Source organism: Miscanthus floridulus, chromosome 18 (genome assembly GCF_019320115.1).
Source record: "Miscanthus floridulus cultivar M001 chromosome 18, ASM1932011v1, whole genome shotgun sequence".
Taxonomy (NCBI): Eukaryota; Viridiplantae; Streptophyta; class Magnoliopsida; order Poales; family Poaceae; genus Miscanthus; species Miscanthus floridulus.
Window position 1 is genome coordinate 105,028,625 of NC_089597.1, and position 72,089 is coordinate 105,100,713.

A 72,089-nucleotide genomic window follows, 5' to 3' on the forward strand; every position below is an offset into this window, starting at 1 on the left:
GAAGCCAAAGAAGGCGGCCACCATAGCCAGCCATGACAAGGAATGGGTGCCATCGAGGATGGGAGAGGCGAAGATCAATAGGATGGTGGAGGCGGGTGTTCTTTCTGACCGAGTCACTGCCGGATGATGGCCAGCCAACGGTGAGCCCTTCCCAATGCCTCATACTGATGAAGTAGTGGTGTTTGAGGATTATTTCTAGTGTGGGTTGGGATTTCCTATTCATCCTTTCCTGAGGGATTTGTTGGAGTTCTAGGTAATTAGTCTGTGCAATCTCCACCCAAACACTATCTTGCACATCTCAATCTTTATCCACTTCTGCGAAGCATATCTAGGGGTTCTTCCGCACTTCAACCTCTTCAGACACCTGTTCTAGCTGAAGAGGAAAGGCGGTGGCGGTTCCAAGGTGGTCGGTGGCATATATCTCCAACTCTAGAATGGGATGGCGAGTGAGTGCATCACTGTACCACTGATTACTTCTCTAAAGGGGTGGAACGCCAGGTGGTTCTACATGAAGCAGAGCCATCCTACAATTTGTTGTGACGTCGACCACATCCCGGAGAGCCAAAAGAGCTGGTCAGAGAAGCTGAGTAGTGCAGACATGGAGCAAGTGAGGGAGCTCCTCGACCTGATAAAAGGCATGGAGATTAACGACGGACTGGTGGCGGCGAGCTTCATAGTGCGCCACGTCTAGCCCTGCAAGGAGAGGGCCCACCTAGGCTTTGACTTCAAGGGCGACAACGACGGCACCTGGGAGAGAATGGGGAGGCTAAGGAGGGATGATGTGCTAGAGCGGGCCACAGAGCTATTTGCTCCAAATGCGTCGTTCAGCATGTCAAGGCAGACTAGGGCCTTCAACTGTACAAATCCACCTCCTCAGGTAACCATCCTGATTGTTTTGTTCGTGATGCTTTTTATCCATGATTATTGTCGAGCAGTGAACTAATTCACTTATGCAAAGATCCATTCGTAGAAGAGAGTGGTGTACTTCTTGGGCGTGCCAAGGGGCGATTGGCCGTGGGCAGTAGATGCCCGGCCACCGGCTCGACCTAAAGAAGAAGCGGCCAGCGCCTCATCGGAATCCGAAGGCATAGACGTTGGTCGGACAAAGAGTACCCCCTAGTGTCGGAGAAAGTCTGGGGGGAAGAGGGCAGCGATAGATGAGTTGTCTCAGAAGAAGAGGAAGACAGCAGGTGCCGCCCCCCATAAACTGGGCGGCATCTCGCTTGGCGGTGACCGGACCACTCGAACTCAAAGTGCGGCGATGTTCGAGTGGTCGGATGATGACGGGGCTCCCATAGCTCCTCCTCCAAGCACTAAAGCGCCTCTACGTAGCTCGTGCATGGAGGTGCAACTGAAGGGAGGGGAGAAAGTCCCTGAGCAGCAGGTGACGAGAATCCTCGAGCAGCAAGCGATGGGAATCCTCGAGCCACAAACGACGGGTGTCCTGGAGCGACAGGAGGAGGTGAGGACGGCGGCGGAGGCCGCGAGACCTCCATCCCAGGGCACGCAAGTCGACCCCAGGGCCACGCTTGGGGGCTCTAGAAGGCAGCACTGGTTTAGAAAAGTATACCAACAGGCCGACACGTAAGTGTCCTTGCCTTGGAGTTATTTTGTTGTTGGATTCCTTGTCGTGGTGGTGACTGATGAGCTAATCTGATGTAGAGCAAAGCATACGAAGGATCTAACCCTACCCGTCCAGACTAACGAGCAACCGGGGGCTAGTCCTGGGGCGGAGGTAATGCTAGCTGACCCCGTCCTGGAGTCCCTGGGTGCTCTGCAGCTTGCCCTTGGTGGCGGTGAACGGTTGGCGGCGACGACAGGTGGGCCGGCGGCGAAGCCCATGGCAACGGCAGAAGCCACCGGGTCTTCAGAGGTGGCAGCTGGAGTTGCCAACACCACGTCGGAGTCTATGGCGGATATGCCAGAGGTGCCAGAAGAGCAGACGGTGCTCCCTGAGGTGTCGGAGGACGTGGTCGGACACACTATCCGGCCACTGAGCCCCCTAGTGGTGCCTCCAGCTACGACGGAGGAGGACGAGGTGGAAGAGATCGAATGTGAGGAATCTCAACCCCAAGTTGTTCGAATCCTCCACAAGCGCGGTGATGAGGTGCTGGTTGTTGAGGAGGAGGACACCACCAGGGAGCTTAGGAGACTAGAATCCACCCTTTCAACAGTGATGAAGTAGATTAAGGTCAGTACTACAGTGCTCGTCTTTGATGTTGGAGATTGTTCTTCTTCATAATCTTGGCGCTTTTGTAGGGGATAACTCGGACTCCCGAACAATGGCGCCAGCTGATCAAGAGGATGGAGCCCCTCATCGAAGAGAATGAAAAACTCAAGGAGGCGATGAAGCTTATGGAGAAGAACATCTAGAGGGCCCAGCGCAAGCGAGACCTTGCTGAGTCCAACGCACGGGACCTAGAATACCAGAAGGGCATCCTATCCGAGCAGCTGGCGACCGTGTCCGAGCAGCTATGGGGCAAGTCCGAGCAGTTGGCCACTGTCTTCGAGCAGCTGACGAGTGCTTCTAAGCAACTGGAGCGGAAGTTCAAGCAGCTCAGAAGCATCTCCGAGCAGAAAGCAGGTATGGTGTATCGGCAAATGTGCTTTGCATTATTGAACAGTCATATTGTGGCTGACAAATGTTGTGCTTGTAGAGCAATATGCGGAGCTCAGCCAGCTGCACCAAGCCATCGAGCAACTCCGAGGGGAGAAGGCAAAGGAGTTAGGGCGAGCGGAGAAGCTGACCGAGGAGCTAAAAGGTGAGTACTTCATGGTTGGAGTTACTACTGGAGTAATTTCTTGGCTTGATGGATCCTTGTGATGCCTGCAGACTATCATCGGAGGGTTAAGGCACAGTTCGATGTGCTGGAGCAGGAGGCCAGGACCTAGAGGGACAAGTTCGACACCATAGTTGCCAAAGTCAAACCGGTGCTTGACTGCGTCAACCTGGAGGTGGCTCCTCAGCCCGACGGTAGGCCGCCACGTCTGGACACCATCATCAAAAGGTGCAAGGTGGCATGGGAGAACTTCAAGAGCTTCAGCTGTGATGCCATCATCACCGCCGTTACACACGCCGTGGTGGTGGTCCGGTCCCATTACCCTACCATTGACCTTCAAGCGATAGGGGCCGGATTCACCGAAAGAATGGGCGCGACGGAGCACCAGCAGCTGGAAGATGAGGTGGAAGACACGGCGAAGAAGCTGGCCAGCGACATCGACCTATTCGGCGAGATGGACGGCGATGGTGAAGCTCGATGATCTGCTTGGAGGAAAGTCTATAATAACTGGAGAGAGTAGTTAAAACATGCAAAGGCACAGACAGACATTTGTATGTAGAAATGCTATAAAGTGACATGTGCATGGCTATGCAATTTGCCAGTTTTCGTTGAAGAATCGTTGTAGTGTTAAACCTAACACGATTATACGTAGTATAAGTAGCGTCCGAGCAATTAGTTTGTTACTGAACTCTTTGGCCTTGGCTAGCCCATAGTCCATAACGTCGAGCGCGGAGCTCGTGCACGTGTAGGAGGAACGGGCGTGACCAAGGAACCGTAGCCGACCACCCATAATGCAGAGCGCGGAGCCCGTAGCACGTGTAGGGAGAGATCAGAGAGTGGGTCTTCTCCATAGAGAATAGATCGGAACGTGTGTTGCTCGGCGGTTGACGAATTAACTTGGAGATATACGTAATATAAGTGGCATCCGAGCAGTTAGTTCTTTACTGAACTCTTGGCCTTGGCTAGCCCATAGTCTATAATGTCGAGCGTGGAGCCCGTGCACGTGTAGGAGGAACAGGCGTGATCAAGGAACCACAGCCGACCACCCATAACGTAGAGCGCGGAGCCCATATCACGTGTAGGGAGAGATCGGAGACTGGGTCTTCTCCATAGAGCACAGAACAAAAAGTATGCTGCTCGGTGATCGGAGAAACCTTTCGGAGATGTGGAAAAACGCGGCGGAGTGTTTATGGCAATCACATATATGGAGAAACATGGCGGAGCATTTATGGTGATCTCATATTTGACGGAGATGCATCGGTCTTCGCAGAAGTCCCAAAAATGATGGTCAATAAATGTAGTTCCGAGATCGGTGATAATGCTGTTCGGGAGACCGAATCTGTGGATTGTATCTTCAAAGAGCTCGACTGCTTTCTTTGAAGTGGCCGAAACAAGCGGTTTGTATTCGATTCACTTAGAGAACTTGTCAATGGCGACGTACACGTACCGGAAACCACCTAGCGCTGGCTTGAAGGGCCCGATCATATCCAGTCCCCAGCATGCGAAGGGCCAAGAAGCTGGGATGGTCTGCAGCTCTTGTGCCGGCACATGTATTTGCTTGGCGAAAAATTGGCATCATTCACAATGTCGGACGAGGTCTTCAGCGTCGGCGATGGCCGTGGGCCAATAAAAACCAGCTTAAAAACCAGATGGCAAGAGTTATGCAAACCTCACTAAACACTAAGCCTAAGCCTATAGCAAGCGAAAAATGCAACGTCTAACTAACCTGAGCATTTCACAAAGCACTAACACAAATCACCTAAATATTCCTTAAGAACTTTAGTGGTTAGAGATGAACCTCAACTCAATAAAAGTTTTCCTCAACTCCTACACCATTTTAATGGCCAGCCAAAGGGCTATATATAGCCTCCCCTTCAAATATAGCCATTGATATTTGAAGGGGGAGGCTATATATAGCATTCCCCTTCAAATATAGCCATTGATATGCGTGAGAAGCTCAAGAGCGGCACACTGACATCTCTAGACTTTTTTCTCATGAGAAGCTAGTCATAACTGAAAACAAATATGGTCATATCATGGCTGACAATGGTGTCGTAGAGTGGTATCATATCAACATATCACCATTGGGTTTTTTTTTTTTGAGTGGAACATATCGCCATTGGTGGGTTCACAATTTCTTGGGAAGACTTGAGGTGCAAAAGGATGTTGGCGCAATGATGGGCCAGCCAGTGGCTACTTGAAGCGCTAGTGGGCGAGCAAAACAACATTGCAATAACAAAATTTTACAGAAATAGGCAACTAAAAATTCACAATAAAATGTACAGTATGATCTCAAATTTTAATTTGGAAGAAAGCTAAGGAATTCAATAATTTGTGAGAGGCTTGGACGAGTTTTATCAAGGAATGGAGTTTATAGCAAAATAAAAATGAAGGCTACCTAGCTATTGTCTTGATTTGACATTACGAGTAATTGCACAACTATGAGATAGGAATGGAGAAAAAGATATGAGAGAGACGACAATAGCTTTTTTCCAAGAAATAGATTAACAATAGCCACATGGATCCATACAATAAAAAAAATATCTGCAAAAGTGAGTTCAAGTAAGATGAATCCAAATGTTATAATAAAAACTAATTTTACGCAGGCTACCTTGCAAGTTACTAATTTTCTTTTTAAGAACCTTGCTAGTGTATGATGAGAAATCTCGTTTACCCATATGGAAATTTGGACCAAGTCCCTTTCTGTTGTTGCAACAATGAAAACGAAAAGAAACTGACCAGGCCAAACTTCAAAAGAAGCGTGGCACATTAACATCAAGGCCAAACTTCAAAAGAAGCGTGGCACATTAACATCAAGCCTTAGCCCTTAGCCAACAAACAAATGAGTAGTCCTCTTCAAAAGAAACAAAAGAAAAAGCAACTATGTTACTGACAAGCTACAAATACCACTTCAATTTACATCATTCCGTTTCCATCAACTACGTAAGTCTTAAATCCTTTTTTATCAGAAACTCTTAATGGAAGATACTAAAACTCCTCTTCCGCGATACACGGTGTGTATTCTACATTAGTGTATGTATTTATGTATCTATATATATAGTTCAGACCATATATACAGCCTCGTCAGGGTCTTCATCCCCAATCAGTATGAGCCCCTCAATGAAGACAAGAAACATGCACCGGATCAGCTGGCAACCGGTGGTGACCACACCGGTTGGTGCATCGACGATGTCACAGGCATGGTGTTTCTTCAGGATGCCTATCACACTTGCTGTGTCCTCTTCTCTGATTAACCTAACAATTTTTTTTGCAATCTTAGTGAACAATGGTGCTTTAACCGTGAATGCAATGCAATTATCATTTTGGAGAAAAAATAAATAGCATGACTTTCTTGTGTTTGCAATTTCAGTCTCACATCAGTATTGTGACATACAGGTCTCGACTTTTCTCATCTATAAATTTCAACTTGAAATAAGTACAAATCATTGTGCAAAGTTCAGTGGGATAGTTGAGGAAACCAATTTTGGCTTTTTACCTATATATTGTGATCAGTGCAATAAACTGACAACCTCAGTTGAGTTTATGTGTTTGGCAGCTGTAAATTGTGATAGGCCAGCTCCAACTATAGTGGTTGATCAATTGGCACCAGTCGACCTCAAAACTGACAGAGAGGTATACTTCTACTAGTTTAAACTTTGGAGATAGAGGAGGCACAGAGGAATGATTAGGCAGACAGAGATTACGGGTATGTTTCCTTTTCAATTCGTTCACCTAAATTTGTGTAAGCCACTTAACCTCAACTGTAAGAGGTAAACTTCTACTAGTGCAAACTTGGGAAAAAATTACTAGTGCAAATGCCAAATGTGGGAAACTACTTGCAGAATATGGGAGGAACATAGAGATATCGAAGGAACAGAGGGATATCAATTAGTAAGAGGGAGATAACACAGTTTGCAGGGTTTATGATCTTTTCAATTCTTCGCCTAAATTTGTGTGAAGGATGTTACCCTTCCTTAACACACAAATCTCCGTTGCAAGACAACTCGTTGGTTGCCATCCAGTTCTTCAAATTTTGTGAGGCGCCCTTCTTGTCGCCATCAAAGCTGATGGTTTTGTATTTGATGATCGGAGTGATCACGTCGCCTTCGCCGGCACGCAGGTAGAATCTCTTACCCGAGTTCCTGTCAGAGATGTAGAAGTTCGTCACCCGTGCCTGCCAAAGGATGCCAACAAACACAACAGCCATCCATCAGGAGCCACATCACTTCACTGCGAACCATATCCATCAGATGCCAGTAATAACGAGAGTTGACCTCGGAGTGTCTGAGTTGCCACCGGCCCCATCGACTGCGCTCGTACAGTTGAACGGACGTGAACACGCACCGGGCGGCGTCGTGGAAATTGGCGCCCAGCGTGTGGCGACCGCAGGTAACTTGCTGCAGGAAGCAGGACACGGCGGTCAGGCAGTCATATTAGAACAGAGCATGCCATACAGATTTAGAGTCTCTAGCCTTTGCTTTGGTGAAGGAACGAGTTGGCTAACGCATGCATTGCTTTGGTGAAGCAAGAGTGGTTTGGTAGCTTGGCTTCCTCAATCAAAGCCATTGACCATACATGAGCCTAATCATCAGTTTTGATTGACATTCTTTGACGCATAAACTAGTCGAAGCAACAATTTTGACGGACAAAAAGAAAAACAATTAGGAACTTATACAGGATCTTAGCCACGTCCAGAACTGCACAGAATGCATTTTTTTACTTCTCCTAGTTGGCATGCATGGACTGGGAGAATACCGATGCAATTGTATCAGTTTTGATTGACATTCTTTGACGCATAAACTAGTCGAAGCAACAATTTTGACTGACAAAAATAAAAACAATTAGGAACTTATACAGGATCTTAGCCACGTTCAGAACTGCACAGAATGCAATTTTTTACTGCTCCTAGTTGGCATGCATGGACTGGGAGAATACCGATGCAATTGTTAGCGACAGCAGAGTCGTACTTCAGATAACGGAATTGTTTGGTAACAGTGAAGCAAGGATGGAAGGCGATAGCTGATTGGTTTTGATTCGGAGATTGATTGAAGCTGAAGCAGAGCTCACCCCGGTGATCTTGACGAGCTCGCCGACGGGCATGTCCCCGCCATGGTCGTCAAGCACCGTGTCGGGGAACTGGCGGAAGAACCTCTCTGCCTTAGCCGCCGTCCGCCACGCGTTCCACGCGAACACTGCCGCCACGGCGGCCACGGCGCCGCCCGCTGCGTCGAGGACCTCACACCAGCGCCATGACACGAGGCTGAACTCAGAAGGCCCCAGCGCCGACGGCAGCCGTGACCGCCACGGCCACCAGCACGTAGAACGCGAACGGGAGCCCTGGCCGAGCCACTACCCACCCAGCCGTCCCAACTCTAGCTCAGGATCAACATTCACCCCGAAGTAGGCCAAAAGCCAGCTTCTGTTAGGCGCCTAGGGCCTGACAAGCGCAAAGGCAACACTCTACTCACGAGGCGCTGTCAGCCACTCCCTCGGCAAGGTCATGCCTAGGGTGTACCGCGTCTGGACAAATAACTCCCCCAAGCCCATGGAGCAGAGGGCACCATGCCCGCTCGTCAGCCCCTCCGGACAAGGGGAGGATCCTTGCGCATCAAGGAATCTAAAAGAAGGCTCACTCAAAGAAGGCTCCGTGGCCGCAAACAGCGCTTGTCGGTCAAGCACCAGGGTGTAGCAAAGACGTGTTAGGGAACGGTTCCAGTTTTGTCAGCCCCCTCCTACGTGATAAAGAAGGACCTGGGGGCGCCAAGCGGAAGAGGAAGACCAGAGCCCAAGGTGAGAGACCCAGAGAAACCACCCGATTTTATACTCCCATGCCCTCCTCTCTCTATAAGAGGGGATCCGACCAGAAGATAGCCGACCACAATCAGCCGCTCGGTCCAGAACCCTAGCAAACCCTAGATCAGCTTAGCGCTACCCCCTACATCTCTCTTTCGAATCATCCATTGTAAGAACTCTCGATTGAGCATTCCTAACACGAAGAACACCATACTGCTAGACATAAGGCTAGGCCCGAACCAAGATAAATCGCCCATGTCCCAGAGTGTTTTGAGTGCTTAAGCCACCGGAGGTATACCACCGAGCAAACACGATGCTCGCCATGGTTATGAACCGATGACAAATGGGTAGCAAGCATGATATCAACATATCACTATTTGTGGGTTCACAATTTCTTGGGAAGACTTGAGGTGCAAAAGGATGTTGGCGCAATGATAGGCCGACCAGTGGTTACTTGAAGCACTAGTGGGTAGAGCAAAACAACATTGCAATAATGAAATTTTACATAAATAGGCAACTACAAATCCACAATAAAATGTACAATATGATCTCAAATTTTTAATCTATATACTCTTATAAAGCTAAACCCCACTAAATGATTTATCTCTTCATACAAGGTGTCCACATCATTTCCCACTAAGTGATCCTACTAGATGTTCTATCTCTTTATGCAAGATGTCCATATCATTCTCCACTAAGTGTTCCACTAACTTGCAATCTCTTTATGCAAGCTATCCATATCATTCCTTATTAATTACAAAAATATCCACATCATCTCTATCGTGTGCAATACTTTTAATCTTTAATCTGTTAAAGTACAAGTTATCTTCATTCGCTATTTGTTTCATGACTTGTTCTTCTATAATGTAATCAAATTCATATATATACATAGTCTATAGAATACCATATGATAATGCTATATATATAACAAATTTATTTTTAAGAAAATCCCGCGACAACGCGCGGGGTATTCTTCTAGCTTAGAAGAAAGCTCAGGAAATTCAATAATTTGTGGGAGACGAGTTTTATTAAGAAATGGAGCTTACCAAAAGAAAAATGAAGGCTACCTATTGTCTTGATTCAACATTATGGAATTGCACTAACTATGAGATAGGAATGGAGAAAAAATATGAGAGACGACAATAGCTTTTTCCAAGAAATAGATTAACAATAGCCACATGGAGAGGGCCAATACAATAAAAAATTTAGAAAAGTTAGTTTCAAGTAAGATAAGTCCAAATGTTATAATTAAAACGGGCTTAAGCGTTTCTACCTTTGTTTTTAAGCGAAATGGTGATTTTACCCTCGTTTTTTAAACTTTTGTCACACCCAATTTTAAGGATAAAATGGGATGCATAATCTTATGTGCGCCTAGAGATCAGTCACACACATAAGCCGACAAATTATAGAAAGTACCATCACTAGTGTTTATTACATCACGAATATTATCACATAGTCTTCACATAGTTATAGCGGAAATATAAAGATAACTCTCTCGCAGAAGCTCCATAGCACAGGGACGTCAATTGGTTGACTACAAGACTAGTAATCCTCTAAAAAGTCGTCATTACCATAGCAATTCGTTACCCATCCGGGATTTTTGTCTAAATAATGAAAATAAACAAGCGTAAGTACATGTTATACTCAACAAGTGTAATATGAGGTTCATGAGGCTCAAAAGGCTTAACACAGGTTAAACAGCATTTAGCTATTAGTTGTCACAATTTTAGCATATGAATAGCATCAAGTTATCATAATCCCATAGTAAACACATGATCAGTGTAAACATGATTAATAAATAGCATAAACAAATAATTAATAGCGATCATCTATTCCATAAGGGTTCTAAGGCCGCTCGTGACCGTGAGCACGGCTGTTATAACAGTTTTACACTCTGCAGAGGTTGTACACTTTCACTGTGAGTCGTATTTTCCACTTGCCTGGGGTTTGCAAGTCCCCAAAACACTACCAAGGTGAGCAGGCATGGTACACTATGAAGTCTTTCAAAGGTTTGTCTAACAAGTCAAGGCCCCTAGGTTTCTGTGCCCTGCAAATGTAGGGCTCCCCTTCCCGATGGCACATTCCGCGCAGGCTACACACACAAGGACATAGGCCGCACTACACCCAACCCAAAACACACCCCATTTACGCCTTTCGGTAACCTCTAACAAGCTAGAAAAGGTCCTTGTACTGAGCTAAAGCTAGAGCCATGTGGCCCTCACAGTTGTACTGTAACTTCCGGATGATCACTTATAGATAAGTCCTTAGGGACAGTAATCTAGAGCACCATAAAAACTATGCTCTAGCCCTCTTGTTCCTTGTTGCTAAAAACATCTTTTAGTGTTTATTGCATATACCATTAGACAAGTTACAAGATCATGGTCTTAATTGAGCGCTAGCATCATACTACCCAATGCATAAACCCATAGGTGACAAGGTACAGGATATAAAAGCTAGGATATCCTTAATGGTAGCCAAGGTATACACATGCAGGATGATTAAAATGTGATTAATGTGAATAGGACAACAAGGATAATCCCATGCTATACTTGCCTTGATCAAAGTATTCCTGCTGATCCTGCTCGTCAAAGTAGTACTCTTGATCACCCATGAATTGCTCACCGTCTATCGATCAACACAGCAACATATAAGCATCCAGAAGCAATCATGCATAGCAAACAAAGGCTATCGATTAGAACTATACACCAACAGCATAGAATCAAGATGAAAAGTTTGTAAAACAAATCTACGTCTCGCTATGAACACACAGACACGAAGATCACAAAAATCAGAGCTATAACAAAGAAGTTATGAATTAAACAAGATTTTTTGTTAATGAAATAATAGATTAAAACTAATCTTGATTTTCAAAAGTTTAAAACATATGTAATAGTGGTATGAACAAGTAGATTACGCAATTACTAATCTAACGCAACCTGAACGGATCAAAACGAAGTTAAAATGAAGTTTTTATAAGCAAAACAAAATCAGTGGAAATACTATAAATAAAGAGAACGTATTTTGAATCTAACAGAGGAATTCTACGCTTTCTAAAAAAGAAAACATATTATGGGAATACGCCATGGACTATGGGTTCTAAAGAGGGTGAGTATCTTTTGTAAAAACGGCAGCGAAGGGGTATGATGAGATTTGAGCCGTTGGATCTAATCTGGACGGCTCCGATTAGATCAGGGAGGAGAAGAACCCGGCTGGCCAAAGAAGAAGGCCAGTGCGGCGGCTGCCATGGCCGACGGCCAGTGGACCTTGCCGATTTTCGTTGACTCAGTGATACAGACCACCGTTTGACTCGGGACCGGTACGTAACGAAAGAGGAGGGAACGGTGAACTCACCAAGGTAAATCACAGCAACGGGATGTGGACGGAAAAGCAGGGAGCTCAAGAAGGCGGGCAGCGGTGACCTACAAAGTCTAGTGATGATAAACGAGCAACTAAGGGCAAGAAAAAAAGAGAGATGGGGTCCGGCAACTTCGTAAACCTGACACGAAGCTCGGAGTAGGGCTTACGGTGGCAGCAAAATGATGAAATGAGCTCGGCGATGATGGCGCTTAGGGTTAGAAAAAGGTGGCGGGCGCAATGCTGCTATTTATGAGGGCCTCGATATGTGGGTCACGCCAAACATCGCATAAATCAGGGCGGCAGCGGTGTCCAATTTGGAGCAGAGTCTGAGTTGGGGACTATCGGAGGTAGGAGAGGGTGCTGACGTGCGGGCTCGGCGCATCAGTGACTCAAGGTGTGGGGCTAGGCTATCAGCGCTAAGAGTGAGGGGGAGAGTGCCCATGTGGGCTTTGCTAGGCCGGCCTAGGAGCGGGGCGAGGGAGTGAAGCTAGACCTGCTACTAGGCTACGGGGAGGGTGAGACCGAGTGGGCTGTGGTTGAAGGAGCAGGCCAGCTGGGCCAAAAGAGAGGGAAAGGGGTGGGCTCATGGCTGGGTGGCTAGGCCGCTCGGGCGAAAAGCTAAAAGAGAAAGGAGGGAGAGGAAAATTCCTTTTTTTTCATAAACACATTCTCAAAACCAAATTCAAATCCAATTTAAATTCTTTTGGCAATTTTGATCAAACCCAAACTTGACATAAATAAATATGCAGTAGCATGTATGCACAATCATGTAGCTAGACCTTATAGATGATTTTTATTTAACAAAATTTATCATTTACTCTATGTTTGTATGCACACATAAATGCATAAATAAATCAAATTAACCTATTTCAAAATGATGCAAATTTTAGGTTGTTACAATTCTACCCCCCTTAAAATGAATCTCGTCCTCGAGATTCAGATGGTGCTTACTCAAATAACTATGGGTATGCTTTTCTCAGCTCCTCTTCTCTTTCCGAAGTCGCCTCATCCTCTATATACCGATTTCACAGCACCTTGCACATCTTTATAATTCGGCTCCTTGTAACCCTTTCTACCGTCTCCAAGATCTTTATAAGGTGCTCCTCATAAGTAAGATCCTCCTTAATAGTAAGCTTTTCTAACAGTATCTACTCTTCTGGTACCCGCAAACACTTCTTCAGCTGAGACACATGGAACACATCATGTACACCTAACAAGCTCTCAGGTAGTTCCAACTGATAGGCCACTTCTCCACATCTCTCTAGAATCTTGAAAGGTCTGATATACCTTGGTGTTAACTTTCCTTTCATATTGAACCTTCTCACACTTCTCATTGGTGACACTTTTAGGTAAACATAACCTCCTACTTCAAAAACCAATTCTCTTCTTCGAGTGTCAGCATAACTCTTCTGTCGAGACTGTACCACTCTCAAGTTATCTCTAATCATCCATACTTGCTTCTTTGTGTCTCTTAGAACATCCGATCTGAATACTTGAGTTTCTCCCATTTGATTCCAAAATAACGGGGTTCTACACTTTCGTCCATATAAAGCCTCGAAAGGTGCCATCTTGAGACTCTTCTGATAACTGTTGTTATATGAAAACTCAGCATATGGCAAGCTCTTGTCCCAACTTGTACCGTGCTGCAATGCACAAGCTCTCAACATATCCTCCAGTATCTGATTAGTTCTCTCAGTTTGTCTATCCGTCTGAGGGTGACATGTTGTACTAAAATTCAACTTTGTTCCCAACGAAGTATGTACTTGCTGCCAAAAGTGAGACGTGAATTGAGTACCTCTATTAGACACGATCTTCTTGGGAACTCCATGTAGGCACACTATCTTCTCCATATATAATTCGGCCAACTTTGGTCCATTATAGGTAGTCTTGACCGGTATGAAGTGAGCAACTTTAGTTAACCGATCTACTATCACCCATATTGAATCATAACCTCTCTGAGTGCGTGGTAACCCAACAATAAAATCCATACCAACTTCTTCCCACTTCCACTCAGGTATCTTCATTGGTTGTAGCAATCCTGCAAGTCTTTGATGTTCCGCTTTACTCTTTGACATGTATCACATATAGCAACATATTCAGCAACATCCCTCTTAAGTCCATTCCACTAATATTTCTCTTTCAGATCCAGGTACATCTTGGTACTCCCGGGGTGTATAGAGTAAGCAGACTCAGGTGCCTCATGAAGAATTGCTTCTCGTATAGCCTTGTTCTCAGGCACACATAGTCTTTTCCCAAACCATAGAGTTCCATTATCATCAATACGGAAGCCTAGTGCCTTACCAATCACTATGTTCTCTGCTATCTCCTTTAACATCTTATACTACAACTGACCCTTGCGTATTTCTTGCTTTAATGTAGGTTCTATCACCAACTCCATTGCATTAGTGACAAAACCCAAGTTTAGTTGCTCAAATTCAGCACACAACTCACTTGACATAGGTGCCACTTGCACCTCATTGGCATAACTCTTCCGGCTAAAAGCATCGGCAACAACATTTGCTTTTCTAGGATGATAGTGCACTTCTAAATCATAATCCTTAATCAACTCCAACCATCGACGTTGTCTCAAGTTTAGATCTAACTAAGTGAAAATGTACTTCAAACTCTTGTGATCAGTATAGATATCACTCTTATGCCCTACAAGATAGTGCCTCCATATCTTTAAAGCATGAACCACTGCTGCTAACTCCAAATCATGAGTAGGATAGTTTAGCTCATGCTTTCTCAACTATTAGGATGCATAGGCCACTACTCTCCCTTCTTACATAAGAACACATCCAAGACCTTAGCGAGATGCATCACAATAGATAGAGAAGTTCCTGCTCAAATCTGGCAAAACCAATACTGGGGCTGTAGTCAATCTCTTTTTCAACTCCTCAAAATTAGCCTGGCACTTCTCAAACCACACAAATTTAGCATTCTTCTCCAACAAAGCTATCATAGGCATGGCAAGCTTAGAAAACCCTTCTATGAACCTTTTGTAATATCCAGCCAATCCTAAGAAGCTATGAATCTCACCCACATCGGTTGGTGGTTTCTAGTTCAATACATCCCTCACCTTGCCTGGGTCAACTGCTATTCCCCCAAAACTCACACTTACTTCGCTTAGCATACAACTTGTGTTCCTTGAACTTCTGTAAGACCAACCTTAGATGTTCAGCATGCTCTTCTTTTGTCTTGGAGAATACCAGTATATCATCAATGAATACCACCACGAACTTATCTAGAAACTCCATGAACACCTTATTCATCAAGTACATAAATTATGTAGGTGCATTGGTCAAACCAAAGGACATAACGGTGTACTCATACAAGCCAAACAGTGTAGTAAAAGTTGTCTTGGGTATATCAGTTGCACGAATCTTTAATTGATGATAGCCAGAACAAAGATCAATCTTAGAGAACACACAAGCACCTCTCAACTGATCAAATAAATCATCAATCCTAGGCAACGGGTACTTGTTCTTGATATTGACTTCATTGAGTGATCGATAATCAACACACATCCTCTGGGTACCATCTTTTTTGTCAACAAATATAACAGGTGCTCCTCAAGGTGAAGAACTAGGATGAATGAAACCTTTCTCTTGCAACTCCTTTATTTGTTTCTTAAGTTCCTCTAGTTCATTAACCCCATTCTATATGGATGCTTAGCTATAGGTGCAGTTCTAGGTAATAATTCAATAATAAACTCAATGTCATGGTCAGGTGGCATACCTGGCAAGTCATCAGGGAACATATCTAGAAACTCATCCACCACACGGTCCTCCTTGTTGGTGCTATCATCAAGCTGGTTCACTATGGCTGTCGGTTGTACTTGCACCACCACAACATTGATTCTATCCCCTTTAGGTGTGGTCACAACAACTACTTTCTTATGACACTGAATCACTGCCCGGTGTTCCTTCATCCAATCCATACCTAGAATCACATCAATGCCAGATGTTCTCAACACAATGGGGCTCACTTTAAATTCTACCCCCCTTAAGGATAAACTAGCTGGGAGACAATGATACGAAGATTGCATACTTCCTCCTGGTGAGTTGACTAGTATAGAATCCTTCATGGCACATTAGGGTATGCTATGCATTCTAACAAATGCTTATAATATGAAAAAATGCGAAGCTCCAGAATCAAGCATTCTAACAAATGCTTATAATATGAAAGAATGTGAAGCTCCAGAATAAAAAAGAATGGTGGTAGGAGTAGAGTTGACGTTGAATGTACCGAGCATGACTTCTGGTGCCTCCAGCGTTGTTTTGGCAAACACATGGTTCACCTTCCCATAATGTGGTGGCTTTTGGTTGCTATTCTACCTCTGGGTGGTTTGCTGGTTCAGCTTTTCAGGACAGTTATAAGACATGTGACCCTCTTTACCATAGTGGAAACCTTTGTTGGGAGTGCTAGGGGCACTGGTCTTCATTGGAGTGTTATTGGGTATTCCCTGGCATATTGTCTGCTGGCTGCCCTGCTGCTGATTCTACTGGCGCTGTTGGAACTGATTACGCGGAGGGTACTGACCACGGTTCCACTGATTTGGTGGTCTCTGGTACCTTTGCTGAAAGCCTTGCTGAGGGTCGGTGCGTGGACGAGTGTTGCTTCTAGAGGTCTATCCCTAAAACCTCCTCTTCTTGGCTTCCATCTCCTTGCACTTATTGTCAATCACAACAGCGCAATTCACGAGCGTTTGGAAGTTGGGGTATGTATTGGACATAAGCTAGAGTTGGAGCCCATCATACAGACCCTTAAGAAAGCGATGCTGCTTATCAGCATCATTAGCCACCTCATTTGGAGCATAACGTGATAACTGAGCAAATTTGTCATGATACTCAGCTACAGACATAGATCCCTGCTTCAAAGCTCTGAATCACTCCTGCTCCAGCTCTATCAATCCTTCAGGTATATGGTAGGATCTAAACTTCTCTCTAAATTCCTGCTAGGTGATAGCAGGAGCATTATTAGAACGCCCATACTCAAAAGCCTCCTACCAGTCCTGAGCTTCTCCCTGAAGTTGTCCCGACACGTACAACACCTTCTGCTAGTCGTCGCATTGCGCTATATTCAGTTGCTTTTCCACCACGCGAAGCCAATCATCTACTTCTAGTGGATTAGTGGCATGAGAAAACACCGAGGGATGGCCCTTCAAGAATTCACCATGCTTGTCATGCGGTGCCCCACCAATTGGATGATTCTGCTGATTCTGCACCAGAGCTTGCATAAGTTGTGTTTGCAGCGCCAAAAGCTGCTCAATAGTAGGTGGCGGTGGTGGTGGTGGATTTGGGGGAACACCTCCATGACCCCTGCCTCTTCCTCTTCTAGCCATCTATCATCCAACACAAACATTCAAACTTTGAGATTTCCAAGCTAAAGGCACTTATAGAGATAAAGAATGCAATCTGAAAACTTTCTAGGCGAGTTACAGCATCAGTAGTTCGGTAAAACAGTCATATCTCGAGTTTTGGATATCCAAAAGAGGCATTCTTTATATGGTTGGAAAGCTTAAGAAATTATATACAACTTTTATTTAGATCATATGTCCAGATTCTGTCGTTATGTTAATAAAAAATAGGACACAACCAAAACTATTCCAGATTCTAGACTGTCTAGAAACTTCAACTTGAAACAACTATATCTCTTGAACTAGATCAGATAAAAAGGTGATTCTAGCGGAATTTGAAAGATACTTAAGTCTAGTTATTCCCATAAAAATTTCATAACTTTTGGTCAAACAGATTTCAATAAGCATTGAGATAAAGGCAGACTATTCCAAAAAATAGAACTGAGAGAACAGAATAAACTAACCCAACTATTAATTCCATAAACTTAATATTCTTAACTATGGAACTTGCGGACATGCCCACAAGGTCCCAAGACTCAATACAAAAATCCAACTCACACATAAACATAATAATAAATCAACTAGACACACCAAAGTTCACACCACACTACTAGACTCAACTTGACTCAACTCGACCCGTACTACTAGCGTTTTATTACATAAAGGGACTCCAACACCTATTGACGAGGTTTATGGGGAAGCTTCTCGTAAATCCTTGGCAAGTTGAGGCACACCCTGTGGTCATCTATCACCCGTTAGCACCACTTGAGAGACTTCCCTTATGCCTTCAACTGACCCTCCAACCGCCGATTCTTCTCCACTAAATCATAGGCAAAATCTACCATCACTTGAGTGGTTGGATCCATGCCTTCAGGGTCCATCATTGTCCATTCCAATTTAGGGTGTTGGCAAGGGAGGAAATGATATTGATCCCCATTCATATCATCAAAGCGGTGGCTACGAAGACCCAAGCATGCTTCAATTGCTGTGTCTTCTATGCTATCCTCCATGGTGGCACGATGACCCCAATGGGAATAGTTCATGTCTAGCTGGTATGCACCCTTCTCTTCATCCTTAATGTAGATGCATGCCCTAGACTTCCAATAAGTGTCCTCTAGGGGGTACGTATACTCGTTGTAGACATACTCCACAGATATGTTTCAATCAGCGTAGTAGGCAAGGAGGATCCCCATCAGTCGGTGGTGTGAAGCGGAGGAGTCACATCCTGGCTTGTCATAGGTCTTCATAGTCCACCCCAAGGCAGGGGGTGGCACATTTTCCCCAGCTAGATCATCTTGTGGTGGCGACGGGGGTTGGCCATCTCCTTGAGCAGCGTCCTCCTCCTCCTCCTCATCTTCCACTACAATGACCTCCATAGGTTTTCCTCAACTTCTAGTTCTTCTTGGAGTAGCTCCGACGCGGGTACAGGTGCAGGCGGGGCGTTCCCCTGCTCCTAGGGTTCCTCTTTATGTGGTTCCATAGGTTCATACAAGGAACAAGGTGGGTAGTAGCCTCCGGTGCTGATACGAGCGGTATTGTTGGCACAAGGCATCTACAGAGTGAGATTTAGTTAGATTAGAGGCAATAATTTTCATAATAGAGTGAGGCATAATTTTCATAATAGAGTGAGGTGAAAGAAGCATAAAATTTAGCAAATAACAAGAGTGAGGTAGTAAGCATGAAACAAGTGAAGCAAGAGATGCTAAAACGACCATTACTAACTAGACTTGCGTCCTACAGTCAACACAGCTCTGATACCAATTTGTCATACCCAATTTTAAGGATAAAATGGGATGCATAATCTTATGTGCACCCAGAGATCAGTCACATACATAAGCCGACAAATTATAGAAAGTACCATCACAAGTGTTTATTACATCACGAATATTATCACATAGTCTTCACATAGTTATAGCGGAAATATATAGATAACTCTCTCACGGAAGCTCCATAACACAGGGACGTCAACTGGTTGACCACAAGACTAGTAATCCTCAGGAAAGTCATCATTGCCATAACAATCTATTACCCATCTGGGATTTTTGTCCAAATAATGAAAATAAACAAGCATAAGTACATGTCGTACTCAACAAGTGTAACATGGGGTTCATGAGACTCAAAAGGCTTGACATAGGTTTAACATCATTTAGCTTTTAGTTGTCACAATTTTAGCATATGAATAGCATCAAGTTGTCATAATCACATAGTAAACACATGATTAATGTATAGCATAAACAAATAATTAATAGTGATAATCTATTCCATAAGGGTTCCAAGGCCGTTCATGGCCGTGAGCATAGCTATTATAGCAGTTTTATACTCTGTAGAGGTTGTACACTTTCACTGTGAGTCGTGTTTCCCACTTGCCCGGGGTTTGCAAGTCCCCAAAATACTACCAAGGTGAGCAGGTAGGGTACACTATGAAGCCTTTCAAAGGTTCGTCTAATAAGTTAGGGCCGCTATGTTTCTGTGCCCTACAAATGTAGGGCTCACCTTCCCGATGGCACATTCCGCGTAGGCTATACACACAAGGATAGAGGCCGTACTACACCCAACCCGAAACACACCCCATTTGCGTCTTTTGGTAACCTCTAACAAGCTAGAAAAGGTCCTTGTACTGAGCTAAAGCCAGAGTGTGGCAGAACCGCCCAAAATAGCACACTTACAGAGGCACTCGTCTTGCACCAGGCACTAAGCACCCCAAAAGCAAGCTACAGCGGGCGGTATCCGTCGGGCACACCCCAAGGGAGAACCCGAAAGATCCACATTTTTCCCAAGGATCCAATAATGAGAATGAGTTACAATACTTATCCATTTCATACAACAGAGTTTCTTAAAAGTACATTATTACAATACCAAATATCAGAGTGCGGAATGATAACAGCGGAATTTAAAAATAACATCTAGCGGTAAGGGGCGAGGATTCTGTTTGAGCCCACCAGAAGGATCCTCCACACAAAGGTACTCTTCAAGCATCACCTGCAATAGGGGTAAATAAACACTGAGTACACAATGTACTCGCAAGACTTATCCGACTAGTGGGAATAATTTTCCGACTCCAAGGAATATGAGAAGCTATATGGCTTGCTGGTTTCTTTTGGCAGAAAGCAATACTAATAGTGAGTCCTTAGTTATGTATTATTATTATCAGCCGTATTAAGTTATCATCTAGCCAGTCTATATAAGCACCTAATCTACTTTCAAGCAAGAGTTGAGCAATCAGTTCCATTTCTTCTCCTTTCAACTTTTAGTTCTTACTACGGTGCTAAACCGTAGACAAGCCGTACTAGATTTCCTGGCGATTCGCGAATCAATGTGCCTAGCTGGGTGCCCCAAAGACACACGCCCCGCTTGTACCCCAGGCACAAGCAGGACTAACCCATCACTCTCCTGTCCCGGGTGTCCAGGTCCTCGTCCAAACTAGGACTCCAAGCCCCCACATCCTGAGTCCCGGACTCAGTGTGGTGCAAGGACCTCCACCACCTCCTCTTCCCATCAGTCGGTCCGAAAAGAGCTGGATCCGCGACAAGAGAGCAACAAATCTTCCCTGCGCCCATACCCAAGTATGTGCTCGGTACAATAGATCTGTGACTTGCCTAGAGCCATATGCAACGACCGATCCTTAATTGACACAGATAGGGAAAAAGTGTAAGAGAGCTATGCCCTATTGACAACAGGACACAACCCTTTACACCCACCAGAACCCAACCATATCCCTGCCCGGTCACCATTTTCCTTTCCACCATTTTATCATGAGTGATCATATTTATCACCTATTTGCGAGTAACGGCAGGTTACCCATGCTACCGATATCCTGAGCACAGCAGCTACTCGACCTGTACTAGTAGGACTCATAGGTAGATATATTTATGCATGTAGTTTCCATAAAATGCCTATAACGTAAATGCACATCATAGATATATATCCAGTTATTATTCAAAGTAAGGGTTATGCACCAGGGCTTGCCTCCAGTGGGCACGGTGTCAGCAAAGTCAGTGACGGGCGGCTCCGGAACGTCCTCCTGCACGAGGATCTCCTTGTACTCTTCGATGACTTCATCGTACTCCTACTCGCCGAAGGTCACGATCTCTAGTGGCTCGTCCTCTATATGCATGCAGTGATGATGATGCAATAATTAATATATAGGCAACCGCAACTCTTAAAATAAGAATACATCTACCAAGCTACTAAGCTAACTCTAATGACTAATACGCAAAGTTACCTATTATCCCCACTAAACAGGTATGAAACATTTCATGTATTATCTTAGCAACTAAAGGCATCCTTATTGTTAATATCAATTTACTATATATATAATAAAACAAGGTGCACTAGCTACCATGCATCACAAAAATTCATTATCTAAATAACCATAATAATAATACGTATTTCGAAGTAATAAAGTAGCCCTAAAAGTATCACTGAACTATACGAACTAATTACACTAACAGATAGATCCTGAATTTAGGAATCTAACAAAATTTATTTCACAATAAATAAATAAATTCAAATGAGCTCTAGAGTTGAAGAGAATGATATTATTGGAGAAGGATAATCATGCTATTGGACTTGTTGACTTGCACATGACTGTGGGTCTAGAAATACTAGATGAGACCGCGGGTCAAGAAAATAATAGAGAAGGAGGATGAAGGAATTCTTGTAGGCTAGCTACCTCGAAATTGAATGAAGTGCCGCCTACGGTGATCGATGTGCGGAGGCAATGCAAGAGGAGAGACACCAGGGAGCTTAGCAATTGCTTGCCCTACGTGGAGCAGAGCAGAACCATATATAGCACTGGTTGTGGGTGGTCATCACAAGCTAGGTAGTCTAGAAGCACGAATTGAGTTGGCAGGGTTGTCCTCTGGCTCCGTGCCATGTGCGGTGGTGTGGTCTTTGGTCATGAGAGAATTAATTCAATGATGGACTTTGAGTGGTCTTGGACTTACGAGCACGTTAGGACTGGAGTGTGCTTTGGGCGAAACGTGCTTAGCGGTGGGGTGCTAGTTCATTCATGCAGGTCAAGGAATTAATGGGGGAGGAGACCATAGGTCAAGGAAACATTAGAGAATGAGAAGATTAATTGTAGACTAGCTACCTCAGCTGATTATAGCTCGGGGAGAAATCGATAGACGCAGCTCTCTCGGGCAAGAACAGAAGAACTTGATTTGAGAGGAAGAAACAAGTGAGCAGCGGAGCAGGATGGCACGGTGGCTCGGCGTGTCCTTTTAAAGACAGGAGACGTAGGAATGGAGAAGCAAAGGCGCGACAGCGACGCGTCGTAAGGTTAGTGGCTAACTAGCTTGCTTAGCGGTAATAAAGCGTCGCGGGTGGATGAACAGTGTTTTCTATGGAGCTACAGTGTTTTCATGCATGAACAGTGTTTCCTGCGTTGCTACAGCTTCGTGTGTGTAAGATCTGCGCTGCTGCAGTGCTGGCGTGAGGAAAATCTGCACTGCAGCAGTCTGACATGAGGAAAAGGGTGCGTGCACTGCGTTTGCAGAGCAGTGAGCGAGCGGCGTGCTCAGCGGGCCAAACTTGTGAGTGAGATTAATGCATAGCGTGTGCGACACACTATGGCAGTGGTAGCGCGTCGTGCACTGATAATTTTGCATGGTGATTAGCAAGCGAAATAAAGGTGGGATAATTAGAACAACGAGAGATGACAGTGGCGCGTCGCGAGATTGATGGATATATAAATCTTGCCAAGTAGTATGCTAATAATTAGTGAATGACAATAATTTATCATTTAACTTTGTGGCTTTGGAGCTCTCACATGGAGAGAGATGACGTGCTGGAAGGACAACTTGGACAAGGAATAAATTAGAGCTCAATTTGAGAATTAGTGCAATAAAATTTAATTTCTCATTTACCACATGCAATAATACATAAACATGATACTCATGACATGGTTTAGTATTTTGATTAAGGCGTAACACCAAGGGTGTTACAAATCTACCTCCCTAAAACAAAATCTCGACCCGAGATTTCATGTGCCTAGTGTGAGAAGAAGGTAGGAAATACATTTCGACGCAGCAACTAACTATCAGAACCATTGAAGAGATGGGGGTTATGCTTCAATAGGTAACTCTCTTGTTCCCACGTGGCTTCAGCCTCAGAATGATTTTGCCACTACACCTTGTAGAATTTTACCATGCTGTTCCTGGTCACTCTCTCCTTCTCATCCAAGATTTTGATAGGGTGCTCCACATAAGTTAAATCAGGCTGGAGGGGAAGTCCTTCCATTTCCACCGCTTCATCAGGAACCCACAAACACTTCTTCAGTTGTGATACATGGAATATATTGTGTACTGCAGATAGAATATCTAGAAGTTGTAGACGGTAAGCCACTGGACCACATCTCTCCAACACCTGATATGGACCCATATATCGAGGGCTAGCTTGCCATGGATGCCAAACCGATGCACCCCTCTCATCGGAGACACCTTGAGATATACATGATCTCCAGCTGCAAACTCCAAGGGCCTTCTCCGCTTATTAGCATAAGTTTTCTGTCGGCTTTGAGCTGCCTTCAAGTGACTTCGAATAATGTTTACTTTCTCTCGAGCCTCTTTTATGAATTCAGGCCCAAAATATCCACGGTCCCCCACTTCAACCTAGTTGAGTGGCGTCCTACACTTTCTTCCGTATAGAGCTTCAAATGATGCCATGCGGATGCTTTCCTGATAGCTGTTATTATATGAAAATTCAGCTAACTTCAAGCACTTATCCCACTTCTCAGGAAAAGAAATGGTACAAGCCCTCAACATATCCTCGAGCACCTGGTTCACCCTTTCAGTTTGACCATCAGTTTGTGGGTGGTATGCTGAGCTTCTAAGAAGATGAGTACCTAGACAGTGCTGCAATTGCTCCCAGAAACGAGAGACAAAGACTGACCCTCTATCAGAGACGATAGTAAGGGGAACTCCGTGTAGGGTCACAATCCGATCGAAATATATCTCAGCATACTTCTTGGTAGTATATCTAGTGTCCACTGGGATAAAATGGGCAGACTTGGTGAGACGGTCCACAATGACCCAAATAGAATCGATGCCCATGGAGGTGCGGGGTAAACCCATAATGAAATCTATGGAAATATCCTCCCATTTCCAAACAGGAATGGGCAAGGGCTACAAATATCCTAGGGTACGCATATGATCTGCTTTAACCCTACCACAAGTGTTGCACTCCATGACATGCCGGGTGATGTCCTGCTTCATGTTAGACCACCAGTACAAGTGGCGCAGATCATGATACATCTTGTTACTGCCAGGATGAATAGACAACTTTGAATGGTGAGCTTCATTCAAAATTTTTCTTTTCAGCTCTTCATTGGATGGAACCACCAGTCTATCCTTGTATCTCATGACTCCATGTTCATCAACACTAAAGTGAGGGCCACGCCCTTCAGCCATCAACTTCCTGATGTGAGGAATCTCTTCAGGGTCTTCTTTCTGCTCCCGAATAATCTGCTCCAGCAACTCTGAGGTTAATGCAATATGAGCTAGCACCTCTGTGTGGTTGAGAGACAAAGGTATTTCCTCAACCTGATGTGACTTACAGCTCAAAGCATCTGCTACAACATTAGCCTTTCCTGGGTGATAATGGACTTCCAAATTATAATCCTTTATTAACTCTAACCATCTTCTTTGCCTCATGTTCAACTCAGACTGAGTGAAAATATACTTGAGGCTCTTGTAGTCTGTAAAGATATGCACTTTGTTGCCCAATAGATAGTGCCTCCAAATCTTCAGAGTGGACTACAGCAGCTAGCTCTAAGTCATGGGTGGGGTAATTCACCTCGTGCTTCTTCAGTTGGCGCGAAGCATAAGCTATCACACACCCATCTTGCATAAGCACACACCCAACCCTATCTTCGAGGCATCACAGTATACATCAAAGGGCCTATCAATATCTGGTTGGGCCAACACAGGAGTAGTGGTCAGAAAAGTCTTCAGAGCTTGGAAAGCTTCTTCACAAGCTAGGCTCCAATCAAACTTAGCTTCTTTTTGGAGCAGCTTGGTCATTGGTTGGGCTATCTTGGAGAAATCAGGAATGAAACGCTGATAGTACCCAGCGAGACCAAGAAACTGACGAATCTGATGCACAGACTTAGGAGATTTCCAATCCAATACATCTTGTACCTTGCTGGGATCTACAGAAACGCCTTCAGGTGTCAACACATGCCCCAAAAACTGCACTCGATCCAACCAAAATTTGCACTTGCTGAATTTAGCATACAGCTTGTGCTCCCTTAGTCGAGTCAGTACTACCCGAAGGTGTTGGGCATGCTCTTCATCATTCTTGGAATAGATCAAGATGTCATCAATGAAAACCACCACAAACTTATCTAGCTTCGGCATGAAAACTGAATTCATCAGATACATGAAGAAGGCAGGAGCATTGGTGAGACCAAAAGATATCACTAGGTACTCATACAGCTCATACCTAGTAGAGAAAGCTGTCTTTGGTATATCATGTGGCCTGATCTTGATCTGATGATAGCCTGATCGGAGATCAATCTTCGAGAACACCTTGGCACCAGCTAATTGGTCGAACAAAGTATCTATGCAGGGCAAAGGATACTTGTTCTTAACTATTACCGCATTAAGGGGGCGGTAATCCACACACATCCGCAGAGTACCATCCTTCTTCACAAAAATGGCTGGGCAACCCCATGGTGAAGCACTAGGACGGATGAAACCTTTGTACATCAACTCTTCCAGCTGCTTCTTCATTTCTACTAGTTCTCTTGGAGCCATGCGGTACGGGCATCTGGAGATAGGGGCAGTACCAGGCTCTAGCTCAATGGAGAATTCAACTTCTCTGTCCGGTGGCAACCCAGGAAGATCTTCAGGGAAAACATCCAGGAACTCACAAACCACAGGGATGGAGGTAAGATCAGGAGAGGCTTCAGCATGGGTAGCAACAGGTAAGACTGGTTCTGAGGGTACAATAAGAGACATCCTATCCTCAGAAGAAGAAAGCCATAACTCCACACTTCTTCTCTTCATATCCAATACTACCCCAAACACCCACAACCAGTTCATTCCAAGAATAGCATCAATGCCTTGCCTAGGCATTATCATGAACTGTAGATGGTAAGTGTGGGTGGCTAATACCAAACTTACTGTATCCGTGCGGGTATTGATGAACATTTGTGAACCCATAGTATGGATCTTATAGGCATACGGTATAGCCATAAGTGGTAAGTTGTGCCGCTCTACAAACCCTATGCTCATAAAAGAATGTGATGCACCAAAATCGAACAACACCAAAGCTGGATGGGAGTTGATGGTAAACATACCAGCCATCACCGGCTCCTGCTGCAAAACCTGCGCAGCATCTATGAAGTGCACCTGGCCAGACCTGCTCGGCACTTTCTTCTTGATGATGGTCCTCTTGATAAGCTGAAATTTGCGGACGGTTGAGCTGACTAAGCCAGCTAGTTCTAGGGACAGGCTCAGGCATAGTGGCCATCTTTGCCACACTTGAAGCAAGCTCCTGGCCTATTCCCAAACCCCTGATGGGGTGGGACCTGCTATCCCTAAGACTGCTGCGGCTGCACCTGCTGCGGAGGTGCACGGTACTAAGTAGAGGAAGTCTGCGAAGTCTGCTGGGGTTGCCGGAATGAAGGCCCGCCGGATGATTGATAGGGCCCCCACCGGATAACCTGTATCTTTTGTATGTGAGGGTGGCTAGAGGATCTAGCTACCACCCGCTTCCTCTTCCACTCGGCCTGGGACTCCCGCTAAAAACCCTCCATGGCAATGGTGGCGTTCATCAGTGCCCTAAAGGTCTAATAGTTCGCCGTGTATAGCTTCTCTTGAAGGATGGGAGCGAGACCACGAAAGAAGCGGTCCTTCTTCTTGTCATCAGAGTCCACATGGATGCCAGCATACTAAGCCAAGTGATTGAACTTGTTCACATATTCCATCACTGTCCTGTTCCCCTGGCGCAGCTCCAGGAACTCAGTCACCTTCTGGTTGATGACACCAGCAGGGATAAAGAACTCTCGAAAGCGGTGGAGAACTCCCGCCATGTTGCCGGATGATCTGGCTGCTCCGTGGCCTAGAAGGTTTCCCACCATGCACCTGCAGACCCCAAAAGTTGCTGCGCTGCAAAGTACACCTTCTGCTCATCGGTCACTCCGAGCAGCCGAAATTTCTGCACCAGGGTGCGAAGCCAGTGTTCCGCCTCTAGGGGCTCATCAGACGGCGTGAACGTGGGTGGGTGAGTCTTGAGGAAGTCTTGGTAAGAGGACTGTCCCTTAGGGCGGCAGGCACCACCCCCATTCCCACCGTTGCCCCCGTGGCCTCCACGGGCGAGGCCCACGATAGCCTGTGCCATAATGTCCATGGCACGAGCTGTCTCCTGGCGAGCAGCAGCTGACTCCCGACGAGTAGCCAACAGCTCTGCCATTATCTCTACGGGAGTCATCGGTGGAGGCGGTGGTAGAGGAGGAGCCAGAAGTGGAGCCCCATGGCTCTTCCCATTGGGCTCATGGGCCTGGCCACTCTCGCCTTGGCCCTCGCCAAGACCGTGAGCTGCCCCCGCACTAGTGCTCCCATGTCCCGACCTTAGATTCATTTGTAAGAGATATGAACCATCCATTAGAACACCCTTCCTAATCAGAAGCAGGGGATAGAGAAATGACAGCACATGTATTAAAGCATTCCTTTAGTTAGTCCTATAAATTTACTAATTCAATTATACGTGAAGGGGGATTTCAGTTGAAGTAAGATGCTATTATCATGATGCATGCTTCGGCCTATACGTTCACTCAAGCCAGAATATAGCGGCATTCGTAAAATTTTCGGCACATCGCACACTCACTTTCCGTATACTAAGGGATTTCTTACGCAACGTAAGTCAGTGTAACTATAGAAAACTGATTAGATAAAATAGTGCCGCTATCCTAGATAGACCATATTGCTAGGGCTTATACTTATTTACCTAATACAATCGCATCCTACTTTTCGCAAAACTTTTGTTGGTCAAATTTTTAAGTTTTTGAAAAGAGTGATGAACTCGTAACCATTATTGGCTCTGGTACCAACTGTGGCAGAACCGCCCAAAATAGCACACTTACGGAGGCGCTCGTCTTCCACCAGACACTAAGCACCCCGAAAGCAAGCTACAGCGGATGGTATCCATCGGGCACACCCCAAGGGAGAACCCGAAAGATCCACATTTTTTTCCCAAGGATCCAACAATGAGAACGAGTTACAATACTTATCCATTTCATACATCAGAGTTTCTTAAAAGTACATTATTACAATACCAAATATCAGAGTGCGGAATGATAACAGCGGAATTAAAAAATAACATCTAGCGGTAAGGGGCGAGGATTCTGTCTGAGCCCACCAGAAGGATCCTCCACACAAAGGTACTCTTCAAGCATCACCTGCAATAGGGGTAAATAAACCCTGAGTACACAATGTACTCACAAGACTTATCCGACTAGTGGGAATAATTTTTCGACTCCAAGGAATATGAGAAGCTATATGGCTTGCTGGATTCTTTTGGCAGAAAGCAATACTAATAGTGAGTCCTTAGTTATGTATTATTATTATCAGCCGTATTAAGTTATCATCTAGCCAGTCTATATAAGCACCTATTCTACTTTCAAGCAAGAGTTGAGCAATCAGTTCCATTTCTTCTCCTTTCAACTTTTAGTTCTTACTACGGTGCTAAACCACAGACAAGCCGTACCGAATTTGCCGTACCGAATTTCCTAGCGATTCGTGAATCAATGTGCCTAGCTAGGTGCCCCGAAGACACACGCCCCGCTTGTACCCAGGCACAAGCAGGACTAACCCATCACTCTCCTGTCCTGGGTGTCTAGGTCCCCGTCCAAACTTGGACTCCAAGCCCCCACATCCTGAGTCTCGGACTTAGTGTGGTGCAAGGACCTCCTCCACCTCCTCTTCCCATCAGTCGGATCGGAAAGAGCTGGATCCACGACAAGAGAGCAACAAGTCTTCCCTGCGCCCATACCCAAGTATGTGCTCGGGACAATAGATCTGTGACTTACCTAGAGCCATATGCAACGACCAGTCCTTAATTGACATAGACAAGGAAAAAGTGTAACCGAGCTATGCCCTGTTGGCCGCAGGACACAACCCTTTACACCCACCAGAACCCAACCATATCTCTGCCCGGTCACCATTTTCCTTTCCACCATTTTATCATGAGTGATCATATTTATAACCTATTTGCGAGTAACGGCAGGTTACCCACACTACCGATATCCTGAGCATAGCAGCTACTCGACCTGTACTAGTAGGACTCATAGGTAGATATATTTATGCATGTAGTTTCCATAAAATGACTGTAACATAAATGCACATCATAGATATATATCCAGTTATTATTCAAAGTAAGGGTTATGCACCGGGGCTTGCCTCTAGCGGGCACGGTGCCAGCAAAGTCAAGGACGGGTGGCTCCGGAACGTCCTCCTGCACGAGGATCTCCTCGTACTCTTCGACGACTTCGTCGTACTCCTGCTCGCCGAAGGTCACGATCTCCAGTGGCTCGTCCTCTATATGCATGCAGTGATGATGATGCAATAATTAATATATAGGCAACCGCAACTCTTAAAATAAGAATACATCTACCAAGCTACTAAGCTAACTCTAATGACTAATACGCAAAGTTACCTATTATCCCCACTAAACAGGTACGAAACATTTCATGTATTATCTTAGCAACTAAAGGCATCCTTATTGTTAATATCAATTTACTATATATATAATAAAACAAGGTGCACTAGCTACCATGCATCACAAAAATTCATTATCTAAATAACTGTAATAATAATATGTATTTCGAAGTAATAAAGTAGCCCTAAAAGTATCACTGAACTATACGAACTAATTACACTAACAGATAGATCCTGAATTTAGGAATCTAACAAAATTTATTTCACAATAAATAAATAAATTCAAATGAGCTCTAGAGTTGAAGAGAATGATATTATTGGAGAAGGATAATCATGCTATTGGACTTGTTGACTTGCACATGACTGTGGGTCTAGAAATACTAGATGAGACCACGGGTCAAGAAAATAATAGAGAAGGAGGATGAAGGAATTCTTGTAGGCTAGCTACCTCGGAATTGAATGAAGTGTCGCCTACGATGATCGATGTGCGAAGGCAATGCAAGAGGAGAGACACCAGGGAGCTTAGCAATTGCTTGCCCTGCGTGGAGCAGAGCAGAACCATATATAGCACTGGTTGTGGGTGGTCATGACAAGCTAGGTAGTCTGGAAGCACGAAACGAGTTGGCAGGGTTGTCCTCTGGCTCCGTGCCATGTGCGGTGGTGTGGTCTTTGGTCATGAGAGAATTAATTCAATGATGGACTTTGAGTGGTCTTGGACTTACGAGCACGTCAGGACTGGAGTGTGCTTTGGGCGAAACGTGCTTGGCGGTGGGGTGCTGGTTCATTCATGCAGGTCAAGGAATTAATGGGGGAGGAGACCACAGGTCAAGGAAACATTAGAGAATGAGAAGATCAATTGTAGACTAGCTACCTCAGCTGATTATAGCTCGGGGAGAAATCGATAGACGCAGCTCTCTCGGGCAAGAACAGAAGAACTTGATTTGAGAGGAAGAAACAAGTGAGCAGCGGAGCGGGATGGCTCGGCGGCTCGGCGTGTCCTTTTAAAGACAGGAGACGCAGGAATGGAGAAGCAAAGGCGCGACAGCGACGCGTTGTAAGGTTAGTGGCTAACTAGCTTGCTTAACGGTAATAAAGCGTCGCGGGAACGGCGTGTTGCTATGGATGAACAGTGTTTTCTGCGGAGCTACAGTGTTTCCCATGCGTGAACAGCGTTTCCTGCGCTGCTACAATGTCGGCGTGTTTAAGATCTGTGCTGCTGCAGTGCTGACGTGAGGAAAATCTGCCCTGCTGTAGTCTAACGTGAGGAAAAGGGTGCGTGCACTGCGTTTGCAGAGTAGTGAGCGAGCGGCGTGCTCAGCGGGCCGAACTTGTGAGTGAGATTAATGCGTAGCGTGTGCGACACACTATGGTAGTGGTAGCGCGTCGTGCACTGATAATTTTGCATGGTGATTAGCAAGCGAAGTAAAGGCAAGATAATTAGAACAACGAGAGATGACAGTGGCGCGTCGCGAGATTGATGGAGATATAAATCTTGCCAAGTAGTGTGCTAATAATTAGTGAATGACAATAATTTATCATTTAACTTTGTGGCTATGGAGCTCTCACGTGGAGAGAGATGATGTGCTGGAAGGACAACTTGGACAAGGAATAAATTAGAGCTCAATTTGAGAATTAGTGCAATAAAATTTAATTTCTCATTTACCACATGCAATAATACATAAACATGATGCTCATGACATGGTTTAGTATTTTGATTAAGGCGTAACACCGAGGGTGTTACACAGAGCCATGTGGCCCTCATAGTTGTACTATAAGTCCCGGATGATCACTTACATATAAGTCCTTGGAGAGGAATCTAGAGCACCATAAAAACTATGCTCTAGCCCCCTTGTTCCTTGTTGCAAAAAAGCATCTTTTAGTGTTTATTGCATATACAATTAGACAAGTTACAAGATCATGGTCTTAATTGAGCACTAGCATCATACTACCCAATGCATAAACCCATAGGTGACAAGGTACAAGATATAAAAGCTATGATATCCTTAATGGTAGCTAAGGTATACACATGCAGGATGATTAAAATGTGATTAATGTGAATAGGACAACAAGGATGATCCCATGCTATACTTGCATTGATCAAAGTGTTCCTGTTGATCTTGCTCGTCAAAGTAGTACTCTTATTCACCCATGAATTGCTCACCGTCTATACTCGATCAACACAGCAACATACAAGCATCCAGAAGCAATCATGCATAGCAAACAAAGGCTATCAATTAGAACAGTACACCAGCAGCATAGAATCAAGATAAAAAGTTTGTAAAATGAATCTACGTCTCGCTATGAACACATAGACGCGAAGATCACAAAAATCAGAGCTATAACGAAGAAGTTATGAATTAAACAAGATTTCCGTTAATGAAATAATAGATTAAAACTAATCTTAATTTTCAAAAGTTGAAAACATATGTAACAGTGGTATGAACATGTAGCTTATGCAATTACAAATCTAACACAACTTGAACGGATCAAAATGGAGTTAAAACGAAGTTTTTATAAGCAAAACAAAATCAGTGGCAATACTGTAAATAAAGAAAACGTATTTTGAATCTAACAAAGGAATTCTATGCTTTCTAAAAGAGAAAACGTATTACGGGAATATGCCATGGACTGCGGGTTCTATTTTCAAAAGAGGGAGGGTATCTTTTGTAAAAATGACAGCAAAGGGGTATGATGAGATTTGATCCATTGGATCTAATCTGGACGGCTCAGATTAGATCGGGGAGGAGAAGAACCCGGCTGGCCAAAGAAGAAGGCTAGCGCAGCGGCTGCCATGGCCGACGACGAGTGGACCTCGCCTGCGTTCGTTGACTCAGCGATACATACCACCGTTTGACTCAGGACCGGTACATAATGAAAGAGGAAGGAACGGTGAACTCACCAAGGTAAATCACGACGACGGGAAGTAGACGGAAATAGCACGGAGCTCAAGAAGGCAGGCAGCGGCGATCTGCAAAGTCCTGTGACGATAAGCGAGCAACCGAGGGCAAGAAAAAGAGAGAGAAGGGGTCCGACGACTTCGTAAACCCGACGCGAAGCTCGGAGCAGGGCTTACGGTGGCGGCGAAACGATGAAACAAGCTCGGCGACGACAACGCTTAGGGTTGCGGCGCTACGAGCTCAGGACGAGATAGTGGCTTGCTCTAAGGTTAGGAAAAGGCGGCAGGCATAGGGCTGCTATTTATGAGGGCCTCGCCGTGCGGGTCACGCCAAACACCACGTAAATCGGGGCGGCAGCGGTGTCCAATTTGGAGCAGAGTCTGAGTTGGTGATGATCGGAGGTAGGAGAGGGTGCTGACGTGCGGGCCCGGCGTGTCAGTGACTCAAGGTGTGGGGCTAGGCTGCCAGCGCTAAGAGAGAGGGGGAGAGCGCCCACGGGGGCTTTGCTGGGCTGGCCTAGGAGCGGGGCGAGGGAGTGAAGTTGGACCTGCTACTGGGCTGCGGGGAGGGTGAGGCCGAGCGGGCTGTGGTTGAAGGAGAAGGCCAGCTGGGCCAAAAGAGAGGGAAAGGGGTGGGCTCGCGGTTGGGTGGCTAGGCCGCTTGGGCCAAAAGCCAAAAGAGAAAGGAGGGAGAGGAAAAATTCTTTTTTTTCTTAAACATATTCTCAAAACCAAATTCAAATCAAATTTAAATTCTTTTGGCGATTTTGATCAAACCCAAACTTCACATAAATAAATATGCAGCAACATGTATGCACAATCGTGTAGCTAGACCTTATAGTTGATTTTAATTTAACAAAATTTATCATTTACTCTATGTTTGTATGCACACATAAATGCATAAATAAATCAAATTAATCTATTTCAAAATGATGTAAATTTTAGAGTGTTACAACTTTGTGATGTGATTTTACCCCTGATTTTTCAAAACGAAGAGAGACTCTACCCCTGGTATGTGAAGTCCCTCTAACGGTGTTAACTTTTAGACAAAAGAACAACTTTGTCCATGCGTTTTTACTCTAGTTTTATTATGATATTTATGTTTTTACTACTGTTTTAGATCAGCAAGTTGATATTTTGTATACAGATTTTTTAGGAAAAACTCGGCAGCATTTCAACTGACAATCCATATAAATAGATTTTAATATCACACAACAAATTAACTTCACACATACAACAAACCAGATCCATATAGCATGCCATTATAGTACCATATTAGATGTCAACATAGAGGTCCAAATAACATGTCAAATACTAACATATAGGTCTAAATGATATGTCAAACAAAAGTAGAAACTAGTATTGAGTTTCCTAGACAACTAGTAGTCAGCTACGTATCAAGCATTGAAACCCAACAAAGTAGCAAGCCTCTCAAAAGTTGCTCCTGTTCCCCTTCTTCCTGTTCCCCTTCGTGAAGCACTTGCACTTTAGATGAAAAAGGAGCATAATTATGTTAGTAAAGTTACTAAAATATATAATAAAGAGAAGCAAAGGTGCCACGTCTTACTTTGTCTCATTGTTGGGCTCTCCTCACCCTCTTTCCCTTTTCCTTCGTGTACCACTTGCACTTAACAAGAATAGAGTAAAAGCAAGTTAATATAGGTGGCAACGCTGAAATTTGCTAGAAAAATAGTAACAAACAGCAGCCATGAATCACATACATTATCTCATTGTTTTGACCATGATTTTGAACCACTGTCTGGCAAACTGAAAAACGACCGCACTCTAACAACAAGTTTTAATTCTATGTGATTTAGCCTACAAATTAAACAGGCCAACACATCTACTAATCGCTACTATTTTCCATCCCATTGAAACGCACATCTCATGAATTAGTGAAATACCTCGGCTCTTCCATGGTGACTATCCCGAAGCAGGTGGGAGGCAGGGGCATAGGTCGAGGTCATGAGTAACCGAACGGCTCCATGGGGATGTGGGGCTGGGCGGCGGGCCAGCCCCTAGCCACGCCGCCTAGTCGCGCCCACCAGCAAATGAGCGGCGCTGGGGAGGTGGGGCTGGGCGGCGGCCGAGCTCCCAGCCACGCCGCCGAGGGCCCGCGCCGGGAGCAGTGAGGCACCCGCGAGCAAAGGGCCGAATGCTCGCGCCGGGGACCAGTCGGGCACCCGTGACCGCGAGTAGGGGGGTCAGGAGGGTGGGGAGAGTGGGAGGGCGACGGGAGAAGGAGCACCGCCGCCGGGATCCGTGCCGTCGCCGGGAGGCGCGCCGCCAGGAGCCGTGATGCCAGAACCCTAGGCAGCGACTGCGACTTGCGAACGAAATCAATTTCATGCGAGTCTGCCGAGTAGGAAAAGCCCCCCAAGGGCATTTTTGTCTTTTTGTCCACCAGCCTTTTCTTTTCTTTTCTTTTTTTCATTTAATCTGACAGTTAGCAACGGTGTTACAAACTAGGGGTAACAGTGGCTTCACTCAAAAATAATAACGAGGGCAATAACACAAAGTTAAAAAAGAGGGGTAAAATCACCATTGAGGTTTGAAATAAGGGTGGAAACATCAAATTCCCTAATAAAAACTAACTTTACGCAGGCTACCTTACTAGTTACTAATTCTCTTCTTAATAACCTTGCTAGTTACCATCGTATGATGAGAAATCTCATTTAAACAATAGGACCCATATGGAAATTTAGAGCAAGTCCCTTTCTGTTTTGCAAGAATGAAAAGGCTCCAGCCTATTCTAAATCAGGAAAAGCAATAGCTGCAAAAAAAATGTTCAGGCCAAACTTCAAAAGAAGCGTGGCACATTAACATCAAGCCTTAGCCAACAAACAATTGAGTAGTCCTCTTGAAATGGAAAAAAACAGCTATGCTACTGGCAAGCTACAAATACAACTTTAATTTACATCGTCATTCCGTTTCCATCAACTAGGTAAATAGTATATCCTTTTCATCAGAAACTAAAGGAAGATACTAAAACTCATCTTCCGCGATAGACAGGGCGTGTATTCTACATTAGTGTATGTATGTATGTATGTATGTATGTATGTATGTATGTATGTATAGTCAGACCATATATACAGCCTCATCAGGGTCTTCATCCCCGATCAGTATGAGCCCCTCGATGAAGACAGGGAACATGCACCGGATCAGCTGGCAACCGGTGGTGACCACGCCCGCTGGTGCATCGACGATGTCATAGGCATGGTGCTTCTTCAGGATGCCTATCACACTTGCTATGTCCCCTTCTCTGATTAACCTATCAAATTTTGTTGCAACCATAGTTAACAATGGTGCTTTAACTGTGAAGGCAATGTAATTATCAGTTTGGAGAAAAAAAAAATAGCATGACTTTCTTGTGTTTGCAATTCCAGTCTCACATCAATACTGTGACATACTGGTCTCGACTTCTCTCATCTATACATTTCAACTTGAAATAAGTACAAGTCATTGTGCAAAGTTCAATGGGATATTTGAGGAAACCAATTTTGGCTTTCTACCTATATATTGTGATCGGTGCAATAAACTGACAACCTAGTAGAGTTTATGTGTTTGGCAGTTGTAAATTGTGATGGGCTAACTCCAACCTCAAAACTGACAGAGAGGTATACTTCTACTAGTGCAAACTTGGGAGATAGGGGAGGAACAGAGCAATGATTAGGCGGACAGAGATTACACATTTTGCAGGGTTTATGGCCTTTTCAATTCATTCACCTAAATTTGTGTCCACGAGGTAAACTTCTATTAGTGCAAACTTGGAAAAAAAAAATCAATGTGGGAAACTACTAGTAGGATATGAGGAACACAGAGATAGCAATTAGCGAGTGTGAGATTAACATAGTTTACAGGGTATATGGTCTTTTCAATTCCTTCACCTAAATTTGTGAGCCACTAAACCTCAAAATTACAAGAGAGGTAAACTTCTACTAGTGCAAACTTGGGAAAAAAATTGTACTAAACTTGGGAGGAACAGAGAAAAAGCAATTAGCAAGAGGGAGATAACACAATTTATAGGGTATATGAGATTTTAATTTTCTTCACCTAAATTTGTTGTGAAGGATCTTACCCTTCCTTAACACGCAAATCTCCATTGCAAGACAACTCGTTGGTTGACATCCAGTTCTTCAAGTTTTGTGAGGCGCCCTTCTTGTCGCTGTCAAAGCTAATGGTTTTGTATTTGATCATGGGAGTGATCACGGCGCCTTCGCCCGCACGTACGTAGAATCTCTCGCCCGAGTTCCTATCAGAAATGTAGAAGTTCGTCACCCGTGCCTGCCAAAGGATGCCAACATCACTTCGACTGTGAACCATATCCATCAGGTGCCACTAATAACGAGAGTTGACCTCGGAGTGTCTGAGTCTCCACCGGCGGCGGCAGCAGCACCAGCCCCATCGACGGCGCTCGTACATTTGAACGGACGTGAACACGCACCGGGAGGCGTCGTGGAAATTGGCGCCCAGCGGGTGGCGACCGCAGGTAACTTGCTGCAGAAGTCAGGACACGGCGGTCAGCCGGTCATGTTATGCCAAATACTTCAGCAGATTAGAGTTTGTAGCCACTGCTTTGGTCAAGTAACAAGTTAAAGCAACGCATGCATTGCTTTGGTTAAGCAAAAGTGGTTTGGTAGCTTGGCTTCCTCAATCAAAACCATTGACCATACATGAAACTCATCGTCAGTTTTGATTGACATTCTTTGACGCATAAACTAGTTGAAGCAACAATTTGACCGGCAAAAACAAAAAAAGAAGTACAGGATCTTAGTCACATTCGGAACTGCACAGAATGCAATATTTTTACTTTTTTTTAGGGAAAATGCATTTTTTTACTTGGCACGCATGGACTGGGAGAATACCGATGCAATTGTTAGCGACAGCAGAGTCGTACGTACGTCAGGTAACAGATTTTGTAACAGTGAAGCAAGGATGGAAGTTAATAGCTGATTGATTTTAATTCGGAGATTGATTGAAGCTGAATCAGAGCTCACCCCGGTGATCTTGACGAGCTCGCCGACGGGCATGTCCCCGCCGTGGTCGTCGAACACCGTGTCGGGGAACCGGCGGAAGAACCTCTCCGCCTCGGCCGCCGTGCGCCACGCGTTCGACGCGAACACGGCTGCGACGGCGGCCACGGCGCCGCCCGCCGCGGCGAGGACCTCCCACCGGCGCCACGACACGAGGCAGTAGGCCCCGGCGCCGAGGGCGGCCGCGGCCGCCAAGGCCACCAGCACGTAGCACGCGAACGGGACGCCGAGCCTCGCCCCCCCCCCCCCCCCCCCCCCCCCCGCGCGCAGGCGACGCCACGGCCGTCCCCGCCTCCTTCCTCCTGCTGCTCCCCTTCCTCGACGACGACGACGACGACGACACGACCACCGGCAACGGCGACGGGGACGGCCCGACGAGGAGCCCCGGTGGGTGCGAGAGCTGCGACAGCGGTCCCGACGCCGGCGACGGCGAGGGCCGGTGCAGCGGGCCGGAGCTGCGGCGCGAGGAGGCCGGCGACGGCGCCTGCGATTGCGACGCGGAGATGTCGAACATCCGGCCGAGCTCGCCCGAGCGCGCCACGTCCCCGCCCGTGTACGGCGGCGTGGCGGCCGACCCCGACGACAGCCGCCGCTCCCGCTTCCTGTCCGGCGCGGGGCCGGACACGTACATCCCGCTCCCCATCTGGTGCATCGCGAGTTCGCGACCGAAAGAAGCCGCACGGACACGGGCACGGGCACGACGATCTCGATCGCGGACCCGAGCCGAGAAGAAGAAGAGTCCAATCCACTCCCGTCGCGGCGTGATGTGAGACTGACTCGCCGACTAGGCGACTACTAGGGCTGCTGCTTTAGGGCGCAACGTGGTGCCGTGATCGTCTTATCAAGAACAGAGTAGGGAGCACTGCAGCGCACGCACGCGGACACGGAGCGCAGCACAGTGCTGGGTGTGCTCCGAGCAGCTAGCGGAGCCGCCGGCTAAGCTTTACTCGGCGCGCGCGCGCTGCGTTTGCTTGATCGCGAATTCATGCGAGGTCGGCACGACACGACCGGATGCCATCGATCATGGCTAACGCTTTCAGTACAAAGCTAGCATTTGACACGACCAAGTATTCAAATACGGCCGGAAGTGGCGGTAAAACTAAGGATCGCCAGCCAGCCGGCGCCCGCGTTTTCCAGCTCGTCTGCCGGCGTGCGCGTACGTGGTGCGGCGGCACACGCCGTGCTGACGGCAGAGATCATTAGTATAGGTTTTTGTTCAGTTCGCTTCTCTTTTAATCCGTTTTTTTCAGCTTGTTTTTCCAACCGGAATAACAAATCAGCCGGAATAGTGTTTCAGCTTATTTTTTTTCTGTGAAGGGAACGAGGCCTTTAGTCGCTGTCAGTTCGGGATACTGGCTCTTTTGGCGTGGCTTCTGAAAGACTGAAACTCTCTTCGAACAGTGCCAAAATCAAATCCATGAATCCATTCAGATTCAGAGCGCAGAACAGCCCGCCACCGTAGGTAGACTTCTTTAAAAAAAAACTCAGGTATTCTCCGTGTCAGTGTGTAACCTATGCAGCTCCTCTACGCTTATCTCCGTGCAGAATCGTGGTTATTTGGCCGGTTTGTTCTTGATTTCCGTGAGACAGCGACGCGTGAGAGCACTTGCACAAATTGCACGCTTTAATCGACCGGATTACCGCGCCGATGCGCTTGATCTCCAGGTGGAGGGGCCGGCGAGACAACGACGGTATTGGCAGCCGGCAAAGCTGCCCGTGCGAGGCGAGTCCCGCTCCCGCACGGTGCGCGCCGCGGACGTGTCGCCGCCAGATAAGCCTCCCGGCGACGCACGTGGCCGCGGTCCGCGCCGTCCCGCCGGCCACGCGGACGACGCGTGCGCGCGGGGGCGACCGCGGCTGCCGACGCGTGGACGTTCCTCAAGGGGTCCAGCGAGCGGAGCGGACGGTGGAGATGCTCGGAGGTGGGGCCGCCCGGGAATAGGAACGAGGGCAGGGACGTCTCGTGACGCGGTGACGGAACGTTTCGTCGCTTTCGGAGATCACAGGTGACTCGCGGCGCCGAATCGGACGAGCAAGTGACAGTGGGACTGGTGGGTTCACACTAGCGTCTTGCAGTATTTCAGCAAGTGACCTTTTCGGTTTCAGCGGGCGTCCCGGCACCCGCATGTTCGTCCGATCCCCTCACCACCTAATGCTTATCGGTGTCATCCTGTGGCAATCTAGAAATCTTACTGCGGCAAATTAGAAAATGTAAATATTACAAATTACAATCTAATTAGTCAGCATTGGCGTTCAACGAACAAAAATATGATCAAGTAAAAGAGAGAGAGAGAGAGAAATCAACTCACAATGACTAAGCACGACACCAGTCAACAAGAAGCAGCGGCCACATGATTCTAGATTAGATGGCATTTGCCATGGGCAGGCAGGTCTGTGGAGCACAGCGTGGCCGGCTGGCCGCTGCCTAGTGCCACCCAGTCAAGGCGGCGATGACCAGAGGCAGATCCAGAGCTGGAAAACTAGCTTCCGAGAAAATAAACTAAAAGCTGAAAAAGAGCGTTCTGAGTTTTTTTTTGGGGCTTTTGGTATGCTGAGAAGCTAAAAGTCTAATATGAAAGCCAATAGCAAAAAGTCAATAGCTAGAAGCCAAAAGTCAAAAAGCCAGCTTTTAAGCTAAAAGCCTAAAAGTTGTAGCTCAAACAAACATACCATTAGTGTTGCTCGGATACGAATCTTTGCCTTTGACCATTAAGAATCTAAGCACTATGCTCAAATCCTTAAGAGATCGACACCATACTAAGGACTTTGTCAAGCAAGATCCGAAGGGATTTGAATTTCATCAATTCCTAAGTTTTCTTTCGATCAACACTAGCATCATTACCTTTGTAGATAATGCATGGCTAGTGATTTAATGGAATCACGACCGATCATTTAGCGAAACCATACACTCGCGCTTCTAAATTATAGGTGGAAGTAATCATCAAAGCCTATTGTTGAAAGTGCATCTAGGCCTCCTAGTGGGTTTTGGTGGTTGAATGACAAACCAATTAAATGACTAATGAGTTTGATGTGCTTTGAATAGGTTCTGTTGGAAATGATCATGCCAATCTCATGGTATTGCTCAAATGAAGAAGAAGCAATATTTGATAAGGCAAAATGAGATAGAGAAATGAATATGGTTTGGTTTCAACAAGTGACTTTCTTTGCATGAACACGAAGAGATTGAAAATTGATTGGTAGCGATCAAGTACTGAAGAATAAGTCAAGAGTGCATAAGTGAATAAATGTCAAGCAAAGATCAAATGACAAAAGAGACAATATATAATGGATATAAGATGGTCTCAATATTGGTTTGCTTCTATGGACAAGACTTCTATGCATTGATATTGATCAAATTGAAAGAATGAAGAAGGAAATTATCAAGGGTGGTGCTATTATGGATAGTTATCAATCCAAGGTTCAAAAATAGAAAGAGACATAGTCAGATGCATATCCATGGTCTCACTATTTAGGATTGTGCTTACATCATGAAGATAGATGTTGAAAAATGAAATTTAAGGGTGTCAAGCCAAACCGAAGAGGATATAAGGAATCGTGAATTGGCTTGACCATATTGATGTTGATTCATATATGGCGAGATATGTAATCAAATTAAGATAAGCCAAGTCATGAGACTGTGATGGACAACATTTGGAATATGACTTGGATATGGATAATGTTGATATGGGACTTCAAATGAATGCTTAATGTTAGTTCAAGGTATGATATGACTTGAGGATGGATCAATGGGGTGAAGATAGCAAGGAAAGGTCTTCGAGAGACTAAGCAAAGGTTAAGAGCAAGTGATGGCTTGGGTGTCGATGGACCACAGCTAAGATGAAGAAGAGAGTACTTGCATTGAGTCGAGGTACTAATCAAACTATGATGAGTTATATTTTGTGGAGGATCAAATCTTTGCTATATCATAAGTGGTAGTGACTTGAAGCCATGAATGAAACTCACATGTGTTGAAATGGTACAAGTCACATGCTCAAGGAGTTAAGGAGGACGTGCTCAAGCATTGTAAGGAAGTTGGTTGGAAGCCTTATGAAGATATATTGTGGATAAATGGCATTTGAAAATTCATGCAAGCTTAAGAGGTTTTAATTGATTTATTCTTGTCTTGAGTATAGGTATGTCATACTATTAAGAGGGATGCGACATTGAGTGGTTTGATAAGGCTCAAGTGCTCAAGCTAACTAAAACTCAAGTGCTAACTTGAGAGAAACACTTGTCACGACGCTCACACAGGTTGATTTTTATTGAAATGACTATCCAAATGATAATTTAGAGAGTGACTTTTAATAAATACTCTTGGAGATGCTCTAACGAAGAATAGATCAAGGACCTTGTAACATGTTAGTGTTTTCAATTTTTCATTCCTAATCCACAAAAATAATGTACAACTTTGTAAACGCCATTGGAAGGTCTTGAATCTTAATTTGAATAATCTCAACTTAATGCTTTTGAATCTCATTTGGAACACTCATGAACTTGAATTGGAAATTGAATCTCAAATCTCAACTGAAAGTCTATAAACTTAATTTGAAGTCTAATATGAACGCTTAGAACCCCCTCCCTCTAGTTCAAAATATAAGGTATGGGATGTGCGGTCTAACTAAAAAGCTCTCTAAAATTATTCTTTACCTCATAATTTCTCTTACACTATGATGTTTATAGAAACATAATCGATTATAACCATAAAAATTATTTTTCAAAAGTAAGATTGATTATATAATTTTCACATAATAAACTTTTATTTACAAATTGTTGATTAAAGCTAATGATGTTGATCTCAAGGAATTGTGTAGTTTATCATCTGAAGTAGTCTGAAAGTTCACTAGGATGAATTGTCAGGTGTATTGCCTGTCCATATTTTGTTTTGTGCTCAATTTTGTCAACGTGGCCAAATTAACAAAATTGGACCATGTGTGCGGTTTACCTCGAGGTAATTTTTGGTCCATTCAGTTATGCAGAGCTCTTTAATTGAATTGCCAGCAAGTTTAATTTTTGGTTCATTCAGTTATGCAGAAATAAAATGATTTTCTACAACAAAATATTACATTCTTAATTGCTTTTAATTTTCAGGAGCATTTAGTTAATGCGCTTCTATGCCATTCTTAAAAAAACAAAAGTTCGATAGACTGACTTGTTTTTACCAATCGATAGAGTGACTTTGAGATGTGCATGTTGTATGCTAGAGAGAGTGACAATGGAAATTTTCGCTTGGAATAAATGACTATCTTCTAATAGACTATCTTCTAATCTCCATTGGACAGGTTGCCTAACTAAACACAAGCATGGATAGATTTTCGCTAGGAATAAGTGACTATTTTCGCTATGCCATTCTAATATTTTTGTCTCTATATAAGTTATGTAGGCAATTAAAATAATGGACAGGTTGCCTAAATAATGCACAGGTTGTCAACATAACTTATATAGAGACAAAATTATTATTTTTTACTAGAAAAATGACATAATTTCCATAAAAATGACATAATGTGAACTCAATAGCTCAGCTGACTAGGTTACTTATGGTAGAACCTCCATCCTGATTTAAAATTTTGACTTTGCATAGAAATTTGTGTTTTCTCTAGATTTATTTCTATCGAGGTCTGAATGCCCAGTATCGTGGAAGAAGAAAAAAAGCATGACAACCATTGTCCTTTTATTTCCAGAGAATCATACCCTATACTCTTATAAAGCAAAATCCCACTAGCAATTTTTCTCAATCCACGGCTCTCTACAACATCGTTCCCTCCTGGCCCACGCATCCACCTCCACCACGTACACCCACGCATGATAAAAAGAAATGTCATCTGAAATGTTTACAGCCTTAGATATATAAGTATTTGGTTTTCAAAAGATATTAGAATATGTATGATGTGCGCATGTGTTCATCCATATGAGTCATGGACATGAGCAATTATTACAACTTAATAAGTTTAAACATTGAGGGAATATATTACCTTATTTTTATCATTTTATTAGCATGCATGCAACTAACACGCAGATTGTGATGTCATTTAGCTAAATCTGACTGACCTTTTGGTAGCTCAGAGTTCCCATAGCAACGCGCGAGTACCACCTAGTATCAGGGATGCTGCATTGCTGCTGGTCACCATGTTGCCCACTGAGGCCACAAAATAATTCTTTTCCCAAAGGGAATTTTAGGCCAAGAATCGATGCCAAACTATGTTTTGGTTACTTCACTGTTGGGCCATATGTCACAGTGTACGAAAGTCCACGTCACTGTGTTGGGCTAGATTCGAGCCTTCGAAATGGACCCAGAAAAAGATGTTCGGCCCTTGAAATAGCCATTTGGCATTTGCCGCCTCCTTGCCGTCTCCCCCTTGGCCAGAAATGGCGAGATATGACAATATGACGCATTCGCTGATGCCATACGATCGGCGGCACGTCGTCCTTGCCACAGAACGCACTCCATGCCGACCGGTGAAAGCGCAAGTGCGCAACTACGTAGAGAGAGCACGCGCATATCTGCTCGCCGTGCCTTTCCCGACGCATTTTATCCTTAGCGTCTCGCTGCAGGTCATGTCATCCCAAGCTTTTTGCCCTTTTTCCATTGCAGATATCTCATCTTTTTTCCCCGGCGCTTTGTTTTTCCGTTGGAGATATCTCTCTCTCTCTTTCTCATGTGCCGCGGAAGCTGGGGGCGATCACCGGCCGATCAGATGAGAAGCAGAGCATGCACCGATCGATCCAGGCGCTGGAAGAGACGCCGAAAAGGTGCGGCTTTTTCTGAACTGCATCTTCACGAGACATCCTTGAGCACCTTTACTCTCTCCTCCGGCCTATCCTCTCGGTCTGGAGTCAACAGCACCAGTGCTTTCTCAAGGGTGCCAGAGCCCAGAGAGAAGAGAGGAGGACTCGAGGAGGAAGAAGAAGAGCTAGCTTGCGTCCCCTTCTTCCCGCTGCGCGTGCGTGCCTTTATCCGCTTTCGCGCCATTTGTATCCTCCAAGAAGCTTGCTAGCAGCGGGCAGCAGCTGGGTCCGTGCCACGCGCGCATGCATGCTTTGTGGATAGGGTAGCCGGCAGCACGCAGGATTATTGCGTAGGCATCCGTCTGGGCGTTCCTTGCATCGGCGTGGGAGTTTGGGATCTTGTTTAGCTTGATGCGTGGTGAAGATACTTTGCTTTAATTTGGTGTGACCTGTAATTAAGTAAGCATCGTGAGTGTTGTGGTGGTGGCGGCGGCGCGGTGAGCAATGCCCGTGGCGGTGGCGCGGGCGTCGTCCGGCGTGTCGCACCGTCCTCGATCGTGTTGGTAGCAGAGGAGCAGTGGTACCGTCGCCGGCCGGCATGCCGTGTGCGACGTCGTGCTGCGAGTCTTGATACAGCTGGCGCCCCACATGCTCTCTTGCTTCCGGCTGCCGCGGCCGTTCGGCGGCGGCGGCGGCGGCGGCGGGGACCAGCAGCAGGCCGCGGCGGTGTCTCCCCGTCGGGGCCCGTCGCTGCCGTTCGCGGCGAGCCTGTTCGCGGCGTCCCCGTCGACGTCCGGGCGCGGGAAGAGCCCGTGGCCGCCGCCGGAGGTGGACGACATGGAGAAGAAGCGGTGGGACAGCATGGAGTCGTGGTCCATGCTGCTGGACACGGTGATGGGCCCCGGCGGCGAGGACAGCCGCAGCGGGCGGCGGGAGGATTGGATGGCCGACCTGTCGCAGCTCTTCATCGGCAACAAGTTCGCGTCGGGCGCCAACAGCCGCATCTACCGCGGCATCTACAAGCAGCGCGCCGTGGCCGTGAAGATGGTGCGCATCCCGGAGCGCGACGAGGCCCGCCGCGCGGAGCTCGAGGAGCAGTTCAACTCCGAGGTCGCCTTCCTCTCCCGCCTCTACCACCCAAACATCGTGCAGTTCATCGCGGCGTGCAAGAAGCCGCCGGTGTACTGCATCATCACGGAGTACATGTCCCAGGGCACGCTGCGGATGTACCTGAACAAGAAGGACCCTTACTCGCTGTCGCCAGAGACGATCCTGAAGCTGGCGCTGGACATCTCGCGGGGCATGGAGTACCTGCACGCGCAGGGCGTGATCCACCGGGACCTCAAGTCCCAGAACCTGCTGCTCAACGACGAGATGCGCGTCAAGGTGGCCGACTTCGGCACCTCCTGCCTGGAGACCAAGTGCCAGGCCACCAAGGGCAACAAGGGCACCTACCGGTGGATGGCGCCGGAGATGACCAAGGAGAAGCCCTACACACGCAAGGTGGACGTGTACAGCTTCGGCATCGTGCTCTGGGAGCTCACCACCTGCCTGCTCCCGTTCCAGGGCATGACGCCCGTGCAGGCCGCATACGCCGCCTCAGAGAAGGTTGTTTGATGGGTTGGGTTCGTTTCGTTTCGTTTCCTTCTCTGCTAACTGAATCTCTTTTATGATTGCCTGATTGGGTGTGTCTGTGTTCATCGATCGTCAGAACCTGCGCCCGCCGCTGTCGAGCTCGTGCCCGCCGGTGCTCAACAACCTGATCAAGAAGTGCTGGTCGGCGAACCCGGCGCGGCGGCCGGAGTTCAGCTACATTGTGTCGGTGCTGGAGAAGTACGACCACTGCGTGAAGGAGGGGATGCCGGTGACGGCGCACCAGGAGCTCAGGCTCTGGCGCTCCTTCGCCAAGATCTTCAGGATGGGCTGCATCACCAACAACTTGTCCATACCGGTGCATGCGTGATCCATCTCCATCCTTCCGTAACTGAATTGCTGCTGCTGCTGTTTGTCTCTGCTCTGCTTAATCAACCCCACCACCAAGAGCCTAGGAAACACTACTAGTATATGCTATATCGATCTATCTGTCACAAACAAATGGCATAAAAGACGTCCGGCCGGAACCAAATGTAACTCTCGATCAAATGTGTAAATTTTATCTTTCTGATCTGATGATCATTTAAGCCCAAAAGAATCGACGCATCGGAACAGACAGAGCAACCATGCTACATACAGTACATCGATCGAGTGGTTCTCGACAATGGGAGGAATGCTATGCTATACACGGTGATTGATTAATTAGTAGCAACATTTCTAGGCATCACAGGAGCTCCTGGTAGCACAGGTCCAGCGTCTTCTTGGCGAAGAACTGGTTCACCTTCTGTGTGGGGTGGAACGAGTCCCAGAAGAAGTACTTGTCGGCGTCGCCGCATGTGTGGGGGCTCATGTCGTTGCACAGGTAGGACATCTCCACCTTCCCCGTCGCGCAGCACCCCTCCTCCACGTTCTCCAGCCCTGCCATGGCAATCCATCAAGTCAGCTCGCATTGCATTGCACGCATTGGAGATCTATCTATCGATGTACACTGCTCACCCAGCGTGGAAGGGTTGGTGATGAGGTCGAGCATGTTGTGGTACACGTCGATGTAGGCGACCTTGAGCCCCGGGCGCGCCGCCATGACCCGGCGGAGCATGGCGAGCACCTTGGCGTTGTAGTCCCGTGCCACCTGGTTGTACTCCTCGACGCATCCGCCGCGGATCGCGTTGAGCGTGCGCTCCAGCGGCAGGCAGCCGATGGGGCTGAGCCCCGCGAAGGTGACCCGCCGCGCGCCCAGCGCGTGGATCTCGCCCAGGAACCACTCCGCCTGCGCCACCAGGAAGTCCTCGAACTCCCCCACCGTGAACTCCGCGAACCGCCCCGTCACCAGCAGGAAGTAGTTCTCCAGGAAGTCGTTGGTGCCGATGCTCACCACGTACAGCGCGTCGGACACGATGCGCCGCGCCCTGGCGCGGCCCACGTGCCGCCGGAGACGACGCTTGTACTCCTTGAAGTACTCCACCTCCTTCCACAGCGGGATCACTGACTTCACGGTCGTCGTCGTCGTTCAACCGGCGGGCCGGACCCGGGGAAGGAAACCATACAGATTTATATTTAGCAGTCATGATCAGCAGCATCAACCATGATATATCGGTGCAGTGCAAGTAATTAAGATCAGAATTGAAATTAATTGCAGGAATGAATCGATTCTGGCTGGGATCCCGATCTGTGCAGTGTACATGGCGATTGTCCTCTGTGGTAGATGGCTAGATTCAGAATATGTTTGGCTTATAAGCCATGGCTGAAAGTACCGTTGATTGGTTTGGAGTGAGAAAAAAATACTGTTCGTCGGCTAATAAGCTATGTCTTATAAGCCAAATACGACCAAGCGAACAGGTTACTTATTTAGTTTCCCACCCTAAAACTTTATCTTATGTCACATCGAATGTTTGGACATATTCATGAAGTATTAAATATAGACTTAAAAAATAACTAATTGCATAGATTATGACTAATTTGCGAGACAAATCTTTTAAACATAATTAGCCAATGATTTAATAACAAAGTGCTACAGTACACACATATGTTAATAATAGATTAATTATGCTTGTGTAATTTATTTTTTTATTAGTATCCGAATACCTCATAGAACGCTGTCGTGTAACACCAGACGTGATACCCGAAATTTTACTCACAGGAGCTAAGCGAGGCCTCATAGCTTGATTGCCCCCACGACGCTCGCTCAAGGGAACAGGACGCGTACGTTTTATCCATTCAATTCGCGAGTCAGTTCTTGTGGACTTGTGGGCTGTTGTGGCCGAGGAGGGATGTTTCTCCCGGAAAGGTTGGGGACCAATGAACAAAATTTCTACTGGTCTACTATAGTTACTCTCATAATTCCACCGGAAACACCATAACAAATTCCCAAGTGCCCCACCAATAACTGCAGCTTTAGCAAACATTGTGCTAGGCCTGCTGCTACCTGTAGCTGAATTTATAGAGCAGCGACGAACTGTTCCGTAGCCTCTTGAGCACGTGATTAGATGTCAGTACAAACTAATCGAAGGGAGAGATTTCATTTCAGGGAAACAATACCATTTACCACCAGAGTTTTTGGAACTAATCCTTTCGGTACTAAAATAAGTACACTTCTATGATTTTTTAAGAGATCAATGTAACAAAATTACATATAAGTAAGAAGAAGAAAGGCAAGCTAAACAACATGGCACCCACTTGTGCTCAAGAGCAACCGATTGCTTGATGGGCTGCTAGACTGTATCAAGTTGTTTGGTGGAGTTGGGTTGCATCAGTTGTACATGACGGAGTTTGGTAACAATGACACATTATGGCACTATTACCGTACGTAATATGAGGAAGATTTGGCATAGCCTGAAAGCAAAGGACTATCTTCAACGATCACCTTCGAGATAAAATCATGTTGTTGTAGAGTCGTTTATTATGCTAGTGCTCGTGAAAGGGATTTTCTTTTCCTCGCTGAAAACCGTGGGTTGTTTTTATTCGGTCGAGTTGTATTGTGTTCAGCCAAGTTGTTTTTAGAGCGAATAGTGGAGTTGAGAGAACTAGTTGGTCAATCAATGTACCAAAGTTACGAGGATGGTGCGTGTGCACCCCCATTAGTTATGTGGTTTTGGACCCAATTTTCAATAAATAAATAAAACTAGGCTAGCACTTAATTTATTTTTATTCTTCTAATAAAAATTGTGCCGCTAAACATTTTTTCATCCTTTTAAGGAAATTACATATATATTCATATCTCTGTTCAATTTATTTTTTTCCAAAAGACCTCGTATACATGGTTCCAAATAAGATCTACAACTTTGTAAGGATTTTTTTTATCCGACATCCTTTAGAGGCCCAAATATTCATTTTAAGTTCTTTAACATTGAAATTCATTTTTTAAACTATCTCGGATGTTACGTGGTCTACACAAAAGTTGTAGCCCTCAATATGTTCTACACCTTCTAGTTGGCAATCTTTTTGTCATGGTTATTTAGAGGCCCAAATGTTCATCCTAAATTCTTACTTTTTGAAATTTATTTTGCTCTTCAATTTTTCAAACAACCTATGATGTTAATATTGTCCATATCAAAGTTGTAGATCTCAACGAGATCTATAACTTTTAGTTGATAACTTTTTTATTTGAGATTATTTAGAGGTTCAAAATTTTGTTTTAATCCTATAATTACGAAATTCAATGTTTTGAATTTTTTTTCAAACAATATCATATGAAGACATGCTCTATACCAAGTTTGTAGTATTCAACAAGATCTAAAACTTTTTAATTGAAATTATTTCCATTTGAGATCATTTAGGAATCCAAATTTTCAATAAAGATGACATGGCTAAAAAACCGAAGACAAGTGGGGGCCATACATCACATACGTGCCACGTTAGCCAAAACCATCCTCGAAACTACCTTGGACTATTTTAGCAGTAATGTTATGATTAGGGCGTCCGGACGTCGGACGCAACGTGGCTTCACGTCGTCAACGTATTCACAAATATTTGATACTCCCACGTTGCCTGCAAAAAAAAATCTCCCACTCCGCAAGCTGCTAGCCGCACGCACGTTCCGCTCTCCTCCTCCATGCCCGCACCCTAGCCTTCAATCGAGGTCCGGACCCCAGTGACTCGTCATGGCCCACCGCCGCCTCTCCTCCTCCATGGCCGCACCCCAGCCTCCATCCCCCGCCCCCACCTCGTGCTCCTCCTCACCGTGGCCCTTGCCGCCGCCACGACCTTCGTCCTGCTCCGCTCGTCCCTCATCGTCGTGACCGTGGCGTCCGCTGCCACGTGGCCGCTCTCCAAGCTCCCCCAAGCCCATGGTTTTGCTCATATCCTCATATGGCTTTTGCTTCGGGTACCTGTACAAGGTCCCTCTTCTGCACATCCGTCGCCTCATCATCGGCACCGGTGTCCTCCTCATCGCCTCCTCCTGTGGCTAGAGACGGCAAGGGCACCGTGGCCGTGTCGTACTTCACGACCGCCTCGAGGCTTGCCACACATGGTGGTCGCCATCCACTAGAATGTCACGCCAGACATGTTGTAAGTGTATGTTTCAAGTGTTTCATATGCATGTTGCAAATGTCTCATATGGATGTTGCAAAAGTAGATCGAATGTTGCATATATTGCAATGGCTATACACGTATGTTGCAAGATTCTGTTCCAAATATTTTATATGTTTTTTCTTATGTATATTGCAAATGTGTTTATTTGATATTGCATATGTTTCACACGTATGTTGCAAATATTTTATCTAGATATTGCACATGCTAATTGCATTTGCCTTCAGACATATATTGTAAATGTTTTCATCTTATTCTTTCAAAAGTAGATCGGGTGTTGCGGCTGGGGACCCACCTGCCGCAGCAGACGTCTGGGCGGGGAAAGTAGAGGGGGCGCGAGCGATCTCCATGTGGGGTCAGGAGGCGCGGGCGACGTTCGGACGGGCGTGGGCCCCCATGTGGGCTCTTAAAACGGAGTGCAGGCGCGGGCATCCGAACACGTGTGTCCATCCAGATGTTCGGGCGCTAGCACTGCCGCTATTTTAGGGGGTAATTTGTCCAACTTTCAAAATTAAAAGAATATGTTGTTTGATATTCGAGTTCGAAGGTGTTTTTTTTAAATTCGACCACAATTTGAGGGCGGCATATCGGACTTTACTTTTTTTTTACAACGGCCACAGCTTAATGCTTATTTCACTGATGGAGTACCCGTCGCCCGTCGCCCATGCGCTGGCTTCTTTGATCTTGTGTTCTTCTCCAAAAGCGGCAGTTGGGGCTTGTTGTTGGTTGAAGACGCCTCTCTTTTCTAAATTTCCATTGTTTTATTTTTGTTTTGTACCTTCCAAAAGTAGATACTTGAATTCAGGTCAGGTCTTCAGGAGGTGACAGTACAAGGCTTGAACAGAATGCAACACAGCGAGGAAGGCTTGAACAGAACGCAACACAGCGAGAGGAAGGCATGAACAGTGAAGATCGCAATGCTGCAGATTTAGGTCGCTACAGGTCTGCTAACCAACCGTGCTACACCGGAGTTCATGACGGGTCGCACGCAGCCTGAAAGAAAGTGAAAACAATGGCCGCAACCATTAGAATTCGACGCACTAAATGCGGAGGTTTTAATGCCTCTGCAGTTGGTTGCCAAGAGGAAGAAATCAAGAAGGCTGTTGCACACCAAAAACAGCGGATGCGTCACGCATTGGCAAAGCCCAATGGTTAGACCGTCTCCGATAGATAACTCTGTATCGACGTCCAAACCCAAAATGCAGCCTCCACATAGTATCTATATGGAAGACTCTAAGAGACATAACTCAAATATGAGTATCTTCTCTCCTGAAAACTTATTTGTAGAAATAATTCTCTTTTGGGTTCTATTGTTGGAGAAGATGTCGAATGAGTATCAAACATTTTGGCTATAGCGTTATCCAAATATTAAATAAGTCTTGTATTTTAGATGTTGTTGTTGGCTTACTAGCATTAGCAGTCTAGCAGAGTAGCAGAGGAGAGTGACAAGGACCATTAGTTAGCGATCAATAATTCTCTGGACCCTAATGTGATCGTCCGTGCAGTCTAATCAAGGATTCAAGGTTTGAAATGCTCCATTTCTTGAGAAGAACAGAGACTGGAAAATTCAAGGATTAAAGGTATGGCCCCCACGGCCTTAAACACCGGCCGTAGCGTCCATCAACCATCCGTCAGGCCGATCGAGCGCCTTCAATTCAGTGCGTGTTAATATCGTGAATTTTGAGAATTTGGCTACCGTAGCACTTTCGTTTTTATTTATTAATTAGTATTCAATTATGGACTAATTAGGCTCAAAACGTTCGTCTCGTAATTTCTAACCAAACTGTGCAATTAGTTTTTTTCGTCTATATTTAATGCTCCATGCACGTATCGCAAGATTCGATGGAATGACTACTATAGCACTTTTTGAGAAACTTTTAGGAACTAATTTAGTTCCACTTCATTTTGCAAAAATTTTCAAGATTTCCTGTCACATCGAATCTTTGGACGCATGCATAAAACATTAAATATAAATAAAAAATAAAATTAATTATATAGTTTAGACAAAATTCACGAGACGAATCTTTTAAGCCTAATTAAACTATGATTGGATATTAATTATCAAATAACAATGAAAGTGCTACAGTACCATTTCTCAAAAAAATTCGCCAGGTAAACCAGGCCTAAACAAGCGGTCAGGGAGCTCCAGCTGCACTGCAAGACCACTGCAGACTTTCTCTGCCATTTCGTCGTCGTCGTCCCGGAACAAGCTGACGAAAGGGAAGCTTTAGGGCTCGTTTGTTTCGGCTCCGACGGCTCCGGCTTCCATCGACACCGCTACTGTTCACGAAGCCGTTTTTCTCTCTCCTATACTGTAGCAACACTGTTCATTGAAGCTGTTTTTCTCTCTCCTACTTTTTCGTCTCACTGTTCACTGACACTGTTCACGAAGCCGGCGGAGCTCGTTTTTTGCAGCTCCTGCGGCTCTGGCTACAGTGCGTGAACAGTGCCGGAGCCGGAGCACGCAAGAGCTGTGCCAAACTGGTTCTTACTACTCGGCTGCCGTTTGCAGCCCTGCAGGGGCCATGGAATCTTCTCCCCTGCAACTCTTCCCGCCATCTTGGCCTTGCCACAACCGCAAAAGGTTTTGCTATCTTACGCCTTGTTTAGATCACCTTCAAATTCCAAATTTTTTCACTCTCTCTATCATATCAATTTTTAGCTGCTTGCATGGAGCATTAAATGTAGGTAAAAAAATAACTAATTGCACAGTTTAGTTCGAAATCACGAGATGAATCTTTTGAGCTTAGTTGATCCACGATTGGACAATATTTACCAAATAAGACGAAAGTGCTACTATTCATCGGGTTGAAATTTTTTGCAATCTAAACATGGCCTTGAGGTGTGCTGCCAAGCGCATGCACACAGCACATCTCTGCAGCCTGTTCGCTTGAATTTCCAGCCAGGAACAACGTTTTTCTCTCACGCCAAACCAGCCCGCAGTAAATAATCCACGATACGGTCTCCCCTTGCAGTCGTGCAGTGCAGAGCGCAAGGATCTCTGGTATCCCGGCCGAAATGGCAAGGCTGTTTCTTTTTTCTTTGCTAATAGCAGTATAATGTACTCCCTCCATCCCAAATTGTAAGTCATTCCAAGAATCTTGGAGAGTCAAAGCATCTCAAGTTTGACCAAGTTTATATAATAAGATAATAACATTTATGATGCCAACTAAGTACCAATAGATTCTTTGTTAATTATATTTTTATAGTATACCTATTTGATGTCATAAATCTTTGTAGTTTTTTTTATAATTTTGGTCAAACTTGAGAAGCTTTGACTCTCCAAGATTTTTGGAATGACTTACAATTTGGGATGGAGGGAGTAGTTTTAATCATGGCAATTGTGTACTCCAGTACCAGTAATTAAGCATCCATCGGATTCTGAGTGGCTCGATCTGCGAGTGAGCGGTATGTAGGTCGCGTACGTACCAGGACGCCGGCGGTCTTGTTGTCGAGGCCGGTGCCGGCGGAGGCGAAGCAGACGCCGCGGGCGAAGTCCTGGATGCCGTAGGCGGGGTCGAGGTAGGCCGGGACGAGCGGCGGCAGGCCGAGCGCCTCGGAGATGAAGTCCGGAGGCAGGCGGCCGTTGCAGAACCGCCCCGTGGGGTTGGCCCCGCCGGCCATGTCGCGCCCGTACGGCGGGAAGTCGCTCTTCAGGGCGGTCCCGATCCCGTTGTTGTTGCCCGTGTCCACCGTCGAGTCCCCGAACACGATCACCGCCGGCACCTTCGGGTCGCCCGGCGATGGATCGGCGCGGGCGCCGGCGCGGCAGCAGCAACAGGACAGGGCAAGCAGGAGCGCCGACGCCTGCTGCAGCACGCTGGCACGGTGATGGCCGCGCGGGGACGCCATTACGGCGGAGGTGGCTGGCTTCCTGCACGCGGGGGTGCTCGTGCTTGTACGGTGGCAAGGCAAACCGCGCGCGGCTGTGCTCTGCAGACTGCAGCTAGCTGCGCGGCCTGCGGGCGTTGTCTGGTGACTGGTGGTGCTCATTAAATAGCAGAGGCCGCGAGGCGGCGGTGGGTCCTCTTTCCCCGCCGGGCTGACGAGTGACGAGCGCACCGTACGAAGTAAGGTCCCGTTTAGATCCATTTTTTTTTATTTTGGCTACTGTAGTACTTTCGTTTGTATTTGGCAATTAGTATCTAATTATAGACTAATTAGGTTTAAAAGTTTCGTCTCGTGATTTCTCACCCAACTATGCAATTAGTTTTTTTTTCGTCTACATTTAGTACTCCATACATGTGTAAGATTCGATGTAATGAATACCGCGTAAAAATTTTTGGCAACTAAACATGCCCTAACAAGTGCAGCTTTCAAAGTTACGTCAAGCGACGCATGATCGGACACTTTGTTAGATGGTGAGATCCTGCTTCTCATTGGGCGCTCAGAAAAGGGAAAGTAATCCCACGACCACACCCGCGCTCGCGGGCAAGCGCGGAATAGCTGCAGGGGGGAAATGGCGGAGAAGAATGTGAGGGCAAGGTTAGCCAAAAGATTCTATTTTGTTTTATTTTACAATCTTACATTACTAATTAGAGGGTCCTATTTAGAGCCTCCACACTAATTCTTACGTGATATGCTAAACAATTGAATTCCAAATAATTTCCTTCAAAGATTAAAAGTAGAAAGTAGAAACAACCGAGCATCAAATCGACAAAACAGTCATCATTAAAAGTAATAATAATTGGATATATTTTATTTTTAAAATTCTACCCATTTTATCTTATGAAAATAGTCTAAAGTAACACTCATATCAATGATTCTATTCTTGACATGCATATATGCATATATTACTCGATTATTTAACTCTGTCACTGATCCCATTCTACTCTATCTCCGTACCATTTTTGACATATGAAAAAAATAGACATATGCATCCGCATCCCTGTACTATTTGCTCTAATCCAAATCCGACCAAGAAAAGTGGATTTCAATAAGGGATAGGCATTATTTGCTCTGATTCGATCTGTTTTCATCGTTAAAGTTAAAGTAGAGTATATATTAATTCATTATTCATGTGTAGTTTGTTCATGCATGTACTTCCATGCTGATAGATGGATAAGGGCGCTTTCAATACAGAAACTAGCATAGTTTTTATGTGTATTAATTAGGTTGCCAGGTAAGCAATTTGTTGACGTGGATAGAATTTATGGGAGAGAGAGGGAAAATTGTTGAAACCGTTTCTACCCTAGACTCGACGTCTTCACGCCCATCTAGGCACGAAGAAACCGCACCTAGCGCGTTGGGGAAGGCTGCTTCGTTTCTATCGTCTCCTTCCAGATCCCGTGTGGTGGTGGATGCCGGCGGCGGGCGCGGGGAGCCTCATGGCGACGGGCGCAGAGAGCCTGCATGCGGCGGCGGACGCCCGACGTACGCGTAGCACGCGTGTGGACCGTGGACGCCCCGTCGGAGGTCGCGTCCAGAGCTTCTGGCCGCCCGACGGAGCTAGCTCGGCGGAGCTCACGGCCGCCTGCCGGATTCGCTCAGCCCCGCAGAGATCGCTCGCGCCATCACGGACCAGGCTCGCGCCGTGGGAAGCCCTCGCGGTCGGCGCGGACCTGCTCGCGCCGCCACGGACCTGACTCGCGTCGCGGGAAGGCCGCGCGGTCGGCGTTGGTCCCGCGGCCGGCGAAGAATCCCAGCGAGCGAAGCCTCCCAGTGAGTTCTCCCTCGCGCTGTGACCCCGTCCGATCCCAATCCCCAACTCGACGTAAGAAGAGAGAATGAAAGGAGCAACGGCGGCGGCGGCGAGGTCTATGGCGTCGGCGCCGGGTACCTGGCGGGGCGTACGAGCCGCAGCGGCACGGCATTCGGCACCTTCCCAGCCTCGTCCTCGGCTGTCAGCAGCTCGTGAGCTCGCACCGCTGCCTGCGAACTCAGCTGCGTTGTGCATGAGTTCACCTCAACCGCTAGCCGTACTGTGACGTTCATGGAGATGTGCTTGTTTGGCCGGCAGATGCTGAAGGAGCAAATCATCGGCTTCTTGCTAGTAGCCACAGAGGATCCGATAGCAAACGGTGGATGATTGGTCAAATTTAACTGTGACTCTAGTAGATAGAAATCGTGCATCGGAGAGACTAGTTTCTTGATTCAATATCCTAGGTATAAACTACTCATAGTTTCTTGCATTGTGAGTGCTCTAAGTATGCTTGTATTTTATTTGAAGACGTAGTAGGATGGGATAATTTTATTCCAGTTTTGAGGGATGGATGATACCACCTTGTGTTTGGTTGAGGGGATACAACCGTCCCTCGTCCTGTGTCTGATTAAGGGTTACCGAATAATGATGGAGTTTGCTGGTGTGGGGTGCGGCCATATGGGAGGAGCTCGCGGGTGTGGAGTGCGACCGCAGGAGGAGCCCAGTGATATAGGGCGCGGCTAGGGAAAAGCTAGCTCGCGGGTGCGCAGGGCGCAGCCAGGCCGGATCACAACGTCGTGGGCGCCGGCGCGGTCGAGATGTCGCATGGCCACGACTCGCGTCTTAAGATGGTGACAAGTATGCACAAAGATAAGAAAGTATCTATAAATATCATGTTAGGGGGTGTTTGGTTCCCGTGGACTAAAATATTTTGGACTAAAATATGCACTTTAGTTGGACTAAACAGCCAAACATTTGGACTAAAAGTGGACTAAAGTCCTTTAGTCATTTAATCCACAAAACTGGACTAAAATGGATTAAAAGGTGTTGGAGACATCAATGCCCCTCATTTATTGTCATCTCTCTCCCAGGGTAAAATAGTCTTTCTTCCACATCATTTATTAATGACTTTAGTCTATTTTAGTTCAAGGAACCAAACACCACTTTAGTCCACTTTTAGTTCTTTATGGACTAGAGAACCAAACAGACCCTTAGGCCTTAGTATCTGAACAAATGAGATCGAGAGAATAAAGATAATCAATTATGACATAGGCTTCAATTTTTCTTTTTTGGTGAAAATAAGCTTCAAAATTGTCCATGAACTAATAGCATGTGCTTGCATTAAATAATTAAAAATAATCAAAAAGTGTGCTTACACACGACTCACGAGCATGCATGCCCCTCGTGACGCTCGCAGAGGCGCTTCTCGCAGCATCCTTGCCAAAACCGTATCGCTCCATGTACAATACCGGATCACCCGGTTTGGTCGGGCAGACCAACGAACACTCACCCAAGAGACAGTTAGCCTTCAAGCATCGTAGAGACGAAGGAAAACATCAACCTAGGGTTTGGATGAGTGTAGGGCAAAAAAGAGTAAACAAGATAAAGTTGTATTAAATGATCGATTGGATGTCTCAATTGTCCTTGACCGTCTGCTGACCATACACAATACTGGATCACCTAGGCCTGGTTTAGATCCCATCAAAATTCCAAGTTTTTTCACTCTCTCTCTATCTCATCAATTTTTGGACGCATGCATGGAGCATTAAATGTAGGTAAAAAAATAACTAATTGCACAGTTTGGTTGTAAATCACGAGACGAATCTTTTGAGCCTAGTTAATCCATGATCGGACAAAGTTTGTCAAATACAAACGAAACATGCTACAGTGTCCAGATTGCAAAAATTTGCAATCTAAACAAGGGCCTAGGGTGTGTTTAGTTGGGTGAAAGTTGGAATTTGGGTTACTGTAGCACTTTCGTTTTTATTTGGTAAATAGTGTTCGATCATGGACTAATTAGGCTCAAAACGTTCGTCTCGCAATTTCCAACCAAACTGTGCAATTAGTTTTTTTTTCCGTATACATTTAATGCTCCATGCATATATCGCAAGATTCGATGTGATGGATACTGTAGCACTTTTTTGGATTTTGGTGCCAACTAAACAAGCGCCTAGTTTTGTCGGGGAAAAAATCTTCCAGAGGTCATGATTTCTGTGATCTGGATTCTAGTTAGATGCTCTACGTACGTATTTTGATTGCGGTAATGCTCGGAACAGGACGTCCGTCTGACCGTACATTGCTGGCTTCTCGGGTTGGACCTGTCCAACAGGCAAGGCGTGCTCCATTCTACGCGTGGCCTCCACTGCGCCATCCGTCGGCCACGGCCACCTCCACAATCCCAGTCGCCTGGACTTGCGCCACCTGCCGCGGCCACCTTCATCTGTCGCGCCACTGTCGAGGCTCGTGCCGCCGATGAACTCTGCACCGACGATCTCCGCACCACTTCATGGCATCGAGCTCCGCATCGACGAGCCTTCATTCGTCCAAACAACAAGTAGATTGGTGTTACATATGTTGTAAATGTATGTTCTAAATATTTCAGCCGTTTCAGATGTATGTTGCAAGTTTCTATTCAAAATGTTTCATCTATTTCAGACGTATGTTGCAAATGTTTTATCTAGATGTTGGATATGTTGCAGTGGCTATACACAGCCGTTGCAAGCGTACTCCCTCCGGTTCTCTAAAACAAGTCGTTTTGGACATCGACACAGTCTTTAAGAAACGACTGCAACAGCGTACTCCCTCCGGTTCTCTAAAACAAGTCGTTTTGGACATCGACACAGTCTTTAAGAAACGACTTTAACTGCAACTTTTTTGCTATAAAATATAGTCAATATATACTTTTATGAAACTACATTTCGAGATAAATCTACTTACATCACTTTCATATGTTCAAACTCAACCCAAAAAAAGTTATTTATAGTCAAAGTTTAAAATGTTTGACTTAAGACAACCTCAAAACGACTTGTTTTAGAGAACCAGAGGGAGTATGTTCTAAATATTTTATCTGTTTTCAGACGTATGTTGCAGCAAGTGTTTCATATTTCATACATATATTTTTGGATGAGATGGCCGGAGTCACTTGGTGCGCATCCACAGGCGTAGGGTTTGGATTCCCGTGGCGAGCACGATACGAAGCAGGCGTGAGAAGCGAGCGCAGGAGCAGGCGGTCCCGCGTGCGGGTGCGGGGCGGTCCCATGTGCATGCGCGGGGAAGCAGAGCGGCGTGGGCTAGGCGGATGAAACTGGCGCTGTGTTTCCGGTGTACCAGGGATGGAGGCGCAGTGTTTCCCACGTACGCATGGGCGCATGTGAAACGGAGCAGGCAACTAGACATATGGGCATCCGTCCGGACGTCGTGTTATCTCCGATTTTGATTGTCTTGATAATCGCTACGGTCTTTTATCTGAAACTTCCCTAAAAGTCTAAAACTGTACCATCCAGTAAGCGATACGAATCTTTCAGTTTATTTCCATATTTGTGGATTTTGGAGCCGTCGCTTTCGTGACGCGGTGACGGCTTTGGTGCGCCTCCCATGCCTTGATTGCTTGGCCTGGTCGATCCATGCATGCATGCATCCACATGCATACCTTATATTAATTCCCCAGGCCAGTTGCATGGATCGTGACTGAAACCGGCAAGGCGGCAACCACATCTTCCAGCATGAGACTCAGAGCCCCCACCAACTAGTCCAAGCTAAGTAATAAAGGAGAGCATGAGCAACAACAAGCCTCCAGGAAAACGGAACCGATCGAACAACAACGATATCGACGATGATGCCGCGTGTGCGTGTGCGTGTGCGTGTGCGTTTACGTGCCGTGCGGCGGCGCACCAACTGCATGAGCGAGCAGGAGACACGGCGGTGGGTGGTATCGGTTTCGCGTCGCCGTCAGCCCGTCAGCTTTGATTGTGCAGTTACCAGTTTAGTAGGATCCTAACGACAGAAGCAAGCAGGATTTGCGTGTCCACTGATCGACCACTGCACGCCCGGCGGCGGCGTCCATCCATGGCCTGGAGATGTCATGTCGACCTGATGCTGCGTACTACTACGTGCAAATCAAGCTATAGATAGATGTGTTAGTTGATCTCCACCAATAAGCTCAACAGCCTATTGAGCTCTTGTCTCTGCTCCCTGATCGGGGGAGCCCAACCCTAATATGGTTGATGGACTCCTGTCGCACAGCACATATAAAAGAGAGGTGTGAATCACGGCTCGCACTACGAGGTTCAACGAAGCAGCCGCCATCCCACCTACAGTAAACCTAAACCGATCTAAAGCGTGCTGCCAGCGATGGGATGCCCCACCACCGCCATCGCCTCTGCAGGGTCACCACGGTCGCCACTGGACTTCGGGGCATCGCCACCACGACGCCTACAACGCCGCGGTACCGGCGTCCTACGCTGCTGCGGTGCTACTGTCTAAGGGCGAGTAGAGAAACCCTAAAGGAGAGGTCTACCCAGATCTACGGTTACACACAGAGGTACACTCCCACGAAACTGACATTGGTATCGGAGCCAGGTTGCTAGGGTGCAACCGCTAACCCTAACCGGGTAAAAGCAAAGAGTAAAGGGACCGGGGGTGGCGGACGTCACTGAAACCCCGGTCACCACCGCCACCGCACAGGGAAAAGTGCCGGTGCGGCAAGAAAAGAAAAGAGTTCCTTACGGATCTGAACAGAGAAGGGGTTCACTAACCCTAACCTGCGAATCAGTCTCGGGGAAGAATAGTGAACCGTAGAACGAGACCTCGGCACACGAGGCCGAACCCTAAACCCGTAAAAGCCTTCAACGGGAAGAGAAACAGTAGAAAGAAGAAGAAGAGTGGGTTTGAATTTAGCCGAACCCTAAGACCTAACCCTAATTTTAACCCCATCCCAAATCGAGTTGATCCCAAAAGAAGAAGGGGAAGGGGGAACAAGGGGAAGGAATCAGTCTCAGGGAAGAACAGTGAACCCTAGCATCTCGATCTCGAATCAAAACAAATCGGGTTCAACCGAACCCTAACCCTAACTCGCATGGAGAAAGGAAAAAGGGGAAAGCCATTCAGATGAACTCCGAAAAGAAAAAGAAATCAAAAGAAAATGAAACCTACCCCAATCGGTTGAATCCGTAGAAAGAAGCAGATCCAAAAAGAAGAAAGAAGATTCAAAAGCAAATCAGAGAAGGGGAAGGTCGGATTCCGAACCCTAACCCTAGATCTAAACCCTAATCCCCACCTCAGGTTCGGATAAGACAAGAGAAATCCAAATCGGAGAAAGGGGGAAAGAGAAATGGACCTACCTCGCTGTGCGTCGGAATGGCCTTTCGCCGGCGCGGGAGAAGAAGAGCCGAGCCGGGGGCAGTTGCTCGCCGGGCTCGGCCAAGGGGGCACCGCGGCCAGGCCGCTCGACGACGGCGTGCTCACCTGTTGGGGAGCACGCACGCCGGCGAGAGGGCCGGCGACGGCGCCATGGTCGCTCCACCGCCGTAGTTGCTCAGTCGCCGCTCGGTGCTGGCTGCGCTGAGAGAGGAGAGAGTGGCGAAGACAGAGCGAAGAGAGAGAAGCATAGAGTGCGAATGAGCTAGGGTTTGGAGGGCACGGCCACGGGCGGGGTTTTTGTTCTCCCTATCCGCGTGCGCTACCATCCGATCAGAAATGAACGGCGCCGGTTAATTGGGCCGACCTGCGGCCTAGGCGGGCGAGCACACCGGCGTGGCTTTGTCGGCCCAGGCCTAGGTTGCGGCCTGGGTGCGGCAGCGCGCGCGGAGAGTAGATGGGCTGGGCGTTTTGCCGGCTGGGCTGAATGTACAGTACTGAATTGAAGCAGTTTCTGTTTTTTTCTTTTTCCAGTAAATATTTATTTCCTAGAAATTGATTAATGGCTTAAAGAAAATAGAAAAAGTAATTTTTCCTGTGGGTAAAATTCAAGAAATTGAATTATTTTTCTGCTGCTAAAGAGAAATTGTTTATTCTCCAGTTAATTTGTACCAATGTGATATTTAATTGGAGAAAAAGAAAGTTATTCCGCTGCAAAAGAAATTATTGATTCTCCAGTTATTTTGAACCAATGTAGTATTTAATTGGAGAAAAAGAGGTTTTTGATATGATTATGATGTTGTTATTTTCTGACCAATGTTGTTAATAACAATATCGTAATTTTAATGATTTATGCATTAATTCTATTTCTGCCCAACGGTGATGTAGAATTAGTGTATAAGAACAATTGTAAATTTTAATGATTTATGCATTAATTCTATTTCTGCCCAACAGTGATGTAGAATTAGTGTGTAAGAAAGTTGTGAAAGTTAAAGATTTATGCATTAATTCTATTTCTGCCCAACGGTGATGTAGAATTAGTGTATAAGAATAGTTGTATGTTTTGATTTTGACCAACGTTGGAATCATGGCATGCAAATGGTATTATTTATATGTTAAGAAAATGTTTGACCTGGTTTTTATTTTGGCTAAGATGGACTGGGTAGTCACCTCACCGGGTTCCACTGAGTGTGCGGTACCGGTGAGGGAGACAAATGAGTATGATGCCACTTGGGCAATTAAAGAGAGGGATTTTGAATCCCAAAAGATATCCTATGCCCTTGTGTATAGAAAGTGGGTCATTGCCAACAAGAAATGTTTGGCTGTGATAAAGAATACGATTGAGCCTAGAATTGTGGACTCAATCCCAGTGTGTGACATGGTCACCGAGTACCACGATAGCATAAAGAGTCAGTTCATTAGCTCTTTAAAGACATATGCTATCTAGCTGATAAAGCAGCTGGTCACAGAGTGTTAATCTGGAAATGGTGGCATAAGAGAGCTCACGATGCGTCGTCGAAATTATGGCACTGTCGTTTAGGCCATATTTCGAGGGGGAGAATATAAATACAAGTTAAGAATGATATTCTTTCTCCATTAGAGCTCTCAGATTTAAAACAATGCAGAGAATGCATAAAAGGAAAGTGTATAAAGAAAAGTAAGAAAGATGACAAACGAAGCGTAGGAATTTTATAGATTATTCACACAGACATCTGTGGTCAGTTTCCTGTAAAGAGTGTGGATGGTAATGATTCGTTCATAACATTCACAGATGATTACTCCCGTTATGGCTATATTTATCCAATTAAAGAAAGAACAAAAGCATTGGATAAATGTAGATATTTAAGGCAAAAGTTGAAATCCAAAGCAATTTAAAGATAAAGATAGTTAGGTCTGACCGTGGGGGAGTACTACGGTCGGCATACCCCATATAGCCAAGTTCCTGGACCTTATGTAAGGTTCTTATAGGAGAATGGCAAAGTAGCCCAGTATTCTATATCAGGTGAACCTTAGCAGAATGGAGTAGCTGAAAGACGTAATCGTAAAATGAATGGATATGATGTGCAGTATGATAAGTTACTCCACCTTATAGTTAAGTCTGTGAATGGAGGCGTTAAAATCACCATTCATATTCTCAATAGAGGATCAAGAAAGTCGGTGCCCAAAACACCGTATGAGTTGTGGACAGAAAGAGTACCCTCACTAAACCACTTGCATGTATGTGGGGGAGCCCTGCTGAGGCTAAAGTATTTAACCCAAACATTGGAAAGCTAGATCCCAAAATAGTAAGTTGCCATTTCATTGGCTACCTAGAAAAGTCAAAAGGTTTTCATTTCTACAGTCTAGAGAGACATACAAAGTTTGTGGAAACAAGACACACTGTTTTCCTAGAGGATGAAAAGATGAGGGGGAGCATGGTAGCTCAAGAAATTAACCTTGAAGTGAAGCGGGTGTATGCGCCCACTCCAATGATTCATGAGCCAATTTTCTCACTACATGCTGTCGCTGCACCGACAGTGCAAGATACTATGGTGTCAGCACCTGTTGTTATTCCACCTGTGGCAACAATGAATGAAAATGAGGAACCTATACTTCAGGATCCTATAGAACCTATTGCCACACATGAGGGGGAGCAACAACAGCCTCAAACAGAAGATGTGCCAAATGTGGAGGCATCTAGAAGGTCTCAAAGAGTTAGTAAATTAGCTATACCTACTGATTATGAAGTGTACAACACTAAGGAATTTCAAATGGAGGATGATCCCACCTCATTTGAATAAGCCATGAAAAGTAATCATTCATCAAAGTGGCTTGAGGCCATGGAAGATGAAATGAAATCAATGAATGCCAATATAGTTTGGGGCTTGGAAATAATTCCTAAAGGAGCCAAAACAGTAGGCTGTAAATGGGTCTACAAAACAAAACTTGACTCTCAAGGGAATATAGAGAGATATAAAGCGTGACTTGTGGCAAAAGGCTTTATGCAAAGAGAATGGATTGATTATAATGAGACCTTTTCTCCAGTCTCATGTAAAGATTCTTTCAGAATCATAATAGCATTAGTGGCACATTACGATTTAGAATTACATTAGATGGATGTAAAGACAACATTTCTCAACGGAGACTTAGAGGAAAATGTTTACATGGCATAACCGAAAGGTTTTGTCATGGAAGGAAAAGAACGCATGGGATGCCGCCTAAAGAAATCCATTTATGGATTAAAACAAGCTTCAAGACAGTGGTAATTGAAGTTTGATCAGATAATAAAGAATTTTGGGTTTAAAGAGAATGTAGAGGACAATTGTGTCTATGCAAAGTTTAAGAATGAGAAGTTTATCTTCCTTGTCCTGTATGTGGATGATATCTTACTTGCTAGTAGTGATGTCAGTCTACTACAGGAGACAAAGAAGTTTTGTCCTCAAAACTTGATATGAAAGATCTTGGTGAAGTCTCATTCGTTCTAAGGATCAAGATTCATCGAGATAGAAGAAAATGGGTATTAGGATTGTCACAAAAGGCATACATAAGAAAGAATCTCAAAGAAATTCAGTATGCACAAATATAGTCCCTCACCTGCTCCTATAGTCAAGGGCAACAGATATAGAGATTTTTGATGCCCCAGGAACCAATATGAGCTCAAACAAATGAAAGTGGTTCCATATGCTTCAGCCGTCGAAAGCTTGCAACATGCTCAAGTATGTACGCGCCCTGACTTGGCATTTATTACTGGGTTTTACTTGGCAGATTCCAGAGTAATTCTAGAATAGAATACTGAAATTAGTAAAGAAAGTCTTGCATTATTTGCAAGGAACGAAAGGCCTCATGATGACATATAGAAGATTTGATTCACTCCACATAGTGGGATGTTCAGATTCTGATTATGCGAGAGATGATAGAAAATTGAGAAAGGATATCTATTCACTCTCGCAAAAGGGGGAGCTATTTCATGGAAAAGCTCAAAGCAAATCATCACTACATCGTCCACAATGTATGACAGTTTGTAGCGTGTTATGAGGCAACGGGCAGGTGAACTGACTAAAGAAGTTCATACCTGGTTTGAAGGTGGTTGACGACATCTATAGACCACTTAAGTGATACTGTGATAATAATCAGGCAGTATAGTATACTCACAACATAAGTCAAGTGGTGCTGCCAAACACATTGACATAGAGTATTATGTTGTGAAAGATAAAGTCTGGGATCAAGTCATAAGTCTTGAGCATATAAGTACGGAAAAGATGCTTGCGGATCCGCTTACAAAAGGCTTACCACCCAACATGTTCAGAGAACATGGTGTTCAGAGAACATGTAGCTAGCATGGGTTTAAGGAAAAGCCTAAAATTCCTAGACAAAAGAAGACCCAAAAATAAGTATCTATTTCATAACGGAGTAGTGTGTTGTAGCTGTTAAGTCTATCAGCAATGGACCGTGATGATGAGACATGCTCTATGCGCTAATCTGTAATGGAATGAATAAAAGTAAATAAAATTGAAAGATGGTAGTGAGATCAAGGGGGGAGAATGTTAGTTGATCTCCACCAATAGACCCAACGGCCTATTGGGCCCTTATCTCTGCTCCCTGATCGGGAGAGCCCAACCCTAATATGGTTGGTGGGCCTCTGTCGCACAGCACATATAAAAGAGAGGTGGGGATCACGGCTCGCACTACGAGGTTCAATGGAGCAGCCGCCATCCCACCCACAGTAAACGTAAACCGATCTAAAGCATGTTGCCAGCGATGGGATGCCCCACCACCACCGTCGCCTCTACAGGGTCACCACGGTCGCCACTGGACTTCATGGTATCGCCATCATGATGCCTACAACGCCGCGGTACCGGCGTCCTACGCTACTGCGGTGCTACTGTCCATGGGCGAGTAGAGAAACCCTAAAGGAGAGGTCTACCCGGATCTACGGTTACACACAGAGGTACACTCCCACGAAACTAACAAGATGCATTACATGAACCGCCAAAAGGCGCCCAGATCGTGCTCGTGTAAATCTCTTTTTCCGGTCTCTTTCATTTCATGGAGTCATCAGCGCTGGCCCGGAGATGCACGATCAGACGGGCAAACCGTGCTGGGGACTAGGGTTTATGGTCATGTCATACAGCGATAGTCAGTGTGCCCATGCATGCCCCATGGTTGTCTGTTGATGAGGCTGCTTCATCCAAGCATATGGTAGTGCGCAGTCGGAATTCCGTCTTTGCTGCAAAATTTCATGAGTGAAGAGTAATAATGGGAAATGAAGGAGAAAGCTTGCTGACGTCCTTCTTTCTCAACAGAGAGCCATAGAGCATGAAGGAGAAAACTATAGCTGCTCAAAATCAAGAGGGTCTTCTCACCTCTCTTTCCCAACTCCGACGAGGCTAGAGTTAATTATACAGTTTGGAGCGGAGAGTTTCACTAGGAAAGATGATAAGAGCCTATTTGGTATAGATTTTTGAACAACTTCAGGAGCCGTTTTGGTGCATAGGTTACCAAACAAGCGTTTTTTGTTCAGCTCCACTCACATAGCTCCATATTTTGAATGATGTCAGACGCAGCGGGAGAAAACCAGTTTTCACTAAGTTCTACAAGGTCCACAAGTCAAGGTACAAAATTACCCCTCCATTTTAATAGAAATCACATCAGCTTTGCCACCGCCTCCCCACCATCACTCAAACACGATTCGGTAACCAAACCACTAATAATTGCTTATTGGTTTAAAAAACACTAATAATTGCTTGCCAATAATTCATATTATTTTTTATTTCAAGACCACTCACATATTAAAATATATGCAAACATACAAGTCATTAGACTTTAGAAAGCGAGGGGCATATTGGACATTTATCCTCTCTCAGCCATTCATGACCCGACAGAGAAGCTATTGAGCCAAGTGTTTTTCTAAATCGTGGCAGGTTGTTTTGGCAATAGTTGGAGCTATTAGCTATACAAAAAGGACCTTAACATTAAAGGGAAAGACGGGTAGACCTGAGTGGCAGTGGTGATGGGCTTGGGATGGGAATGGGAACATGACTCTCCTCGTGTTCTGTTGGATATAATATGGGCTTGGCCCATATAATATTTAATGAATCAAATAAAACTCTATGGTACGTAACATTAAGTGTTGCATGGTTTAATACCATACGGGATTTTGACTGAATGCTGACTCAGCTTATATGGTTGGAAATTTGTGGGCGTGGGCGTGGGCTAGGCCGAGGCCGAGCCCGAGGCCGTGGGCATGGGCATGGCGAGGTAGGCAGGCGAGCGGGCGGGCGTGGCCAGTCTTTTGCCACTTAATCCACATAACAACGGGAGTTACCCCCCTTGATGGTGAAGGCGACCTGATTATGGCCGTTATTGTCTCTTCTGCTTCCGTCTCTCCGTCTCCGTCTCCTGGGATTCTCCGCTGCCTCTCTTCTCCCCGTCCATATATTCGAGTCCTTCGTCAGTCCAAATCAAGTCCTTCCACAACCACTCCCGAGAGAACCACACTTCCATAGCCTTCTGGTTTCCCCGTCCCATACCTCTGCGCGCACGGAGTAGCAGGAGAGCAGGTGCCTCCGGAACCCTCGTCCGCCAGAGAACCTTGCACGGGGTGCACGGTGATTAGGTTTTTGGGGAGCGATCCACGACTGCTCGTTCGTACATCTTCTCGGTGATTGCCTGCGGAACGTCAAGGCGTCTTCTTCCTGGTGGTCTATTCGTGGGACTGCACTGCGAACATCTTCTTGCATCGACTGTGGTCCGCGACTTCGAGCAACACACTATGTCAACTAGTGTGAATGGAGCCTCCGATGCCCTCGGCATGGGACCCTCCGCTGGGCACAGTCTAATCTCTATGATTTCTGTACTTTGTGTTTTTACTGTATTCACGAGTATGTAATCTCTACATGCTGTAGTGTTTATAAGAAATATACACATGCACATATATGTCGTCACAAACCTGCTGATGTTATTTTTCTGGATTAAACTGATAATAAAATTGCCTAAATTCCTAACAATCTAAAAACCTAATGTTTGGTAATTTTCTGTCAGTGGTTTTGCTGCTGCTTTGAAGCCAAATAATTTTGATGGCAAGAATTTCATGATATGGCGTGCCAAGATGGTATTGTGGTTGACTGCGATGAACTGCTATCACGCCGCACAGGGGAAGCCTGGACAGTTTACTCCTGAGGAGGAGCGAAAGTTCTTGGTTGTCAATAACCTGTTTCGAGGCACCGTGATTAGTGCACTTCATCCCAAGTATGAGAAAAACTACATATCTTGCACATCAAGCAAAGAGTTATGGGATGCTCTTGAGGCAAAGTTTGGGGTTTCTGATGCTGGCAGTGAGCTGTACCTTATAGAGCAGCTGTATGACTACAAAATAGTTGAAAACCGTTCAGTGGTTGAACAGGCTCATGAGATACAGGCGCTAGCGAAGGAACTAGAACATTTCCCGTGTTTGTTGCCCGACAAGTTTGTGGCCGGCGGTATAATCGCTAAGCTACCATCTTCTTGGGGGGATTTTGCTAGTTCTCTAAAACACAAGAGACAAGAGTTTAGCGTGACTGAGCTTATTGGATCTCTTGATGTTGAGGAGAGGGCGAGAGCAAAAGACAACTATGGAAAAGGAGTTGAGTCTTCCGCTGCCAATATGGTGCAGAAGAAAAACTCATTTGCATCTCGTAATAAAAAGAAGAAGAACATGCAAGAGAACAACAATGCAAAGCCTAAGCAGATTGCATAGTTTAAGAAGAAAAACAACAAGAAAGGTGGAGGATGCTTTGTTTGCGGGAGTGATGAGCATTGGGCAAGTGCGTGCCCAGACCGCAAATATAAGCAAGAAAAGAAATCAGCAAACATGGTAATTAGCGAAACTGGAGGAGGAACATCTGGGTATGGTAATTCTTTACCCTTTGTTCTTTCAGTTTATCTTTCACCTGAGTGGTGGATGGACAGCGGTGCTAATATTCATGTGTGTGCTGATGTCTCTTTGTTTATTTCCTATCAGGCCGGTAGGAGTGGAGCCTTGCTGATGGGAAACGGTTCGCATGCGCGTGTTCTTGGTGCTAGTATGGTCGTTCTAAAGTTTACTTCGGGAAAGACGGTGCTATTAAAGAACGTGTAGCATGTCTCCTCCATTAAGAAGAATCTTGTTAGCGCTTCTCAGACGTGTCACGATAGCTTTAAAATTATGCTTGAGTTCAATAAATGTGTTGTGTCGAGACATGGAACTTTTGTTGGAAAAGGTTATGATTGCGGAGGCTTGTTCTGCTTATCTTTGCTTGATGATGTGTGTAATAAAGTGGTGAACAATGTTAATGTTTCGGATGAGTCGAATATATGGCATTCACGACTTTGTCACATTAATTTTGGTTGTCTCACGCGGCTTGCAAATCTTAATTTAATCCCGAAATTTAACTTAGTCAAAGATTCTAAGTGCCAGGTGTGTGTGCCATCGAAACAACCACGCAAGCCTCACAAGGCTACTAAGGCGAGGAACTTGGCACCATTAGAACTCGTTCATTCTGATTTATGTGAAATGAATGGCGAATTGACTAAAGACGGTAGACGATACTTCATGACATTCATAGACGATTGCACTGGATTTTGCTACGTGTATTTGCTAAAAACAAAAGATGAAGTGTTGTATTATTTTAAGGTCTATAAAGCTAAGGTAGAAAATCAACTTGAGAAGAAAATCAAGCGTTTACGGTCCGATCGCGGGGGAGAATATTTCTCAAATGAATTTTTTTAGTTTTGCGCGGTGCATGGAATTATTCATGAGAGGACGCCACCATACTCACCACAATCCAATGGGATTGCAGAGAGAAAGAACCGCACTCTAACTGATTTGGTTAATGCCATGTTGGAGACTACGGGACTATCTAAGGAATGGTGGGGTGAGGCTATATTGATAGCATGTCATGTCCTGAATAGAGTGCCCACAAAGAACAAAGAAATCACACTATTCGAGGAATGGGAGAAGAAGAGATTAAATCTCTCTTACCTTCAAACTTGGGGTTGTTTGGCAAAGGTGAATGTGCCAATAAACAAAAAGCGAAAGCTTGGACCAAAGACTGTTGATGGTGTCTTTCTTGGTTATGCTATTCACAGCGTGGGTTATAGATTTTTAATTATAAACTCTAGTGTTCCTGAGATGGCTGTTGATACAATCATGGAATCTAGAGACGCTACATTTTTTGAGAATGAGTTTCCCATAAAAAATGCACCTAGCACAACTGGTCATGAATTTATAATTCCCCATGAGCATGAAAATTTTATTCCGATAGAACAAATTGAGGAACCCTATGTGCAAAATCCTAAGGAGGATGACACTATAGTCACCAGGAAAAGCAAGAGACAGAGGACTACAAAGTCTTTTGGTGATGACTATATTGTGTACCTTGTGGATGACACACCAACGACCATTGAAGAGGCATATTCCTCTCCTAATGCTGACTTATGGAAGGAAGCAGTACGGAGTGAGATGGATTCTATTGTCTAATGGAACTTGGGAAATAGTTGATTGTCCCTATGGGTGCAAGCCTATAGGTTGCAAATGGGTGTTCAAGAAAAAGCTTAGGCCTGATGGTACTATTGAGAGGTACAAGGCAAGGCTTGTGGCCAAGGGTTATACTCAAAAGGAAGGTGAGGATTTCTTTGATACTTATTCACCGGTTGCCCAATTGACCACAATTCAAGTTTTGCTTTCCCTAGCAGCCTCTTATGGTCTTATCGTTCATCAAATGGACGTTAAGACAGCTTTCCTAAATGAAGAGTTGGAGGAGGAGATCTATATGGATCAGCCTAGTGGGTTTATAGCAAATAGTCAAGAAGGCAAGGTGTGTAAATTATTAAAGTCATTATACGGCCTAAAACAAGCTCCTAAGCAATGGCATGAGAAGTTCGACATAACTTTAACATCTGCTGGTATTGTTGTGAACAAAGCTGACAAATGTGTGTACTATCAGTATGGTGGGAGTGAAGGAGTTATTTTGTGCTTATATGTTGATGACATACTAATCTTTGGATCTAGCCTCAAGGTGATCGAGGAGGTGAAGGAATTTCTATCTAAAAATTTTGAGATGAAAGATTTGGGAGAGGCTGATGTTATTCTTAATATCAAGCTTCTAAGAGAAGGTGATGGTGGGGTAACTCTGTTACAAACCCACTATGTGGAAAAGGTGCTTAGTCGCTTTGGGTTCAGTGACTGTGCACCTGCTCCTACACCTTATGACCCTAGCGTGCTATTGAGGAAAAATCAAAGAATAGCAAGGGATCAGTTGAGATATTCCCAGATCATTGGTTCGCTCATGTATCTTGCTAATGCAACAAGGCCTGACATCTCATTTGCTGTGTGCAAGCTGAGTTAGTTTGTGTCAACCCCGGAAGATGATCAC

The 72,089-nt window shown here is 45.5% G+C and overlaps 2 protein-coding genes, 1 long non-coding RNA gene and 2 pseudogenes across 3 annotated transcripts; 1 reads left to right on the forward strand and 4 right to left on the reverse strand.

Annotated features, from left to right (window-relative positions):
• Nucleotides 1-5,842: 5,842 nt before the first annotated feature.
• On the reverse strand, nucleotides 5,843-27,328 carry LOC136524314 (uncharacterized; annotated as a pseudogene).
• A 6,751-nt stretch (nucleotides 27,329-34,079) lies between these two features.
• On the reverse strand, nucleotides 34,080-35,285 carry LOC136522464 (uncharacterized). Its single transcript, XR_010775907.1, has 3 exons — nucleotides 34,752-35,285; nucleotides 34,415-34,474; nucleotides 34,080-34,332 (listed from the first exon to the last, which is right to left on the reverse strand). It is a non-coding gene; the product is annotated as an uncharacterized lncRNA (long non-coding RNA).
• Nucleotides 35,286-35,330: 45 nt separating this feature from the next.
• On the reverse strand, nucleotides 35,331-38,901 carry LOC136522463 (uncharacterized membrane protein At1g16860-like; annotated as a pseudogene).
• A 6,204-nt stretch (nucleotides 38,902-45,105) lies between these two features.
• LOC136520276 (serine/threonine/tyrosine-protein kinase HT1-like) lies at nucleotides 45,106-46,585 on the forward strand. Its single transcript, XM_066513730.1, has 2 exons — nucleotides 45,106-46,211; nucleotides 46,315-46,585. The coding sequence occupies exons 1-2, from the start codon at nucleotides 45,252-45,254 to the stop codon at nucleotides 46,564-46,566; spliced, it is 1,212 nt and encodes a 403-aa protein (XP_066369827.1). The 5' UTR covers nucleotides 45,106-45,251; the 3' UTR covers nucleotides 46,567-46,585.
• A 136-nt stretch (nucleotides 46,586-46,721) lies between these two features.
• LOC136520277 (GDSL esterase/lipase At4g26790-like) lies at nucleotides 46,722-54,674 on the reverse strand. Its single transcript, XM_066513731.1, has 3 exons — nucleotides 54,153-54,674; nucleotides 47,193-47,682; nucleotides 46,722-47,114 (listed from the first exon to the last, which is right to left on the reverse strand). The coding sequence occupies exons 1-3, from the start codon at nucleotides 54,573-54,575 to the stop codon at nucleotides 46,921-46,923; spliced, it is 1,107 nt and encodes a 368-aa protein (XP_066369828.1). The 5' UTR covers nucleotides 54,576-54,674; the 3' UTR covers nucleotides 46,722-46,920.
• Nucleotides 54,675-72,089: the final 17,415 nt, after the last annotated feature.

Bases quoted from the DNA above. Each gene is read 5' to 3' on its own strand.
- LOC136520276 (XM_066513730.1), top strand. From the start codon at position 45,252: ATGCTCTCTTGCTTCCGGCTGCCGCGGCCGTTCGGCGGCGGCGGCGGC. The intron at 46,212-46,314 runs GTTGTTTGATGG...ATCGATCGTCAG, and splicing joins CATACGCCGCCTCAGAGAAG to AACCTGCGCCCGCCGCTGTC.
- LOC136520277 (XM_066513731.1), bottom strand. From the start codon at position 54,575: ATGGCGTCCCCGCGCGGCCATCACCGTGCCAGCGTGCTGCAGCAGGCG. The intron at 47,683-54,152 runs GTACGTACGCGA...ACGACCGTGAAG, and splicing joins ACAAGACCGCCGGCGTCCTG to TCAGTGATCCCGCTGTGGAA. The intron at 47,115-47,192 runs GTGAGCAGTGTA...TTGCCATGGCAG, and splicing joins CACCAACCCTTCCACGCTGG to GGCTGGAGAACGTGGAGGAG.